Here is a 72089-nt window from a genome sequence, read left to right on the forward strand (position 1 = left end):
TCAAGTGCTGAGTACACCACATAGTGCAGGTGGAGGAGAACAATGAAGAGAAGAGGATTGGCCTTTGTGGGGAATTGTGACATTTGTGGGGATTATTTTTATCCAGATATAAATGACTGGGGCAAAGACTAAAGGATGCACACACAGGAGATAAAAGGATCCAAATGGTTTCATTAGCCATAAGTGATGCAACAAGCAGTCAGAGTTGTAAGAACCAGCTCTATTAGACAAGAGGCCTGGAAACTGATTTTTTCCCTCCAGTTCCACTTATCACATACACAAACCACTGTCAAACTCAGTAAGAAAACAAGTGGCCTGAAAGTCTATTCCCAGCTGGAGGTCTCAGTCATGTTCCTATTGGACAGGAATCTACATCACAGTAGGTACCACCGGGAACCCTTTACTTGCAGAGTCAAAGGCCAAGGACTGAAAAGGACACAGATTGAGGCATGTTAGTGGAGCAGACTCCATTGTCCATCTGCCTTCTGCACTATCCATGTTCTGTAGATAAACAGAGGACTTCATTCTCCGGAGCTATTAACCCAGCACTTTTCTCTAGTACCATCCTTGTTTAAATACACTGGTATAATAGTAAGTTTCTCAGCCCAGGATTTACTAGCAGTTCAGCCTTTCTGATTGTGACTGAAATGTTACTAGTGATATTTAATCAATTCTCTTATTTTAGCTCATCGTTTGAAGATACTGGCCCAGATGTTCAAAAGTTCTCAGCAGTCTAAAGCTCCTGTTACTTAGGCACCTAAATAAATGGCCAGGTTTTCAAAATTGCTTATTCCATTAATATCAGTGGGAGCTGCTGGAGCACTGCTGAAAATATATCCCCCAGTGTTTCAAACTTGGGGCATTTGTATTTTGAGATGCCACCTACTTTTAAATGCTAACCCATTACCCCTTAATACTAGCATAGTATAGAATAGTGTCCCTTAATACACAGAATCGTGTGTGGCTGTTGCACTAGAGAAGGTATTTCCAGCAACATGGAAGCCGCCTCTTTTTCTCTCATCCTCTTGATGTGTTTAGAACATCCGTGACTGCCTATCTGTATTCACATCATAGGGACACCTAAACTTTGTCAAACTGAGGACTATGATGACAACTTGCCAGGAGCTGCATTTACACCTACTTTTCATAAAATGGAGCAAATGGCTGCTGCCCTCGTTTGAATATAACTTAGTGGTCGTTACAGACTACAGAGCCCAGCATGCAATGCTCCAAGATGTATTCTGGAGGCAGTGGAATATATATCTAGACCTCTTGAATCAAGATAAGGCACTGCACGCTGGACCTTTTAGTCTCATCCCTGTATTAATGATGAGCAGCATTTGTTGAACTCCGCAGGCTGCATCAGCCCAGCAGTGTGCACTCTGCCTGTGCCTTGCTGTGTGTGGAACACCTCTGCGCAAAAGAAAAAAAAAATGCTCACCACTTGCCAAAAAGGATTATGCTTTCATACGTGACTTCTCATCAAGCAAATCCTGGCATTTCTGCAGCATTCTAGTGGAGAACACAGCACGTCTCAGTCTGTTCACTGATTAACTAAATACGTATAATGGAGTTCTTTTAACCCTCACATTTTATGACAAACATACAGAAGCCCCTTGCAAGGTTTATTGTTGTAAGATATTGTTCCACTTTTACAGCTGCTCCTGAACTGAACCACACTCCTGATGTGTCTCTTTAAACTTCTGTTGTACCTGGGATTAACTGGGGGAAAGCAGTTACACATCCTAAATCCCCAGCTGTCATAAACCCTTTTTACACGTTCCCTCCCTGCATTGTTCTGCAAACCCATCATGTGCTCAGGGATAAGTCCCTTGGCACAGAGGTTTCACTTTCTTTGAATACATTGTGTAATCAATTTTGTCAGCACTTTTGCTTGAGAAATGTAAATTTTAGATCTCAATATGCTGGGACCAGTCAGGACTGCAGAGTGTGGGAGACAATGGGCTGGTGAAGGAATAGGATTAAACTATTAATGTGGGGTTGGAGTGCAGAACAGGGCTTACAAAATAGTGCCACTAGGAGCTGGTCCACATGCAGTCTTTGCACTGATTTAACTGTCTCCGTTTATTCAATATAGTTAAATGGATGCAAAAACCTGTGTGTGGACCAGCCCTAAACACAAGTATTCACGTGGACCTGAGGACTTTGGGTGTTAGAAATGGGATAAAAAAGCCTCTCTCCCCTAGGCTATGGTGGGCATAAATCCAGCCCAGATCCATGTTCCCATGTGAGAGCTTTTTGGTGGACTGTGTGATATTAGCTGGGGGAGGTGTGTGCTCTCACTCCAGTTCTTATGGGGTGGAATGTACTCCTGTGCAGAGGGCCCGCAGAAGTGGGTCTCAGATGATGCATAGGGCTTGTGCTGGTCTTCTGGACAGGGATGAATTTACCCATCATGAATAAGTACCCACAGCACAAAACACTCTGGGTGAAATCATGGCCCTGTTGAAATAAATGACAAAACTCCCATGACATCAGCAGAGCCAGGATTTCACCTGTGGTCACAACAGGCTATCACTGGCTCTCATTGGCAGCCTCAGAAGACAGGCCAAACACTGAAAGGGTAATTAATGACTGAACACCCCCCTGTTCCCTGAAGGCAGTTTCTCCGGGCCAAAATTGAGGTACATTGGACAATTGAAAAAATAGATTTGTTTTGTCTGGAGAAGAGAAGACTGAGAGACATGATAACAGTTTTCAAGTACATAAAAGGTTGTTACAAGGAGGAGGGAGAAAAATTGTTCTTCTTAACCTCTGAGTCTGGGACAAGAAGCAATGGGCTTAAATTGCAGCGAGGGAGGTTTAGGTTGGACATGGGAAAAACTTCCTAACTGTCAGGGTGGTTAAGCACAGCAATAAATTGCCTAGGGTGGTTGTGGAATCTCCATCATTGGAGGTTTTTAAGAGCAGGTTAGTCAAACACCTGCCAGGGATGGTCTAGATCAGGGGTGGCTAATCTGAACCTGAGTAGGAGCCAGAATTTACCAATGTACATTGCCAAAGAGCCACAGTAATACGTCAGCAGCCCCCTGTAAGCTTTCCCCCGCTCTGCTCCCAGTGCCTCCCACCCACTGGCAGCCCCACAGATCAGCGCCTCCCCCTCCCTCCCCGCACCTCCTGATCAGCTGTTTCGTGGCGTGCAGGAGACTCGAAGAGGGAGAAGCGAGGGCACGGCAGGCTCAGGGCCGGGGGCGGGAAGGGATGGAGTGGGGGCAGGGCCTGTGGCAGAGCCAGGGGTTGAACAGTGAGCTCCCCCCCGGCACATTGGAAAGTTGGCGCCTGTAGCTCCAGCCCCGGAGTCGGTGCCTATACAAGGAGCCGCATATTAACTTCTGAAGAACCTCATGTGGCTCCGTAGCCACAGGTTGGCCACCCCGGTCTAGATAATACTTAGTCCTGCCATGAGTGCAGGGGACTGGACTAGATGACCTCTCGAGGTCCCTTCCAGTCCTATGATTCTATATGATTCTATGATTGGTGGTGGAAGCTTGCAGTGTTGCTGCATCTATCCTATATCTAGAAGCTAGCAGTCTCAAGCCCCTTCCTCCAGAATCAAATTAATGTTAAAAAGAAAAAAGTCTAGATACCAATTACATGAAAATCTGCTGCAAGTGGCACACTTCTTCTACAGAATCTTTTCACTGAAGCGGGTCCATTTGAGCAGTTCAGCAGACGTTCCATTCAAATGAATGCCCCATCAGGAGGATCATGACCGCCTAGGATAGGCACATTTTCCAGATACACCTGGAATGCCACAGGCAAGATGAGACGGATGAAGAGACCCAGCTGGGATAACAGACTAAAACACACACGTAGGCACAGGTCCCAAAAATAAGCATCTCAGGAAAGAGCTGAATTGATTGATAGATTATTATTACATTCCGGAGTAATCATTTGACAACAATCACATGGCCTGTTGCCAGCTGGCACCATGAAGCCATCACTGCTATTCCTTCATTGCCCAGTAAACACCGCACCAAGAATACAGCCCTTGTTGGGCTGAGATAACCTAAAAATGGAAGCACAGAAGCCAAAACCATCTCCTTGAACAATGAGAACCGAGGTAAGCAAAGCTGCACTGGCAAAATACATATTTCAATAATTTCAGTCTTTGTTTTTGCTGGGGCGGAGTGGGGTGGTTGTTTTCATTTGGACATATTTCTGCTATGTCAAACAGGCTGGTGGCGGCTGTGAGAAGCTCACGTGATGGCCTCATTTTGTAGAGGAAGATAACAACTGCAAAACCAAAGGTTTGGAGATTGATGCCAACATACCAGACTGGGTAAACGTGCCCAGGCACTCTAGACTGGGTGAGAACTTTTGCTCAGCTTTTGATAAGAGGTTGTCTCCCAAGAGCTCCTAGCAGTCTAGTGTAATTCCAGCAGGCCACTTTCTTATCAGAGGTCATGGAGAAAATTTGGGGGGGAAATACAAAACAAATGCCAGTGTTGTGAAGGTTTATTTATTTTTGTTAATGTTCCTGACATTGTACCTCATGCTGGCAGAACAGCCAAGTGGAAGCTGTTCGATGGCAGCAATGGAAATTCCTCAGTTTATCAGCAACATAGCTCAGGTCAGCATGTGGAGTAGCTTTGCACTGATGTTTGAGCAAGGCACTGTCACAAAAGGGTCGGGAGAGATAGGGTTCAGAAATAACCAGGGTCATTTAGGTAGATTAGAATGTGAACCAGCTCCCTCCCGCAGCATATTCAAAGGAGGTTTTCACCACAGCACAGTCAATTAGGGTGATCCAAATGGGGATCCCAGGCCTTTCACCCAACACGTCCTTCTGAGATGTTGCGTTTGGCAGGGGAGAGAATGACTTTTCTCAGGCAAAATTAGCATTGACTTGAATGAACGAGTCAGGGTTGGAAGAGTTGGCCCATTGAGTCACTTCTGGTTCTACTAGATGAGACAGTTGCTCGCTTCTTGTTCTAGCTTGCCATTGTAGGCCACGTGACTCTGTAATGTGAATTAATTCTCAGTACTCAATAGCCATCAGCCAGAGTAGAACCAAAGTCTTGAGCTTCCTTTGCAGCACCACACCCTCCAGAAACCACTAACCATAATGTCTCACTCACACATTTTGAATGCAGGCCAGGGACTCATCACTAGAGTCTTCCTAAGCTGGCATGGCTCCCACTCAGGCCATGAGGAGCAGGATGGTTTTGTGGGTAAGGTACGGTACTTGCACTCAAGGTCCAAGGCTAGTCCTAGAACAGATTTCCTGTCTGACTTTGGGCAGTTCTCTTACTCGCCTTGTGCCTGAAGCCCTCTTTGGAAAATGGTGAAAGTGATTCTTCCCTGTCTCGCCAGATTGTTTTGAAGATCAATTCACTAATGTTTGTTAGGCTTTCAGATACATCAGCGATAGGAGCCATATAAATACAGACTCATGGAGTTTAAGGCCATACATGACCATCAGATCATCTGACCTCCTGTGTCTCACAGGCCACCAACACCACCCAGCACCCTCACACTAAACCTAACAACTGAAATGAGACCAAAGTATTACAGCCCTCAGGAGACTAGACTGTCATGTGCCACAGGCAGAGGATAGGAGGGACCGAGGTGCACCAGTGCCCGAGTTCCCCTGCAATGGCAGGGAAATGATTAAGTGTGATATACCCAGATAATCCTGCAAGTGACCCACACCCACACACTGCAGAGGAAGGTGATAAAACCCCAAGGTCACTGCCAATCTGCCCTGGGTGACAATTTCTTCTCAACCCCACATACGGCACTCAAGTAGGCCATGAGCATGTGAGCAAGAACCAGCCTAGCGAGACAAACTGCAGGATATATTGATAAATAGGAAATCTATCCCAAAAGCTAGGATTTAGAGAGGGATCTTCAAGGGATCAGAGGCATCTCTCACAGAGCAGTCTGAGTAAGAGCAGCAAAGAATCCTGTGGCACCTTATAGACTAACAGACGTTTTGCAGCATGAGCTTTCGTGGGTGAATACCCACTTCTTCGGATGCAAGTCTGAGTAAGTTTCTGCCCAGGTCCTTACTGCACAGTTGGTGGTGCTGAATGGTCCATGACATGCCTCAGGACTGGGAATGACATCTCAGCATCAAAGAATGCTAGCTGGCTACTGCAACAACCTCCTGTCCTGGAGTGTTCCTTCCTACAGGAGTACCAAGTATCACTGTCTGAAAACCTCTGGAGTGTGAGTGGAGGTCTGGGCATGATCACAAGTAAAGTACGTATGCTATTGACTCCGCTCCAATATAGGTAGGACAAACTACCCAAAGATAGCCAAAGACTAAATAGGATAGTGTAATGGGGACACCCGCCATGTGATATGTGCAAGATACCTACAAGCCTGAGAGGTGTATGATTTCACTCCTTTATTCTAGGGTTGAAAATACCTCCAATTTTCCTTCCTTCCATACATCCCTCCCCGGTCTCTCTCCACCGTCTCTTTTGCTCTCTCCATTATGTCAATAATGCAGAATGGCTGAAAGATTATCCAGCACTTGAGGAACATGCAAACAATGGAGATAAAAGATAAAACCATCAATGAAGATCTGAAGTAATTTGTCCCCAGCACCCTGTGGTAATGCCCAAGACAGATGACTTCCCTATCTCCATCCCAGTCCTTAATGTATGCTTAGAAATGAGCTTCAGTGGGAGGTGTGAGAGAAGAATCCAAGCCCAGGATCATGGCATTCCTATTACTCACAGGATGGGCAAATATAGAGAAAAGGGGTGTAGAAGCCACAATAGCTATTTTCCCCCAACAACTTTCTCTGTCATATGGTTGAGAAAACATCACTGGCCAACAAATACAACAGTAGCATCTTGGTCACTAGTCTCCAGCCCATGACCATGGTTGGGGTTGTCTTGGATCATTTAGAGATTCGAGCAGCTGGAAGGTAGTTAGAATTTTCCTTCTAATGATGTTTTGTCTTCATTTCCTCCACCTCCTGCTGCTACCTTTATTTAATCTGGTAAATATGAGATTTCCTGGGTTATGGCTTTTGTATTTATTCATGGATCTGATTGCATTGGTGTTGCTATTAATGCCTTCCCTGGGGAAATGCCTGTCAGGGGTGGGAAAAATCATTTCCTTGTTTATTCAGAGCAATCACATTAAATACAAACCCAGCTGGGCTAAACGTGTGACTGTTATCAAGATTAAAGTGATGGTTAGATCCTGAGGTTGAAAGATGGCCCAACAGCTGTGGAAACTGTCCAAAGACTGCACAAACTGAAGGTCTCTTTCAGGGTTCAGAGTGGTATGATATTGTGCAATGTGTTACAATCAGATACACATATGTAAAGAGACAGGGTCACATAGAAGCTACCAGCTTGCAAATACTCCCCTCCTGGAACTGCCCCATATTACATCTCTGCTCTGGTCACCCAGTGCACTCACTGTGAATATTTTTGTTGCCCCTTAGACTGGAAGGTCCTTGGGGTCTTGTCTCCTCTTCGTTCTGTAAGTGCCACGCACACTGTCAGGGCGCTACACATAATAATCAATACCAGTAATTAATGAAGAGTCTAGACCTGCCCACTTGGAAATGTTTTATCACATGTTCTACCTGGTTAACAGAGACCAGAAATATTTGACCCATGTGTTTTTTCACCCACTGCAGTTTGTGCTATTGGCAGTCAATCTGCCCATAGCTGAGCTAAAGAATGTGTCATTGCTAATGGATAACTATGGGGTGTGAAGCTGCATGTGAGAACAGCATACACAACTGGTGTGAGAACAGGAGGCAAGGATGGAAAGAGACTCTGTTGTCTACAGTGCTGCTGCTGAGCACTGTTTAATGTGCCCTTTGTGAGAATGTATCTTGCGCCCAGGCAGAAAATGAAGCTAGCGGAGAACACAGCTGCCCACCTGTGACACAGAGCACATAACATCAGTGCTTAGGAATCTGCACTGGCTGCCAGGCTGAGTTCCCAGGGGTAGTTTAAAGCCCTAAGTGGCTTAGGACCTGGTTAGTCCAGACACTGCCTGTCTCCCCATACCATAGTGCCGCAGCTTCTGTCAGTGGGGTTGCTTAACTGAGAGCTTCCGTCCTCCCCATTTAAATAGGAAGGGGCTGGTAGCAGGGCATCAGAACTGGCTTCCCCTTGGCCTGCCATGGCCTGGCTCTGTTAACATTCCAGATGTGCCATACAGCCCACCTTTATTTCAGGCATTTAGGAAAGGTTGGGCTAAGCGATATGGGGAGGCAGATGGGGCTTGCGATGTGACTATTGTGGTGGGTGTATTCGTTGGTGGTTTTTAACTATTGTATTTTGAAAATTTCGAATTCTAGCCATTGGGTGGAGGGGTTCTTTAACAACCTGAAAAAACCCAATAATTCACTCTGTGCGTGAAACAGTGTGTGGGAATTGCTTGTAAACACATCACTGATGCAAACAGCACATGCACGGCTGCAATTAGAATGTTTGGTCCCAGACATTCTTGCCTCTTGCCCTGCTTTGAAAACGAACAACCCTTTACCTCCCTGCGTCTCATGCTGTCATTACATTCCCAACCTGCAGTGTTGGTTCATATCTTAGTGGACCCAATAATATAGGGGCTAGCAGGGCCTGCAGGTCTCCAGTTGGAACTCCACTCAGATGTCTGTCTTTGGTTTAACTCTGCTCTGTTTCACAATGTAAGACCTCTTTGATGGTGTTACAAAAATCCCACCTGCACGGTAACAACCTGGAATTACAGCTGGAGGCTAGGGTAAGCTTGGTCTTTTCCTGGCATCTTGATAGTTTTGATGCAATGCAGCTAGGGCATTCTGTCAGGCTGTAACAGGTGGCATCAAGCTATTAATCTCTTTCTGAGCACAATATGACTGCTGTGTGAGTATCCTCGCTTTTGGGACTGCATCACCTAATGAGAGGTGCCGCTGAACTGTCTATCAAGGCATTTATACCACACATAGTACCATGGTCTCTGAGGACTTGCTATTAAAGTGCTGTTTATCGCTGTTTAACTACATCCACAGCATGACACAAAATGACACTACAGGAGATGAGCTAGACACACATGACATGAGCAACACAGGCAATAATGGAATACTATGTAATACACGGGCATGGTACAAGTGATCATGACCCCCTGTTAGCAGCTGGCCCCGGCAACGCAACAGCCTGTATTATGTTCCCAGTGACCATGCAGCCTATTACTCACAGCTTTAGGACTTCTTCTGTAGCTTAAGCAGCGGGAAGCTGTGCTTTATGGCACTGAAGGACCTGGGTTTGTTTCCAGATGACGACTGCGGTGTGTTTGTCTATATGCAACCACAGTTGATTACAATGGTGTGGCATGAGAGAGCTCCATATGATGATAATACCAACAAGCGATGAAACCAAGGAGGAAGGATGGTTTTATGGGTGAGGCACTAAACTGGGACTCCAGTGACTTGGCTTCAGTTCCTGCCTCTGCCACAGACTGGCTTTGTGACCTTGAGCAAGTTGCTTCATTGCTGTGTGCCTTAGTTCCCCACTTCTGCAATGTGGGAAGAACCATACTTCCCTGTGTCACAGGGGTGCTGTGAGAATAAATGTATCAATGTTTCTGAGGCTCAGATTCTATGGTCATGGGGGCTGTGTATAGACAGCAGCTGCCACCTTGACCTGACACAATACAATGTGCAGTGACTCCAGATTACACCATGTGACACGACTGAGCATTTTTCCTCAGAGAGGGAAAATAGCAGAAACATTTGTAACTGTTCCACTTTCCTGCCAACATATTTTCTTTATGTAAAGAAAGACCCTGGCGGCCCTGAAGAGGCCAAGAGGTGCCCTCGCTCCTCCAGAAAGGAGAACCTATCAGGTAAGGATGCCAGCATACCAGGCTGGGTAAATTTGTACACACACTTCAAATAACAATAGGTGGCCCTGCTATCTGATAAAGGCGCCCTGCAGGAGTCTGGCTGCGGGACAGAGGGAATCAGAGGTCATGCCATGAATTTCAGTTATGTTGATAGGAAAGGAGCCAGATAGCATCTACAGTCCCAGAGAAAGGAAATAAAGAACAGAAAACGTAAACTGATGTAAAGGGTTGGCAAACAGCAGACTAGAAACAGCTTCAGGAATGACAAGAACAGGGAGTTTTCAGTTACAAACATCTATGTCTGCTCTATAGCACAAGACTATGTATTTCCTCTGCCTACTCTCCCCCAGGCTCAACACAGGCCTGTATCTGGGCATTACACTCACCAACTCAAACCAACAGACAAACACTGTAGACACATTTTAAATAAATCTATTAAATAGCTGCCACATTCCACTCCAGAGGGAGCTGCATTTCAACATTAGAGAGCTGGTTCCCATGTGTGTTTATAGATTAACAGAGAGAGAGCGAGATTACACACATAAAGTGCATACTTCGTGCTTTGGGATCCTGCTGTATGAAAGGATCTAAAATTATTATTGTATTGTATTATATTATAATTAAGCCAGAGATAGAAAAGTCCTATAAGATCACAAATACAAGAACGCTCCCTAGAGTAAAACATTCAGAATTGTGTCCAGTCTGTTTCCACCATTTTCCTAGGGAGATTATTCCACTGTCTCCCTTTCGCCAAGAGGCCATCAAAGCCTTTGGTAGAACACTTAGCTGTAGAACAACGATGTGGAGCCTCTGAGCGGGAACCAAAGCAGAAGCGGCTCCAGATCTAATGGGTTCTAAACCAACCTTCTGAAAATACAAAATACACATCTGAAGTTTCAGTTTAAGGCTCATCTCTAGAGCCTGATCCAGGACCCATTGAAGTCACTGTGTTTTTCCATTGACTTCTCTGGGCTTTGGACCAGGCCTTCAGTGATGTAAATTCATTACTGTTCAGTCGTCTGATTTGGTCCTTAGTCCAATTCCTAATGGGCAGCTTCCCTCCCTCCTTCCTCCTCACACAATCCACCATCACAAATAGCACTAATTAGCCCTCTTGTAGGCAAGGCCGGTGCAACCATTTAGGTGAACTAGGCGATCGCCTAGGGCGCTGGGATTTGGGGGGCGGCATTTTCTTCAGCAGTGACTGTGGCGGCCGGATCTTCGGCCGCCCCAGTCGCTGCCGGCATTTAGGCGGAGGGAGCTGGGGCAGGGGAGCGCGGGGAGGGCCACCTGCACCAAGTAAGGGAGGGGTGGCACGCAGGGGAATTCCCCATCCCAGCTCACCCCTGCCCCGCCTCCTCCCTGAGCACGCCATGGCTGCTTCACTTCTCCTGCCTCCCAGGCTTGCGGCGCCAATCAGCTTAGGCGCCACAAGCCTGGGAGGCGGGAGAAATGAAGCAGTGACGGCGTGCTCGGGCTCGTGCTTGTGCACGGAGCAGGGGTGAGCTGGGGCAGGGGGGTGCCTCAGGGCGGAGGGGGGTAGCTGCTGCGGGGGGGGTGCCTCAGGGCGGAGGGGGGGCTGCCACAGGGGGGTGCTTCAGGGCGGAGGGGGCACAAGGTGGAAGTTTCGCCTAGGGCGCGAAACATCCTTGCACCGGCCCTGCTTGTAGGCAGCCTCAGCAAAGGGACCAAGAAGTGAGACACGCTGATGACAGCATGGGTTAGAAGCTTGCATTGTGCTTACCCATGCTGTACCTCTCGCCGCGCTTCATGGCTACCATCAGCACTTTTCACCAGCATGAAATTCACTTCTCCCAGGAGGATGGGCTGACCTCTGGCATTACTCCAGCCCCAACGCCAGGTTTCTCCTCTACCCTCACTCTTCATCTCTCATGTGATTGTCCAGCTTCCCAGCTTTACCTCAAAGTACCCCAGGCCTTTAGCTTCTGTGACACCATCTTGGGGTGCCCAGGACTGTGAGTCACCTTGTTACCCCCCTGTCATAGCAAGGGAGATACTTGTTTGTACTTAATTGGGTGTCTGTTAGCAATCCAAATACTCTGCTCCAGGCCCTGCCAGCCCTTACTTTGCCTTGAGAGTTAACAATAGATGTACCAGAGCCGCTCTGGAAATGTCTCACTGTACTATCCAGCCCCTGTCAATGGACACCCAAAGGAACAGTGTACGCACAGCTTGACTGGTACAACTCAGGATCAGGCCCTTTATAGCACCACAGCACTGAGATATATTTCTAGTGAAACAATCATAAATTTGTGATCAAAGATTAAGATTTAAGAATATCGAGTAAGGCTAATGGAAACAGAAATGGTTACATATAAAACAAAAAGTATAACACGCTACTTAGCCTGCACTAAATTTAACAGGCTAAAATCCTTGTTTACTTTAGTTTCTCACATCACCCCCCCATATGGCTGGAATTCACCATTCATGGATGCAAAAAGATAGCTAACAGGTTTCCCTGTCCCCCAGTTATAGTCCAGTAAACCTTTGAAGTGCACCTCTAAACAAATCTCTCTTTCCCCTGCTGTTCTTCTCTTCTTGTTGATGTCCCATCACCCTGTTAACTCATGTAAATGGGGCTTCCATTGTTTTGGCTTACAATGTTTAATCTGTGTATGAACTAGGTTGACCAGTGAATATACATCCCTTTGTCTCACAAAACCAGTTTTTCACCTCTGCAGGGGGTGGTAACAGCTTGAGACAAACTATACGGGCAAATTTTCAGTATATAGACATAACTTTTTAAATGTCATCTGTACATACATTCGACAGCTGTATTAATGACCAGCATGATCCTGGCTTTCATTTACTATCTCACACAACATTCTTTGTAGATAAATACTATGACAGCAAGATGTTGGGCGCAGTGAGTTTGTCAGGCCTCTCAGGGGCTACTGTTACAGAACCGTGAACCCTTTGCCAGTTGGCATTGAGGGTTTCACAGCTTCTCAGTCACATGGTCCTGCTAAGGCCTCTCTATACATTTCCCCTACTTGGTAAATGGTAAAAACAGCCCACCGCAAGAAAGCAGACAGCATCCTCATGGCAATTTCATGGCCAAGAAGAGCCTGGCTCAGAGACTTTATCCAACTGTCCAGAGGAAGAAAGTTTCTGTTGTCATAAGTTCCCACCCTTCTGTCTCAGGGGCTAGTGCTTCACCTGGATCTTCAGATGTTATCCCAGATGCTTAACTCTCTAGGATATGGTTACTGAGACCTTGCTAAAATCCAGAAGCTCATCCACATCCCTTTTCCTATTACAGAACTTGAAGAACAGTCTGTTCTTATGTCAGAAGACGTCCATTAAATCTGCCAAACAGCTCCTCAGTAAAATTCTAGGATTTTCCCACCACACTTTTTGATGAAGGCATTGCCATCATCTCCCTGAAGCAGCATCAGGCTTCTGCTCTGAAGGTAATGAGGGTGACCATTCAGGGTATCCCACTGGTTAACAGCCTCTGTCCAAATGCTTCTTTGGAGCCCTGGTTAGCTTTGCACCGCCTCTTAAGGAGATGGTCCCCACTTAGAGGTTGAAACTAGTTTTATAGGGTTTTTGTAATCTTCTCTTTGAGTCTATGAAGGAGATTCTTCTGTTAAGGCCCCATTTCTAATATTGGTTGTCTTTGCTTTCGAGGGCCCCATTCCAGGGAGGTACTTAAACATGTGCCTGACTTTACACATGCAAATAGTCCCATTAAAGTGAATAGGATTATGCATGTGCTTAAAGTTAAGCACACACTTAAGTACCTTGCTGAATCAGGGCCTAGGCTTCTGAGATGAAAGCTCTAACCTGTACAGACCACTCCCTATTCCGCACCCACGGAGTTGCCATACATGCTGTACCATCCTTTGTGCACAAACAACACAGTGATTTTCACCAGAAATAGACAACTGTTCTGTCTTCTTCCATTCTGCCCTGCTCTCTCCAGTGAAGCTGAGCGACGTCTCCACAGCTTCCGGCAGATGTTGAGGGAGACATTCAATTCTATCTGAATAGAGCATCAGAATTTCACACTTGTGAGAGCGTGTCCATTTCCTTTGAGGAGCCAAAGGACAGGCAAGAAGCTCATACAAATGTCCTGTCCAGTGAAATTAGAATGTATATTATTGAACCCTATGCCACTCAGGGACAGCCAAGGCAATTACTGCTTGTTCCACATGAAGAAGCTCTGTCTCCTGGGTTGAGATGGGCGACCCATCCCAGGGATAGATCTGCAAAGCTTCTGTGCAGTCCTCCACACCTATCTTGGCTAGACATTTGGAGGAGACATATTTGTCTCCATAGATGCATTGCTTGGTAAAACTGTTCTAGCTTCTTTTCTTCAGACATAGTCCCACACTGCTCTTTAGAAGGAATGCAGTGTAGAGCTCTCCTCATTAGAAACTGACTTTGGCCACTCAGAGTACAGACAACTTTTATTAGCTGTAAATAGTGTTTTTCCAATGGACAAAGTCCATGCTGTCTACACAAGGAAAATGGCCCGTGGTGCTCCTAACATGCCTCCATTGAAGTTGAAGCAGTGTGGTTGCTAGTGTAGACAGGGTTAGCCCATTTTCAACACTGATGTAGAAAGTGCACAGGATGTCTTATTCCTCCATGCATCTAGCTCACATTCTGTAATGAGTGATGAAAAAAAATTGACCCTCATTTACACTAGTAGTGGCTAAACCACTTTCAACCATCACTGCAGGGTAGATGCCAGAGGCGGAGTTGTGGTTGACACCCATACCACAAGTCATTTTCCTAGTGCAGGGGTTCCAAACCTAGGGGAACCCCAGAGCATTGGGAACAGATTTCAGAAGCATTATGACCACCCATCCTTTTCCCCTCTTTTTCTTGCCCTTACATGGGGAAAAAAATGTTTTCAGCCTTTACAGTTGTGGAGATAATCTGCAGAATATGAATAGAGCATAAACCTATGCAGCAATGCCTGCCTGAATCTGCAATCAACCTGAAACGATAGCTCAAGGATTCTTAACTACCATGTACACCTCATCCAGGGCCGGCTCCAGAGCCCAGCGGGGCAAGCACCCGCCTGGGGCGGCCCTTTCCCGGGGGGGCGGCAGGCTGGGCCAGCGGACCTGCCGCAGTCATGCCTGCGGGAGGTCCACCGGAGCCCCGGGAGCAGCGGACCTGCCGCAGGCATGACTGCGGAGGGGACGCTCGGCCGGCGGCTCCAGTGGACCTCCCGCAGGCATGACTGCGGACGGTTCGCTGGTCCCGCGGCTCGGCTGGACCTCCCGCAGGCATGCCTGCGGCAGCTCAACCGGAGCCGCCGGACCAGCGAACCGCCCGCAGCTGCGGGAGGTCCAGCCGAGCCGCGCGACCAGCGGACCCTCCGCAGTCATGCCCGCGGGAGGTCCGCTGCTCCCGCGGCTCGGGGGCGCCTCCCGGGCATGACTGCTTGGGGCGGCCAAATTTGTAGAGCCGCCCCTGACCTCATCTCACTAAACGAGAGGGAGATCCTGGCTAGATCTCAGCTAGATGGGAAGGTGGGTCCCTGTGGGATCACAGTATGGAAAACATTGAGAACCACTGTCCTAGTGTAAGCAGGGCCTTAGTCATTCACTTTTATTGCCAGCTGGCAATAAATTAGCTTGCTACTGTCCTGTTTCTGAGGCATCTCTAATAAGGACAGTGTCTGTTAGTGGTCTATACTTGGCATTTTCTAGATAAAAGTTTTTCCACTTTAACTAAACTTGAGTGAGATGCCATTATTTCTCTTGCCAGCTTCATTCCTACCAAGTGTCTCTCACCATCCTGCTTCTGCTTCTTTTTATAGTTAAGTGCCATAGGGGAAACTAAGAGGAGACTTGAGCCAACCTGGGCCAGCTCAAAAGTTCTACTGCTTCTTCCTGTTCCAATGTTCACTCATCTACCTTGTCTGTGGGGAAATATTCGTTACAGGTAAGAAAAAATTATCTAAGGGCCAGCTCCTCAGTTGCTGTAAATCACTGAAGACAATGGAGCTATGCTGAATTACACTAGCTGAGGAACTGGCCCGTAAATCTTCAGGAAAGCAGGGAGCACCAGAAGGATTTTAGAAAAGGGAAAAGGAGTGTCTTAAAAGATTATTTAAAACTGATATGTGTGCTGAATGCCTCCTGAGGCCTGGTTGGGGGCGGGGGGAGGGGGGCTTATCACATATGAATCTGGGATTAACTCAATATTCATGAGAGCTTTGCTGTTCTCCTTTAACACTTTCCAGCTCAGTATTAAATCCAGCATGGATATCACACAAACTTCCAAGGTTTCTGCCCAAGCTTTGTATGTGATCCAGCATGAGAACTTATGGGGCACATACCATGAGTAGGACATAAATCTGTTTCATCACTGTGGACGCACTGCAGTGTGTGAGGAAGGAATCTTCAGATGGCCTATCTACCTACCTCAGATAGTCCCCGTCTGAGGTCATGACTACGTCTGACGGAGAGCACAGCACTGTGCTTGGAGAATTCCCATCTACAGTCATTCCAGTTGAGGCAAAAGCTCTAGACCATTAGAAACTTTCTGGTGGCTTCTGCTGGTACCAAGTTTTTGTGGCCATTTCTTACAGTGGGAAAGGCATATCACTGAAGCTCCAAATCAACTCAATCAGAGAGGGCAGTGTCGAAAATTCCTGCCACCCACTTCTCTCAGTAATTAGGAAGCCAGAAACTCTTCTCCCAAAAGAACAAGAAGGAATTATCCCCATAATTCGAGCTCCTATATTCACCCTGTTAATTCATTTTTAATGCCTGCAAGGATTTTGCCTCTCAGTCCATCCTGGTTTTTGGCTTGGCAGCAGGGGCGGCTCTAGACATTTTGCCGCCCCAAGCACGGCGGCATGCCGCGGGAGGTGCTCTGCCGGTCGCCGGTCCCGCGGCTCCGGCGGACCTCCCGCAGGCATGCCTGCGGAGGGTCCACTGGTCCCACGGCTTCGGTGGACCTCCCGCAGGCGTGCCTGTGGAGGGTCCGCTGGTCCCGTGGCTTCAGTGGACCTCCTGCAGGCATGCCTGCGGAGGGTCCGCTGGTCCCGCGGCTTCGGTGGAGCCACGGGACCAGCAGACCCTCCGCAGGCACGCCTGCGGGAGGTCCACCGGAGTCGCCTGCCACCCTCCAGGCGACCAGCAGAGCGCCCCCCGCGGCATGCCGCCCCAAGCATGCGCTTGGCGTGCTGGGGCCTGGAGCTGCCCCTGCTTGGCAGACTCGATGAGAATGAACCATTAACCGAGTCTGATCAACTGTGCAGATACAGACTAACACGGCTGCTCCTCTGAAACCTGTTAAGAGGGAAGGAAACAGAAAGTTACCCTGGAAAAGGTACAGATCAAATCTCTGAACATAAAAGGAAATTTCAAGCTAAAGAATGAAAAGTGGAATGACATGTTTCATGCCTGGTTTGATAAAATATTTTGCAACACTGGCAAACTTAACAGCTATTATTTTTAAGTCTAATCTTTATGACCTTAAACAGTCGATAAGGTAGTTAGAGAAAATGTTTGTGAAAGGTTGTGCACTTTCCTAGTGAACTAAGATTTTCCCTCTCCCCTCCCATCCAAGGCTAACATTCAAAATGGAAGCTTGGCACTTGCACCCTGTGTCGGAACTTGGAAGCTGTTTGTTTAGCTTTCCCCAAGATATTAGCTAGGCAGCCTTGCAAAGCAGGGCAAGAAAGGGAGCCCTGTGGAGTGGCACAGACGTCTGAGAAGCCGAGGGTGCATAACTCAAACTGTTCAAGTTTATTAAAACAAAGTAGGTCAGTGGAGTTGCCCAGAGGGTTACGTAAGGCGGAAAGCAGCACTCCACAGGAGAGAAGGGAGCCGTTTAAAAGGCAAAGCCACTCCAGTTTGTTTATGGCCGGAGATAACTGACTTGTGGTGTGTGTCTCTTCTTCGACGCTGACAGAGTAAATCACGCTATTTATCTACAGAGCTGATGAGGATTTGGACTGGCTGTTGTTTTGTGAGCTGTGAATTAAAGCAAATGAGGTTTTAATAATTATTAACATTATTCTATTGTTGTTATCAGAGCCGACAAGGGGGGGGGGGAAGCCGGTACAAATTATCAGGGCCCGGCGGTTTGGAAGGGGGCCCAGGGCCCGACTTCCCCGGCTTCGTCATCCCTGTTAACTGGTCCGTCCTTGCTGGGGGGCCTGAAAAAAAATGTTCACCAGGGCCCGAACCCGCTCTCGGCGGCCCTGGTTGTTATCATAATTGCATTTGGTCCCTGCGAAGGAAGTGTAAGCAGAGTCAGGATGAGCTCTACCCTGACATCTGGTGGTAGATTATGGGGAGTGCGGAAAGAAGTTTCAAATATTCGCATTAGCATTTCAGTTATTTGCATGGGCACTCCCACCCCACTTAGCATACCGCAAAGCAGCCTGGGATGGTTATTTTCACAGGTATGGGAGCCCCAATTTTGTTGTTATTGGGGCAGGAGCAATAAAATGTTGTCATCCCGATTAAGTAAATGAGGAACTACAAAACTGTCTTATGATAGAGGGTTTCATTGTCAACTAAATAGCACTTGCTAGACAAGGGACATGGGTTCCAAAACCCAGTCAAGAAAGAGAGGCTGGGGACAGAGATCTGTACTTGGTGGTGCAGGCTCCTTGTGTGAGCCAGAAGCACCAGTTCCACCTATGCCTCTCTTCATTGTGGAATGTCAGAGTTAATTTTTGATTCCCTTAAGAATGTAAATGCAGGTTACTGAGCTGAATTCACTGGTACTGGGGCTCCCCCCACTAAGAGCTGGAATCACTGAAGAGCTGGACTTGCTGAGCTGAGAGCACTGAGTACTGTGCTAATGAGTGGGGGAGTCTGAAGCCATACTGTGGAGCAGAGCAGCTGGCAGAGCGGAGTGGAGCAGTTTGTGCAGCCACTGGGTGAGTGGAGCCAAGCAGCTCGCAAGGACAGCTGGTGGACCAGAGCAGCTGGCAGAGCGGAGCAGCCCACAGAGCAAGCGGAGCTGAGCTGTTTGCGGAGATGACTAGTGGAAGCAGAACCCCACGAAGAGGCAGGGCAGTTGGCCCCAAAACCATGTAAGGTGCCCCTTTCTACCCAGGCTGGGGAGGGGGACCTCTGCAGAGAGACTCTTAGGCTCTGGGGCTGCACTGACCCGGGACAGAGACTTTTGGATTGTGGGACTTTTGGGACTGTGGGTGATTTGGGGGTTGCTGGACTCAAGGGCCCCGAGAGAAGGACATGGCCCAATTTGCTGGAGTGGGTCTTTGCTCACGGTTTGACCTATGAACTCTAGCTGAGGTATTTTCCCAATTTAATGCTTGTTGTTTGTCATGTAATTAAACCTTTTCTGCTACACCAAGACTCTGTGCTTGCGAGAGGGGAAGTATTGCCTCTTCGAGGCGCCCAGGGGTGAGTGTAAGATTTTCCCAGGTCACTGGATGGGGGCTCGAGCTGATTTTGCATTATGTTGTGGGGAAGGGACCCCTATGTATTGAACCCGGCCCTTGCTGCTATCGTTTCGGCCCGGCAGAAGGGTTACAGAAGTGTCATGGCTTGCAAATTGTCTACTTGCAGGGAATCTTAAGGATTATAAAAAAAACATATCCCTGATTCCTCTGAAAAGGGTGTGTTGTGAAGGGTGGGTTTAAAATGGTTTGTAAGCACTGGACACAGCAGTGTGTGCATGGAAGCAAGGGTTCGGAACGTCGCGGTGTAACAAAAAGTCCAGTTCAGGCAGCTGGCATTCTCCCTCAGACCTGGAGATTAGAGCAGAGGAGAATAAGGTATTTGGGGAAGCAGGAAATGCCTATTTGGCCTTCAAATGGGCCTGTGCTGTGGTAATTTAGCCTTCTGGCTGCCTGCATCTCCTCCTTGCTTTCTGCAGCTCCAAAGACACAGCCTCCAATTTTGAACAGCGTCGACTCATTCTGGGCATTTTGGGTGCCGGCCTCAGGCAGCCTGATTTTCAGAAATGCCGAGCACCTGTGCCAACTCTTGACTTCCAGTGCAGCTGTAAGTGCCTCTTCCCCTCTGAAAATCGGACCCTAGGCATCCAAATGAGGGTACCCAAAAAAAAGAGGCACCCAAAATTAGAGGCCATGCTTGAAAATGTGGATCCCTCCCAGGGTCCCTTTTCATGTGGCCTCCCTGGTAGCCCTCTCCTGGCTCGTGAGATAAACTGGACCCCATAATCCTGCACCCTCAGCCACATGGCAAGCCACAGCCCAGCCCGCAACACTGAGAGATCCCCAAGAATAAGACATAACCCCCATATCGCACAGGAGACCATGCGACTGAAGGGGATCTGATACTGTGGAAGGACACCTGACATTCTTTATACATTTAAGACCGGTGTGATACATCAACCTTCTTTGTTCCTATTCATAAAGTGAATGGCTGGTCCAAAGACACTAGTTAAATCCAGCCTGGATGAATGGCTCCCCATCTATAGCAGATAAGCCAAACAGCCCATTTAGCATCTCACAGCACAGGTCCCTTTGCAGGAAACGCTTGGTGCAGCGATGGGGACATTTACCCACTTGCCAGTTTGATGGAACTGTTTGCATTTTATACTGATGCGAACTTGCCTTTGAAAGCTGCCAAAGGAGGCTTAATCCTCCCCGCTGGCTCTTCACCAGCCCGAAACCCCGCACCCCATTGGCCTGCACAGCTACACAGGCACAGGCACTGCTTGCTCTATCTTTCTCGCTCTAAAGGGGTGTGTCCCTGCAAAGGTGAAATTGGGCAGGGGTGGGAGGCGAGCTCTCTGCCCAACTGCCATGGCAAGGACCCTGCTTTCACTCTCCCTTTCATGGGCACTTTCCCTTTCAGGCATTTCATGAGACAAGAAGGTGGAGCCAACAACCAGCAATGGCTACGCTGACTTCAGTGGTCGTACACTGAATCACACCAACTGCGGATCTGGCCTTACAGAGCACATCCAATAGTGTCCTAGTCAAGCACTCAGCTCTTTCTGAAAGAAACCCACAGAAATGCAGCAACCCATCGGAGGGTGGTCAAACTGTCTTCTTTAGGGCCATTCCCCTCCCCTGACAGGCCTGCCCCTGTCTTGCAGGGCCTTGCTGCTCTATGAAATGTATTTCGCTTTGGCACACAGATGCCTTCGCTCAGCTGGATCTGTTCTCTTATAGGGTCTCCCTTACTCTCGGGTGCCCCTGGAAATTTGCCCTTTTTGCTGCTTTCTACCAAGATTCATTAAAAGAGGCCAGTTACATTTTGCTATGCATGGAGGTAGCCATGGAAGTGGCTACAGTGGAAAGGATTTTGCTGTTGCATGTGACCAGGAGCCTAAGCCCTGGGAGGGGAGAGGGCAGTGTGAGTGATATTCCCCGCAGTGTTGAGTCTTTGAAACGCTGCATTTTCTAGCCCTTAAAGATTGCCAGATTCTCACAGGCTCCAAGAGGCAAAAAACTTAAAGCAGGTCTGTGCTCTAGTGAGTAACTGATGTAATTACGCCCACTTGTTACACGGCACAGCTTTCTCCAGTGGGGGGAGGGGGTGGATTCTATCCAGGAGGTGTGTCCCTGATGACAAGCCATTTGGCCAATCACAGAGCGGAAAGATCATCACATTCATACCAAAAAGAAAAGAAACCGCCCTGGGGTATTTATACTGGGGGTGGGGATCAGAGAGCGAGAGCTGGCAAAGAGAGAGAATAGGAGCTTGCAACTTTGCTAACAGACTGCAGCTGAATCTAACAGGCCAGGTCCTTCCTGCTGCAGATCTTGCTTGCCTCTCCCACTTTCCTCACGCCATCCGAAACCTTTGTGAGCTGGAGTGAAAAGTTCAGCTGCTTTGACTGGCCCTTCTGTCCCCCGCTTCCTAAGCGATCCCTACACTGCATGCCTTGGGACCCTACCAAGGGCTGATCCGACCCACCCTTCGCCATCAGGGGCCTCCAGGAACCCAGAAGGGGAACCAGAGAGGCAGGCAGTCCCCCCCACAGGGCAGTCACCTGTTCTGAATAAGCATTGTTTGACATTTCTGTGTTCCGGTGACAGGGGCTCCCTCAGTGCTGACTGGGAGCCCCGCTGATTAATAATTACCCATGCAGTGCACTCCAGCTGTGCCTACCAGGGTGGGATCCGGGTTCGCTCTATCTATGTTAAACAGCCGGAGAAAGAGAAGGCAGGTTTACTTTTAACCAGGGGGCAAATGGTCAGAATTTAGAAATGCTGAACAACCAAAAAGATGCAGGTTGAACTTTTTGTTCTTTCCCTTAGAGGAGAGAAGAAGTGGGGTCCAAGGGAGAGGGCACCGAGCCGGCACTCAGGAGACCTGGGCTCTGTCACTGGTCTGCTGGGTGAGCTTGGGAAAGGCTCAGCCTCTCTCTGCGCGTCTGTATCTTCTCCTACCCTTAGTCCTGGCTCGTACGCTCGGCAGGACTGTCTGTTACCGTGTGTTTATATGGCGCAATGGAGCCCTGATCCCAGCAGGCGCTACTGTCACACAAAGAGTGCCTTTCACTGCACAAGGGGGACAAATAATAGGCCGGATCCTTCTCTCAGTTAGGAGAACAGCCCTGGAACCGAGAGGGGAAACAGGACCAAGATGCCTAGCTCTGTGGACCAATGTCAACTCCGGAAGGCTCCCACTCCTCACCAAACAATAAGCCACTCCCCACACTAGAGCTCTGTCTGGGCAATTTTAGAAAAAACACCAGGCGCCATCTGAGCCTTGTCAACACTAGGGCAGCTGCTAGTGCAGTGGAACTGGTGGGAGGATTGGGAGGGGGAATAGTTTCCTAATGCACAAGCCAGCCTCAGAATGATAGGGGTTAGGAAGAAAAAATCCCTGCATTCACAACTCCATACCTGCCTACTGTGGAGTTTGTTACACCTTCCTCTGAAGCACCTGGTGCTAGCCACCATCAGAGACAGGCTACTGGGCTAGATGGATCTCTGGGGTGATCCTATATGGCAGGAATAGTCAATTATTTTTTGTCAAGGTCCAAGTTTCTTGATTAAAGTCCAGACTCCAGAGAAGAAAATAATAATAGAAAATAACAATAATGATAAGTAAAAAATGATTTCCAGGTCTGTTCAAAAGCATCTGGTGCTCCAGATTTGGCCCACGGTCTGCCTATTGACTACCCCTGCCATATGCCCACTCCTGTGTTCCTAAAATTCCCTAGCATCAATATGGCCTGGTGGAAAGGCTTGAGGTGTACATAGAGCCCTGGAGGCCAGCAGACTCAAGCTATCGTAGGTTAAATTATTTCTTTTCATTTTATGCTGAACCAGAAGGGTCACAGCTGTAAGAAGAAAGAATCCCTCAGCAGCACAGAGCTGATGACAGGCACCAGTAGGATTCCAAAGCTTCAGATGCACATGACTGAGAAGATATTTAGATCAGAAAGGGGCTGATTTGACATGCAGGTGCCCAAGACCTGCATTTGCTCAGAGGCCTTGGTTAGCTCAGCTAGGAGCAGGGAGGAGCAAATGGCACTGTTGGCTTTTTGCTTTGTTCCTGGGTGAAAGAGATGGATCCCACCCCCAGGGAAACCATCTGGCAAAGGATTCGAGGTGACATGATGAAAAATGATTTGCTTTCTGCCATGAAGGTGGGAACTACTGGGAGTAAGACTCTTTCCTCTCCGTTGTGGTGGTGGGTGAGCAGCAAGGACACACACACAGACACACACACGCAAGTCCTCATGCTGCTGCTGTCACTGGATGCAGGATGGGAAGACTTAGAGAGGGATCAGGGGCTCATCAGGAAGCAGTCAGCTCAGCCTCTTGCTTTTCTAATGTGACATTCAACCCCTGTGCAGAGGGCCCACTCCAGGCCAATGCACCACTTAAGTTGGAATCTAAGTAGTGCCTGGGCCTTAGGTCCTTTGTATGGGGGTGAATTTCACCCCAGTGGGTTTATCCCACTCACTCATTTCTGTTCTCTATAAGGACTGGAACGCCTCAGCGCAAAGGCATGAGCAGCCCCGCCGGGGTGTAATGGGAGTTCCCAACCAGCAGTGTATGGCCAAGGCAGAGAGTGTGAGTCTGACCTCATGCTGGGCTAACTCCACTGCCTTCAACACAGTTTTACTACCTGGAGTGGGAGCAGCTAGATGACTCATGCAATGACTGACACAAAATGGACTGGCCCAGATCCTCCGCTGGTGTAAATCAGCAGAGCTTCACTGATGTCAGTGGAGCTACCTTGATTTACCCCAACTGAGGATGTGGCCCACCAACATCAATGGAGCTGCACCAACCTACAGCAGCGGAGGCTCTGGCCTATAAGCTTTGCCCCCTGGATGTGACCTATAAATTCTGCCCCTGGTGCTGAGCCAGGCAGGAGTAACAGGGTAATTCCAACGGGGTTTTCTCCCTTCCAGGCTCAGCTTCTTTTTCATGGCCCTTCTGCACAAAACTGTGCCTGGCTTTAACTTCCAGAGAGCCAAGGAGGTGGGTCCAAACCAAACCCCACCAAAAGGCCAGGCATGTGCTTTGATTTATTGTTTGTGGGGAGAGGGACGTTTTATTTGCTTGTCTGTTTGGTTTGAATGAATCGCAGAGCAGGTGAAGGCTGTTGCATTTTCCCTGTTGGATGGCAGCTTTTCCTTGGTCATGGCACGGTTACCTCTGGCCAGGCAGCTCTGGGCCTCTATGGAAGTGAGGGGGTGGGGGACCTCACTCAAAGAGCTGCCCTGCCACCTGCTGGCAAGAGGGAGACAGCAGGCGACCTCAGTCAGGCTTAATTAAGAACTTCCTCTCTGGACACTCAAGAGATTTAACCCTTCTGAGGCTCTTTAGCCTTCTAGGACGTGTGTGTAGCAGGAAACTTCTTGTCCAAGGTGATGGGTGAGAACATTGGTGCTCTGCTCAGAAGACATCCAGAAGATACAGAAGGATGTGGCAGGCTTCTGTGATACCCCACCCTGCAAAGCTTCCTATCCTACAATACAACTTTGGGCCACGCAATGTCGTCATTCACACACAATTGTCTCACCAAACCCTGAGCAAACAACACCCAAGGGAGAGAGATGGGACTGGCTGGAGAGGCCAGTGATGAAAGAGATGTTTCCAGCTGAGCTGGGACATGGGAGATTCAAGGAGGGTGTTCCAGGAGGCAGGCACTGCAGAGGGAACAGGGAATGGCTCTTGTTCTGACAGTGGCGAGATTGTGTGAAAGGAAACCAAAGATAAAAGCGAGGCTGGAGCAGGGAGAGGAGGAGAGAGAGAGAGAAGGTCTGGGAGGTCAGCTGGAGTGCAGCCATGGAGGGGTTGAAGACCAAGAAGGGTGACTTTTAAATGAACAATGGGGTGGAGACATCTGAGGATGGGGTGATGGGGTGAGTTGCAGCATTCAGCACGTGTTGCAGGCTGGAGAATGGGGACTTTGATTATTTCAGCTCCTTATTCAGTGGAGTCCCAATGCCCTAGATGAGTATTCCAGCCCTGGTGGAGCCCAAGCAGCAGCATACGCAGGCACTGACACACACCCCTACCCCCCATCGTGGCCTCTGAGTGCCTGGTCAAAGTGGCACGGGTGAGGTTTGCAATTAAGGAGATGTGTGGAGGACGTTGAGGGTCAATGATCACACCAGGTGTACAAACAATGGGCCTGATCCTGGTCTCACACCAGTGTAGCTCCCTCAACTTCAGTGGAACCAGGAGGAGGGAGAGGGAAATCAGGCCCAGTGGCTGCAGACAGGAGATCTAAGTAGAGGGAAACAGAGAGGGAGTTCTGTTGGGGATACACCACTTGCTCAAGAGAAGCGAGACATTTAACTGCAGGAAGCTGGGAGAAAATTGTACGTTCGAGGAAGGCAAGAGAGTAATGGAGAAGCCAGCAGATGAAAGAGATGAAAAGCAGAGTATCATCGGGGTAAAAGCAATAGCTAAGGTTACAGGCAGAGATCAGTGACAGTGAAAGGGAAAGCAGAGAAGAGAGCTGAGAGGTGAGAACTGAATCTTGTGAGGTTCCACAGAAGCATGGAGGGGGTCTTGGACCAGAGAAGGCCTCAATGCCATGAGACAGAGAACCCGTTGTTACTGATGGGTAGATGAAACTCTCCCCTGTGCACAGTGCCAGCATGATGTCTATATGCCAGGGCTGCCCAGAGGGGGGGCAATTTGCCCCAGGCCCCGGGCCCACAGGGGCCCCCATGAGAATATTGTATTTTATAGTATTGCAACTATTTTTTATGGAAGGGGCCCCCAAAATTGCTTTGCCCCAGGCCCCTTGAATCCTCTGGGCAGCCCTGCTATATGCAACATTTTAAGCCCTCAGAATTAAGAAGGGGATGGGCCTTGTGCTGTCCCGTGTGCACGGGACTGAGGTTGACCCTGTAAGAAGAGAACCCTGGAAACTCCCATCTGTTTTGCATGAAATGAATCATGATATCCTTTACTCCCACCCCTATCGGTCCATTTCATCACCCAGTGTTGGCTGCCCTTGCCAGAACTGATGGCTTTCTAATTCTATGCATGGAAGGAGGCTGACTCAGAAGTACCGCTGGCACTGGCCCTGCCCCATATTCCCTGAGACAGAATGTACCATTTGCCCTGCACGCCTTAGCCTAGGGAGCAAGCGCCCAGAATTTCTTCCTAAACCCGAGGCTTACTCATATGCTGCCAAGACAGTAGGCTGTCCCTCTCCTTTTCAGATGGAGAGTCTGTCATTAACTGGCCAACCTGTTGGTCTGCAACAGCTGCCTCCTTGGTCCCCAACTAAAGGATACCACCATAAGAGGAAGGGGCACATAGGGCTTCACAAATGACAGGAACAGAGTATAAACTAGATCTACAGGTGGTATAAATCCGCATGGTTCCCATTATATCAATGGGCCAGATCCTCAGCTAGTGCAAATCTGAGCAGCACCATTGACCAAAGTGGGCTGGGTCCTCGGGATGGGGAGGGGGAAGTTTGCTGCTCTACATTTCCCTGTGAGCACATATATGGCCAGCTCTTCAGCTGGTATAAATTGGTACAGCTCCATTGAAATTAATAGGCCAGATCCTCAGCTGGTGTAAGTCAGCACAACTCCATTGATAACAATGGAGCCATAAGAACATAAGAATGACCACACTGGATCAGACCAAAGGTCCATCTAGCCCAGTATCCTGTCTTCAGATAGTGGCCAATGCCAGGTACTTCAGAGAGAATAAACAGAACAGGTAATCATCAAGTGATTCATCTCCCATCACCCATTCCCAATTTCTGGCAAACTGAGGCTAGGGACACCATCCCAGCCCATCCTGGCTAATAGCCATGGATGGACCTATCCTCCATGAATTTATCTAGTTGTTTTTTTAACCCTGTTATAGCCTTGGTCTTCACAACATCCTCCGGCAGAGTACCACAGGTTGACTGTGCATTGTGTGAAAAAATACTTCCTTTTGTTTGTTTTAAGCCTGCTGCCTATTAATTTCATTTGGTGACCCCTAGTTCTTGTGTTATGAGAAGGAGTAAATAACACTTCCTTATTTACTTTCTCCACACCAGTCATGATTTTATAGCCCTCTCTCATATCCCCCTTTAGTCATCTCTTTTCCAAGATGCAAAGTCCCAGTCTTATTAATCTCTTCTCATATGGAAGCTGTTCCATGTCCCTAATTTTGTTGCCCTTTTCTGAACCCTTCCAATTCCAATATATCTTTTTTTAGATGAGGCGACCACATCTGCATGCAGTATTCAAGATGTGGGCGTACCATTGATTTATATAGAGGCAATATGATATCTTCTGTCTTATTATCTATCCCTTTCTTAATGATTCCCAACATTCTGTTTGCTTTTTTGACTGCTGCTGCACATTGAGTGGAAGTTTTCAGAGAACTGTCCACAATGACGCCAAGATCTCTTTCTTGAGTGGTAACAGCTAACTTAGACTCCATCATTTTATATGTATAGTTAGGATTATGTTTACCAACATGCCTTACTTTGTATTTATCAATATTGAATTTCATCTGCCATTTTGTTGCCCAGTCACCCAGTTTTGTGAGATCCTTTTGTAACTCTTCGCAGTCTGCTTTGGACTTAACTATCTTGAGCAGTTTTGTATCATCTGCAAATTTTGCCACCTCACTATTTAACCCTTTTTCCAGATCATTTATGAATATGTTGCATAGGACTGGTCCCAGTACAGATCTCTGGGGGCACCACTATTTACCTCGCTCCATTCTGAAAACTGACCATTTATTCCTAGCCTTTGTTTTCTATCTTTTAACCAGTCACTGATCCATGAAAGGACCTTCCCTCTTATCCCATGTCAGCTTACTTCGCTTAAGAGCCTTCTGTGAGGGACCTTGTGAAAGGCTCTTTGAAAATCTAAGTACACTATATCCACTGGATCACCCTTGTCCACATGCTTGTTGACCCCCTCAAATAATTCTAGTAGATTGGTGAGGCATGATTTCCCTTTACGAAAAGAATGTTGACTCTTCCCCAACAAATCATGTTCATCTATGTGTCTCACAATTCTGTTCTTTACTATAGTTTCAACCAGTATACCTCTGCCAATTTATACCAGCTGAGGAGCTGGCTGTATATGTGCTCATGGGGAAATGTAGGACAGCAAACTGCCCCCCTTTCCACAGCCAAACATAAGAAAAGCCATACTTGGTCAGACCAATGGTCCAGCTAGCCCAGTATCCTTTCTTCTGACAGTGGCCAATGCCAGGTGCTTCAGAAGGAATGAACAGAACAGGGCAATTATCAAGTGACCTATCCCATAGTCTAGGGACACTCAGAGCATGGGGTTGCATACTCTGACCATCTTGGCTAATAGCCATTGATGGACTTATCCTCCATGAACTTATCTAGTTCTTTTATGAACCCTTTAATTGTTTTGACCTTCACAGCATCCCCTGGCAATGAGTTCCACAGGTTGATGGTGCATTGTGTGAAGAACAATCCCAGTTCAACAAGTGACTTGAGAAAGGAGAAAGTTTACATCTAACAAGAAACCTATCCAAGAGCTTGGCATCTGGGCATCCTTTGTGCTGCCAAACCAGGTCGCTCCAATGCTCAAGCCAGGAGCAGCCCAAGGACAACATAGCCCATGCCACATTCCAAAATAATAATAAGAAAAGCCTGAGTTTTGTTTGGCAGTTGGTGGTGGTGTGCTACCTTCAGCGCTGGTGCTTTGGGAGTAGGGGAACAATCACTTGGCTGTTTAATGTACTTGCTGCTCCACCTTTTACCTCTATCCCCTTGCAAGAAAAAAACAAAAATTGAGAAGACCAGAGGAACTCCTCACCTGTCCAAGGTCTCATGCAAAGTGGAGGAGACCTTCAGCTGTGTTACACTGCATTTTTGGAGAGCCGTGGTGTTTCACTAGACAGGATCACAGGATGACTAAGAGCCGACAATGTGATATGGCCGTTAAAAAAGCTAATCCGGTTTTAGAATGCATCAGGCGAGGTATTTCCAGCAAAGATAAGGAGGTGTTAGTACCATTATACAAGGCACTAGTGAGACCTCATCTGGAATACTGTGTGCAGTTCTGGTCTCCCATGTTTAAGAAGGATGAATTCAAACTGGAACAGGTACAGAGAAGGGATACTAGGATGATCTGAGGAATGGAAAACCTGTCATATGAAAGGAGACTCAAAGAGCTTGGCTTGTTTAGCCTAACCTAAAGAAGGTTGAGGGGGGATATGATTGCTCTTTATAAATATATCAGAGGGATAAATATTAGGGAGGGAAAGGAATTATTTAAGCTTAGTACCAATGTGGACACAAGAACAAATGGATATAAACTGGACACTAGGAAGTTTAGACTTGAAATTAGACGAAGGTTTCTAACCATTAGAGGAGTGAAATTCTGGAACAGCCTTCCAAGGGGAGTAGTGGGGGAAAAAACATATCTGGCTTTAAGACTAAGCTTGATAAGTTTATGGAGGGGATGGTATGATGGGATAGCCTAATTTTGGCAATTAATTTGGCAACTGATCTTTGATTATCAGCAGGTAAGTATGCCCAGTGGTCTGTGATGGGATGTTAGATGGGGTGGGATCTGAGTTACTACAGATAATTCTTTCCTGGGTGCTGGCCGGTGAGTCTTGCCCACATGCTCAGGGTTTAACTGATCGCCATATTTGGGATCAGGAAGGAATTTTCCTCCAGGGCAGATTGGCAGAGGCCCTGGAGGTTTTTCGCCTTCCTCTGCAGCATGGGGCACGGGTCACTTGCTGGAGGATTCTCTGCAGCTTGAGGTCTTCAAACCGCAATTTGGGGACTTCAATAACTCAGACATAGGTTAGGGGTTTGTTACAGGAGTGGGTGGGTGAGATTCTGTGGCCTGCACTGTGCAGGAGGTCAGACTAGATGATCATAATGGTCCCTTCTGACCTTAAAGTCTATGAGTCTATGAGTAGTATCTGGCAAGTTTTGACTCAGCCCCCTGGGTTTCCACTGCCAGGTGAGCTCTCTCTTGGAGCCACAGGGCATTTGTTTTGGGGTGGGGAGCACTGCTTCTACTGAACAACACCATCACAAATGAAGCCTATGGGGACTGAATGACTCAGGGGAATGGGAATGGGAATGGTGTGGTACATAACCCTTCACTTCTAGATCCCTGGTTCAAATCCAGCTCAGGCTGTAGTGCCTGATAGCCATTCCTTTCTCATGGTGCTTTGACAGCCTGAGTGGAAGATACCAATGATCTCAATCCAGGTTTCAGCAGACATATCTGTCCACACCAGGCAAATTCAGAAGAGTGGGTGGAAGAAGCAGCCTTAGGAGTGGACAGGGAGGGGGATACAGGCTCCCACACTCTCTATTTTGGCCACTCCCTTGACTTGGTCTTTGCCCAGCATGGTTCTCTCCCAGTCTCTCAGTCCCACGAATTCCCTCTCTGGCCTCTTTGTGAGAGAGGGTGTGACACTATGCCCCATATTCTTCATAGAAACATTGTTATAATATGATTATAGCATAACTCTGATATGTTTTGTGCAAGATAAGGCATGTGAAGTATCATTGGAAAGGTTATGATTTGCTAAATATGATTATCCTATTTGTATGCATGTATCATGTATGTATCTAAAGTTAATTGACTATGCATCTGTACTACCAAAGTATTTGTGTCTGGAAATGCCCACCAGACAAAATGCAATCAGTCTGGCTGGCTAGCTAACTGGGGACCAGTCAATGGACCATTAGGGAGAACAATAGGTCTTTGAAGATGCTAATCTCCCACCTTCCTGAGAAGCTTTCCTGGGCTGCTACAAACAACCTCTAACTCTTGGCTGCTTTGACACTGCAGGGTCATGTGATTAAGTCATCTGGTACTGCATTCCATGTTAGAATACCAGTATTTTTCCACCAGGGGAGGGGGGATGGGAACCACACTGGAAAACAACGGATTCTCGCCATATGTAGAACCTATTTAAGGCAGGGGAGGGACATAATCAGGGTTCATTCTTCACTGATGTGAACATTGAAGAAACAGAGACAAAGTTGGGGAGAGGACTGAGCCCAGGCTGGGAAGGTGTCTGGTCTGTGAAAGAAATATCTGGAGGTTTAAGCTCCAAGCAAGAGCAGCCTGCCTTCAAGAACCTCTGCAATCTGCCTAAAACAACATTTAGGGTGAGAAATTACTACTTGTAACCAGTTTCTTTAGTGTATTAAGCTTAGCTTGCATCTTTGTTTCATTTGCTAGGTAATCTGCTTTGATCTATTTGCTATCCCTTATAATCACTTCAAATCTATCTTTTGCAGTTAATAAATTTGTTTTTGTTTTCTCTAAAACCAGTTTGTGGAATTCATATCGCGGGGGGTGGGGGACAAAAAGCTGTGCATATCTTCCTCCACATTGAAGGAGGGAGCAAATTCCATTACCTTACGCTGTACAGTTCTCTGTGCAGAGCAAGATGATACAGTTTGGGGTTTACATTCCAGAGCGGGGGTGCACTTGAGTGCTGGGCAGTTCCCTAGCTGAGCTTTCCCATGCAGAGCTTATCTCAGCATCGGTGTGAAATTGCAGCTGGGTGTGTCCCTACCTGTGTGTGTGCTGGATAGCAGCACAGTGTAAAGGGAGCCCAGGCTGCTGGGGCAGGCGAGCTCAGTGGTACCCCAGTTCCAAGTGGCACCCTGGCGGGGGGTAACCTGTCACAGAGGGAGCTGGCCCATTGGAGTGGAGGTTCAATGTCACTCTCGTATCTTCCAGGAGGCAGGGAGCCCCGGTTTGATGGGCCCAGGTGAGGGCCTATCTCCTGCACATGCAACTCTTGAGTCCCACTGTTCCAGTGGACTACAGCTGTCGTGGGAAGTTACAATTGAGCAGGGTGAGGCGGTTCCTTCAGGTAACATGGGGCAGCCCCATGGCGGGCTTTAGAGATGGGGATTGAGACCTTGAATTTGACCCAGAAGCCAGTGCTGAGAAGGGAGCACTTCACTCTCTCCTCTCCATCCTCCTTCCTTCTGGATAGCTTCGCTGCTCCGCCCTGAGCAACTCTTACAGCTGTCAGCTCCCCGCTTACTCCTCTTTACCTCCTGTTCCCACCTTAACCTCACTTTCCTGCCCCCTCCCCATCTTCTCTGACCATCCTGACGGTGTCAGGTGAGAGCTCTTCTTCTCCTTCATTCCCCTCTCACCTCTCCTCCTCCTTCACTCCTCTTTCTGTCTATGAGGTCTCCCGAGGACCAATCTCCATCTGGTGACCCTCAGCTCCAGGGTCAAATGTCCCAAACACCTCAGCCGGTCACTGTGACCTCCTTCCATCCCACCTGCTGTCCTCCATGACACCCTCCTTGATCCCTCACCTTCAGCCAGCGTGCCCCTCTGTCTCCCATCCCTCTTGGCACACGGCTGTATTCCCTCGCTTGAAAGGCCTTGCCTCAGTCCCACTCACTCTAACTTTGCACCTTCATTCATGCGGCACCTACGCTCACAACAGCCTCTTTCTTCCTGCCTGCCACGCCCTCTCTCTCCTCTCCTTCAAATCCATCCTTAACCCCCACTTCTTCCAAGAACTCTACCTGCCTTGTTTGCCTCATGTCGATCTCTCCACTCTGCCTCATGCCAAAACCATTGCACCAATTCTTGTGTTTGGATGGCTCAACCCCGAGGGCTCGTCTATAGCTAGGATTTTTGCCTCACTGCAAACCCCGGGGTGCTGCACTGGTGTAAAATGGGACTTACTCTAGTGTGACTTGCCAGACCGGTGTGATGTATCTGCACTGGGGTTTTGGACTGGCCATGGTTAAAAAAAAGAGAAGTGGGTAAACAAAGCATTTTGGTGTTCCAGGCTGGGCTATGGCATGGTAAGCACTTAGGGTGTGCAGAGATGTCCTTATTTTGAACTGGGTTTAGGTTAGTCTATTGCATAAAGTTGAAAAAATAAATGTATGTTTTTAATGGTTGGCAAATATATTCAGCCAGTCCACACATGCTGTAGCAGTGGGTAGCTCATTGCAGATTTTTACAGGCCACAGTTTCCTCAACTGATCCTTTGCTGAGTGTAACTAGCTGGTAGACAGGGGCGGCTCTAGGATTTGCGCTGCCCCAAGCAGGGCGGCACGCCACATGGGGCGCTCTGGTGGTCGCCGGTCCCGCGGCTCCAGTGGACCTCCTGCAGACGTGCCTGCGGAGGGTCCGCTGGTCCCGCGGCTCCGGTGGACCTCCCGCAGGCACGCCTGCGGATGCTCCACCGAAGCCGCGGGACCAACGGACCGTCCGCAGGCATGTCTGCGGGAGGTCCACTGGAGCCTCCTGCCACCCTCCCGCGGCATGCCGCCCCAAGTGCGCACTTGGCGCGCTGGGGTCTGGAGCCGGCCCTGCTGGTAGATAACACACCATGTCAGCTGTGGTGATCGTGCAGCCAGCATTTACTTATCACAGGAGAGTAGGAGTGTGAAAACACTTTATTCCCCAAATGAGATGGGAGTCAACTCCATATTCCCCAAAGGAGAAGTGGGTAAACTCCCTTTACTCCCATCTACACTACCGTGCACTGGTATAGCACTAATGGTGCAAAACTTCCAAATGCAGACACACCCTTTGGTTGTAAGCTCTTTGGTGTCGTCAGTGGGTTACACCATATGTTTGTAACACACATGCCTTGGAAGCGATTTTTATTATGAATACTAACAACAAAGGTATTAAAAAATGGCTGGCATGATCAGACAGGGAGTGATGTCAGTGAGGACTGTTCTTCTGAAATCCCCAAGAGCATGGGCAGATGGGAAGAAGCTAAATGGAATTGAGTGAAAAGGAAATGTATTCTCTTGTTTTGTTTTGTTTTTTCCAGGAGATGGGGGAATCCCAGAGGAAAACTAGAGATCAAAGCAAGCTAAAGGAAGTGAACAGCAGGGGTGGCTCTAGACATTTTGCCACCCCAAGCACGGTGGCATGCCGCAAGAGGCGCTCTGCCGGTCGCCGGTCCCGCAGCTCCGGTGCACCTCCCGCAGGCGTGCCTGCGGAGGGTCCGCTGGTCCCGCGGCTTCACCGAAGCCGCCCAGGACCAGCGGACCCTCCGCAGGCATGCCTGCGGGAGGTCCACCGGAGCCGCCTGCCGCCCTCCCTGAGACCAGCAGAGCGGCCCCCGCGGCATGCCGCCCCAAGCACGCTCTTGGCATGCTGGGGTCTGGAGCCACCCCTGGTGAACAGACAGGCCTCTCTCTCTCATACATACACAAACACACATACATAGGCAGCTGTTGGATACGTATGCACATGTGCACACACAGGAAAACCTTTGTAGTTAGAGCAAAATATAAATAAATCCGTTGAGGTGACTGCAACCTCCATTTGAACATTGACCTTTCAGAAAATCCCCAGCCAAGCCCCTCTGAGTCAGAGCAAATTTTGCACCCCTCTGAGAATGTTTCAGCACTGAGAAATTCAGGAAGAAGAGGACAGCAAACAAGTTGGAGGTGCACCCAGTAGGGACAAGATTACCCAGACCCTGAAAACAGGCAGGAGAGGGGAAAGTCTGCCAGGGCCTCAGATGGAAGCTGACTCTGCCCGCCCCTGCTCATCCCTTTCCCATGATTTTCTCTGGGAAGTGAGAAAAGTTGAAAATGCAGCAACTCCCATGCCAACCAGCAGAGTCAAATCCAAATCCAAACATAAGCCCTGCTTGCAAGTCAGAGCTCAGCCCTAAGTACTCCTCAGGTCCACCCAGCCTCCAGCCATTGTTCTTCCTCAGCCTGAGAAATCCAAACATTTATCATTTCTTCAGGCAGATAGGGTTGCTCTGCTGTAATCTCTGCTTAGCCTGTTGGCATTTCTCTCGTATGCTTTTCCTTTAATGCCATGCTTCCTAGAGATCTCACCAACATACCCGCACACGTGCTTTACCAGCCCAGATGCCATGTAGATAACTCACTCCTTGCCAACCTGCCTGCCTGCAGATCAGTCTTGTCTCCTCTCCTCTGACCACAAAAGCAGGCATCTTGGTCTTCCTCTCTCAGATCAAGCATCGCCACCACCCTAGCCCTTGTCTGGCACATCAGAGAATGCTCTGGTAACATAGCCTATTTTTGTTCCATTCTCCCCCTTCTTCCTTCCTAATGACAGATGTGCCACAACTGCATGATTCTCTTACAAATCCTCTGCCATCGTCTACCAGTCTGGGTTCCATTGTTTGGCTGGCTGGACAGCATCAGAGCTGGCAGGTATTGCCCCAGGGCTGTGAGGTTTGCCTTGCTCAACTGGAGCTACCCACTTCTAGCCAGGGCACGGAGGGGCATCCAGAAATCCGGTTACTTTCTGCTCCTCCTCTTCCCCTGTATTTAACCATATTATCCCCAAGTCACAAGAGGCACAAATTACCCACCCTCTCTGCATGCCTCTGGGCCTCAGGCTGTATACCATGGGCCGGATCGTCAGCTGGTGAAAAATCAGCACAGCTCCATTGACTTCAAAGGCTTTATCCCAATTTATACCAGTGAAGGATCTAGCCCCATCTGCCTTCTAGAGAGAGGCAGTCCTTAGCTGAACAAGGCAAGTCTCCTAGGTCGCTAGACTCTACGCTCTTCTTCGCCCTTCAATTAAATAAACTTGTGATGCTGGTAGGGGTGGGGGAAAGATGCCACTATAAACAAGTATGTACACCTCACACGCTGCCCTCTACGCTAAGCCAGCTTCACCCCACAAAGGCGCCCTGCCAAACTTGAGTGCGCTGGCAAAACAGGTTGGCAGAGCTGTTAGACTTCGCACAGCCATCCTGGGAATCAGCAAAGCCACCATGTTGTGTAATCACAGGCTGGAAAGATGGCTTTTTGCCAGCCAAAAATGAGATTGACGTGAAAAGAACGTGTTCCGGAACAGTGCTATTGTGGAGCATGTACATACAAGGATTCTGTTCATACAGCTCAGGTGGTAGCTAGGGGATTTCTCATGATGGCTGCCCTTTTTTCTGTTCCACCCACTTATATATCTTTTGGATAAGGCGGGAATCCTTTGTCCCTCTCTGGGTTCCCACCCCTCCTTCTCAATGGAAAAGCACCAGGTTAAAGATGGATTCCAGTTCAGGTGACATGATTACAGGTCACTGTAAGACTTCATTACCCACTTGCCAGCACGCACGTATACAAGGAGACTTACAAGTAAAACAGAGACATCTGCGGTCAATTGTCCTGGTTAATGGGAGCCATCAAGATTCCAAACCACCATTAATGGCCCACACTTTGCATAATTACAATAGGCCCTCAGAGTTATATTTCATATTTCTAGTTTCAGATACAAGAGTGATACATTGATACAAATAGGATGATCACACTCAGTCAATTATAAGCTTTGTAATGATACCTTACAAGAGACCTTTTGCCTGAAGCATATTTTAGTTACATTATATTCACACTCATCAGCAGACTTTCATAAAATCATATAGAGTGCAATGTCACACCCTTCTCCTGAACTTACTGCCAGAGACTTGGACACTGACCATGGCGGAGGCAGTATACCTAAAATTCGGTTTGGGGCTCCCCTCTGGGACAGACACTCCTGTGTCCCCCAAAAGGGAAAGAGACCCTGATCCAGCTGTGGGCTCACAGCTACCAGCTATGACAGACCTTTCACTGGCCCTTTCACTCAGGTTGGGCTTGCTTTCAGCTACAGAGCTCTGCCACTCACCCAGCGCAGAACAGCCTGTGCAGAACAGCAATATCTTAAGGTCAATAACTCAAAACCTCCTCATTTAATGGTGCCCAGTGGGAAGGGTCACTACCTACCCAGGAGCCACAGTCCCCTCTCCAGCTTTGCCTCCCATCTCCTGTGCATTCCAGGGACAGGCAGCAGCGTCCCCTCAAGGGGAAGGTTCAGTTGGATTGCCACTCCCACACAGGTCATATACATGACCTTGTGCCAAAAATGACATTTATGGGCCTGTAAAATGTTAATTGGGCTTGCGATGGTCCTGGAGGCTGAAGGCTTGTCGTTTTCATGGCAGCGCTGAGATTTTCATGCCAGGGTGTGACACAGATGTAAGTGACAGGGCACGCATTCTCTCTCCTTCACACTGATCAAATGGAAGGCTTTGTTCTAGAATAATAGCGAAAGAAGTGCAGGCTTCCAAAAACTGATCTTGCTGCCTCTTCCCATGCAGATGTATAACCGTAGAAGTCTGTGGGATGTACCCACACTAGCTAGACATACCTGCATGTGCACCCGTAAATAGATAACTGCACCTGCAGTCATCAGGGTTGTTCCTAGGGTCACATGTACAATCACACACATTTAATTTGCACATGTACTTGCACTTCTGCATGCCTGATGTCAGTGCCTCAGCTCACCCACAGTGATGGCAGCTGAGGATCTGGTCAACATAGTCCGACTCCTCTGCTCCTAGGGTGATGCCCCTCCCCTGACATGCTGACACACATGATCCCCTAGACAGCACTCTCCTGCACATTCACAGGGATGCTGTTCCCTGTGCGACATCTGGAGGAACTGGCCTAGCGGGCTGAAGGTTGGCTGGTCTGATTAGGGGGATTTAGACTAGGAAATGAAGTGGGAGTGCAGAGTTTGCTTCATGGGGAAGATAATCCTAAAGGTCAAATTGTAACAGAGGAAAAGGAGATGGAGCAATTTGCCAGGAAGTAGCAAATAACCTCTTAGATGCTAGGAGATGGACTGAACTAGCCCCGCAGAGCTGTGGTGGGGTCAATCGGATGTAATCTATTTCAAAGTGCCTGTGAAGGGGGAAAGCAAGGGGTAGCACTCTGCAGTGAAAGCCTTTGCACACTGTGACCCAAGGAGTGAAATAACCAGCAGACCCCGAAGGACAGGACAAAAAGCAAAGCTTAATGGCTAAAGTTAGACACACATCATAAAGGGGGCGGGGGGAGCAGAATCAGAGTTAGCATCAGCTACAAAACGTGCACAGCAGAAAAAAAGCAATCAATAAATTCCTGCCTAATCACATACCATCAATGGCAAAGTCCCAGCACTTGGTAGTCATGGAGGATTTTAATTACAGTTCCCACGTGTCTGCTGGGAAACACACAAGACTGAACACCAGCCAGCAGGTTCAATGGGTTCAATACCATTTTCTGATTCAAAGAGACCAAGTGGGTTGCTGGCTCAGGGAACCAATAATGAGATATGAGCCTTTCACCTCAAGGTCACTTTCTAGTGACCCATGGTTCTTACCACTAGATTGCTGTTCACGGCCTGTGTGAAATGACGGGGGAAACTTGGACCAGTTCCTAGTGGACCAGCACCTGTTGCACAGAACGCACGTCCACAACCGGCACTAATTGGCCCCCTGCTTGACAGCCTCAGCAGAGCCGCCAAAGAGTGAACGGGCCACCATGACTGAACTCCCCTAGAGGTGGTGTCTGTAAGTCAGAACTGTGATACACCTGCCCTGCTCCTGCCTGTGCTGAAGCTGTTTGGGGATCAGCCATGGGGAGACATCAGCCCAGCAACTTGCACCACGGCTAAAATCATTTACAAGCCCAGGCACTCTTGGGAAGGCTTTCGGAGGAGAGCAGTTCCTTCCGTCTGCAGCGAGAAAGAGGATTAGGAAGGTCTGTCCCCTTTAAGAAAAGAAGAAAAAACCCATTCAGAAGGCTCTCCCAGCTGACGCACAATGGAATTCCACCTCCTTGCCTAGCACAGAAATGATAATTAGAGGTTCAGCAAACAGGAGAGAAAGAAAACTGCTCCTTGCCCTCCCCCAGTCTCATGACTTGTGTCACACGAGGGGAGGTGGTGGGTGTGCTGTGCGGGGCCCAATTAGCTTTTTTAACCCTTTCCTTTCCCTCCCGGGGCTGCTCTTGGGGAGGCCCTTCCCCCACACTGTGAGCAAGTTCAAGCTGTTTGCATTATTGGCTGGGCTGATGTCTCAGTGTTGCACCTGTTTGTTCAAAGATCACATCTAGACAGAGCTCTTTGGATCCATCCCATCTACATTTCCCAGCAGTCGGCATCTCTTATAACCTTCCCGGCCACAGCCTGGCGGTTTATCAAAGGTGGTGGCCGTGTGCGCATGGCATGCAGGTGAGGAAATACTTGATGAAAACTGCTTCCTATGCAGCTGCTCTGTCCAGTCTGCTTTACTGGAATTTTTCTCCTTTGGGGGCAATTCTTCTCTTCCCCACCTGCTTTTGCACATGCTGCCAAGTTCTCTCTGTCGACTGCAGAACAGACTTTACCAGGGACAGTTCATTTTCAAAGCCCAGCAGCATGGGGCCTTTCCAGCCCCAGAGCCCCACTGGTTATAGAAGGGATTGTGCAGCTCCATGTACCCACAATGCCTTGAGATCTTCACTTTGGTTTTCTTTTCCAGTGGAAGTAGGACCATTCAAAGCAAGAGCCACATGCTGTGGTCAGAGCTCTGCCTGAGCGTCTCAGCTGCTCTTCGCTCCCAATTATAACACCTCTCTTGAATCCAGTGTTCCCTCTGACCCACAGGGAACCTGGCATGATGCCACTGCTTATAACCGAACACTATTGACATCAGAAATGCTGAATCCTGACACCAAGATTCGGGGAGATTTGGGGCATCTTAAATGAATTCCACAGCACTTGGAGCATTCTTTGTGTGCATGTGGGGTTTGTTGTTGGCGTGTATTTTTTAAAAGCCAGGACCGTGCACTGGGTCCTCAGTAATTAGGGAGCTGGGTGTGCTGTGCTAATGCACCTCGATGCTTTGTTGTTGGTGACTTCCACACATTTCATGCACCATTCTGCACTGCAAATGCTATCTGGATTGGTACAGCTCAGCCAATGCCCCTCACCCCTGACCTGCAGCCCCCCTGCTATCCCAGCCCTGGGCTCCCCACACACAGCTCAGCCAATGCCCCTCACCCCTGACCTGCAGCCCCCCTGCTATCCCAGCCCTGGGCTCCCCACACACAGCTCTGCCAGTGCCCCTCACCCCTGATCTGCAGCCCCCCACTAACCCAGCCCTGGGCTCCCCTCACACAGCTCTGCCCGTGCCCCTCACCCCTGACCTGCAGCCCCTGCTATCCCAGCCCTGGGCTCCCCACACACAGCTCTGCCCGTGCCCCTCACCCCTGACCTGCAGCCCCTGCTATCCCAGCCCTGGGCTCCCCTCACACAGCTCTGCCAGTGCCCCTCACCCTGACCTGCAGCCCCCTGCTATCCCAGCCCTGGGCTCCCCTCACACAGCTCTGCCCGTGCCCCTCACCCCGACCTCTGTTAGTTCAGTCAAATGCAAGTTCAAATGCTTTCCAAAGATGTCAAGTTTGCACAGTACACTGTACATATCTTCTGTGTCTTCTTCAGCAACAGGTCCGCTGTTGGCGCTCAACAAATACTAAGTACTAACGACATTAATCTCTGCCTCGACGAGGTGTCACAGCAGTAACAGCGTCCAGCAGTGTAGGGCATTTTTCACACATATGGCTATTTAGCGTTATTATCCATTCAGGATTCCGAGGCAGGCTACCACAGGTGGAGATGCTATTTCTGCCTGGCAGCAGCTCCTGAACCAGGATTCACCAGCAAGCCAAATTTCCTGGAGGCTTTTTGATTTGGTCACTAGAGGCAAAGACGAGCTAGCCCTGAAGTCAGGTGTCCATGTGTGCAAGTCGAATAGTCCTTCTGCTTCCCCTTGCTCAGGCTCCCAATCTCAGTCACGCAGAGTTTGAGAGGGCAGAGCCCTTTGGTTCAGCTAGGAGAGTTCACAGATCAATGCCAGTGCAACAGTGATGTGAGCAACACTGTAGGGCTTGGTTTTGTGCAGCCTTCCCACCCGCCGCCCCTCACCGTCCCTTTACCAGGGCTGATGATATTCCTGCTCTCAAAAAGGTGGTACCAAGACTGCTCCATATCCAAAAAAGACCTGTGGCTTTAAGAGTCTGATCCAAAACCCACTAAACTCAATGGGGAATCTTCCCATTGACTTTAGTGGACATTGGTTCACGTAAGGCATGAGCCAGAGTCCAGTGTGTAAGGGACACATGGAGTAGGATGTGCTTCTCCCTTCCCATCAACCATCAATCAAGCACAGGGAGCGAAAGGCTGGCCATGCTGAGCAATGCTGCAGGGAGCAGCTCCAGCCATAGTTGAGTTTTAATCCATTTACACTCATGTCGGTGTCTTCAGAACTCCAGGGTCCCCAGTCCAGGCTGTGCCGTGTTTCCAAGCTGGAGTCAGGATTGGCAGGTGTCACGTGAGGAGAATGAGCTCTAACAGTGGAATCCAAGAGCACAGGGCTGCTGCTGACTATGGTCAGCATGGGAGCCATGTCCTTAGCCTGAGGAGCTGTGTTTGTCAGACCCACCCAACAGTGACACGGGGTCTGTAAGAAAGTACAGGTGCGAATCCTTTCAATGCACACAGCTTGTACGTGCTGAGCAGCTGGGTGGCCTTGTTGCTGGCCTCTGGTGACAAGAGGACCCCAAGAGGTCGTCGTGTCAAAGGGCAGCAGATTCTATGGGATTCATGTCACTCAGTAAAACTTGGATTAACCAAATACACCCGACTTTAATGGTTTCTGACTCCCCCTTGTACACATGTTTCACAGGATGGTTACATTTGTACTGTATCAAATACACCAGGTATAGGAAAGGAAGGGACCATTCTCCCCACCCCCGCTCCCTCAGGCTGCCATTAAGTCTGTTTGCCTGTGATTCCTTCCAGCTGACAGAGCCAGTCTGCTAGCCGTTAAGTTAAACAGAGCTTGTCCTGTAATAACCCCGTTGAGGCTGCTAATTGGTACCAGCACCTAGTCGATGCCTTGTCCTAGCCTCTGGCTGGCAGTTAGCTGTGCGGAGCTCCAGCACCGAGAGTTCAGCTGTAGCCCCTGCTCCAGTCACCTAGCTAAGGGGCCCTTACCTCACTGTTGCCACTTCTGAGCCTCCTCTCACGTTTTATTCTGGAATAGGGACTTTTACATCAGAGCAGGCCTGGGGGCATAAAAATCCTTATTACAGAAAGCAACTGACCTCATCCATGTTCCCCCACTGCTAGAGTTAAAGACAGAAGTGTTTCTTTCTGCCCGAACCAGCCACAAAGTCATCATGAACCTCTCCTTATGACATCACAGTGCGTTGCCAAGTAAATGATGGTGACATCACAGCCTCACAGCAGCATATGGCTTCACTGCAGGGAGAGACTACATTGCAGTTATACACCGTGGTACATACATTAGCCCAATAAGAAAGCCTGTGAAGAGGGCTGCCTCTGCTGAAACACTGAGAGGACTGGAACTTTGAAATACACATTGTTCACTAAGAATGCATAGCACTCGTATAGCATTGGGCTTTATGGTTTGTCAGGGACAGGCAAATAACCAAAAATAGGTCCCAGGGATATTCATCCAGTCCATTTGGGATGTGTTCATGTATCACACTGGCTAAGTAGATGTTGCAGCCCATGCTACAGGCTGGTCCACCACAGGATAAAAACCTAATCCTCCTAGCAGAGTTATTCCTGTAGCTCAAGTGGCAGCACTGCCTCTTTTGATCCTGGGGGTTCTGAGTTCAAACCCTGCTGATGGCCTATCCAGATGTGATTATATTTATCCTCTTCACGTTCATTTTCCAAAAGCATTTGAGAAATTGAATTTATTGGCATAAACGTTGGCGGGACTCAAATTTCAGAGTTGTGTGTGCCAGCATTCACAGAAACTAATTTTTAAAAGTGCTCACACAACTATTCACTGCACAAGGGCTTGTTTGCTCACCCACTCAGGGAACAGAAACAAATACCACAGGACTTATATGAGGAGTCACCGCAATGGCTCTTGTGGAATTTCAAATATTTGCCATCGGTCAAGCGAAAATTTTCAAAAAAGGTATTTATCACATCAACTAAATCAACAAACAAAATTCAGGGAGATCACACCTACCTGTGAATATTCTGCAGACTGACAAAAGGGGCAGAATCTGTCTGACAAATTATCTATTGTTAAATATTTACTCAACTCCAGTTATTGTTGGTCTTTTGTGCACGTTTCCTAAGCGATTAACTAATTAATCAGTGTCATTGTCCCTGTTTTACAGGTGGGGGAATGGGCTGGTGTTCAGAGGGGCTGAATATTGCTGCTGCCAGGGATATTACTGGCGTTGTAGTGCTTAGAACCTCTAAGAATCAGGACCCTTTAGGGGTCTCAAGCTGGGCACTGAAAGCACCTAAAATTAGAGACCACTTATGAAAGTTTGGCTCTAAGGCCCAGATCCTCAAAGGTACTTCAGCTCCTAACTTCCATTGAAATCAGTAGAAGTTAGGAGTCTAAATACCTTTGTGGATCTGGGCCTAAATGACTCTGTCAAAGTCACCCATAGACTCCAGAGCAAAACTCGCAGAAGTTCTTGGTGCCCGAGTTTGATCCTCTAGGCAACGCTGCTTCTCTCTGACGAGCCTGCTATTTGGTAAAGCTCCCCTGCAGCATGAAAGTCCTTCAGGAGGGCTCCCAAACAATAAAGAAATAACCTCTTTGGCATCCTTCACTGTACGCCGTCTGTGTACACGTAGGGCAGCGTTCTCCTGGTGAAGCCCTCAGACCCTCAAACATACACAGGAGCCTCAACCAGACCAGACACAGGTGCCATTAACCCCTGGGTACTGAGTCCTGACACTCACTAACCACTCCTCACATGGGATCCACTTCAGAGGGATTGGGATAGGAGATCCACAAATCAACAGCAGGCCATTCTCCTGGAGTCCACTGAGGCAGTGTGGCCCCGGAGGCGCATTCCACTGCCTGAGAAATGCACTATCCAGTAGTCCCTCCACAGGGAAGTGGGCCACACCAACACACGCAGCGTGGGAGAACAGGTATCGAATATAATTGCCCTGATCCCAGGAAATATGTTTATGCAGCCACACTCTGGGGTCCTGGGCAGTAACAGAGAAGGGGTGCTGGGATCCCCGCTGGGACCCCATTACAGGAGGGGATTCTCTTTCTTTTGCTCTTTACAGAGTTACAACCTTGAAAGCTTTTTGCGGAGACAGTAAGGTCCTTTGAGCTTATTTACCAGATTCTCCTCCTCCTAGTTAGGAGCTGACCCAGCCTCCCAGGGCTTCTTTGTTATGGAGCTGCCCATGGTTTGTGCCACACAGCTAATTCTGCTTACAAATACACAGCTCCCTGTGCTGCCCTGTAGCCTCCAAAACATGCCATAGAGTTCAAGCAATCATTCAGCCCAGACCTGAAAATCTCTGCACTTGCTTCCTCTGCAGGGATATTAATGAGCCCAGGTGGCAGGGGAGACTGTTCAGAGGAGCAGAATTCACCCTGGTGGTGGTCTTAACCAAAATATCCTCCATCCTCAGCACTGCTATGTTTCAAGGTGGGGGCCTGGCTGCTCCCCTCCATCCCAGTGGTATTGCATTTCCATGGCACTGCGCACAGAGAATGTGCTGTGGGATGAAAGAGGCTCTAGCAATGGAGATTGATAATTGATTGTGATTATCTACTGTGATTTGTTAATTTGGGGGAATACCATGAGGAGGGAACCTTCTTTAATCAGGGAAGAGGGTTTGTAACTGGGTGATCTTAATTGAGGTGCATCAGCCCCAGGAGGGAGATGGACTAAACCTGATGTCTATGACCTTAAGTGATGTGAGAACCTTATTGCGTGGTTGGAGTGGTGGGAGTGTGGATTTGCTTGCCCCACCCAGAAGGACCAGCTCCATTTAAAAGCGAGCAGCTGCACTGGTAGCTGGAGAGAAAGAAATTGCATGGGTTTGGCAGGCTGTGGAAAGTCTGGGGACTTAATAGTTGGGGGGTTGAAATGTGCCTGGGCTGGCAGAGTAGAGGTTAGGCTAAGTCCTGAGCAGCAGCAGAAAGGATCTGAAAGCCAGATGGTTCTTGTTAGAGGTTAATTTCCTTGGTGTGAGGCATAAAAGAACAGGAGGGGCTGAAGTAGTTCCTAGTGTCTGAGGAGGGGAACGCCCAGTGAAAAGTACTTGGGGAGGGGAGAGCGCCACTAGCACTCCCCCTTTCAGTGTGTCCTCCAGCCATCCCAAGTCTTTCTGCATGACCCTGCAGCAGGGCAATAAGAGTAAATTCCAAGGTCTCTCCTGAGCTGAAGGCCAGGCTAGGTCTCTGCTCCACTCACTGTGGCTAGGCCAGAGCAGGGCTGTTGGGAGAGGAAGGGGAGCCCTGGTTGGGTGAAAGGAAGGGCCAGGAAATGGGTTAGGAGGGGTGCTGTCTGCAACCCACAGGATGGCAAACTGTACCCAGGTGTGGGCTGCTGGGTGATGTTGGCCCTGGATCCCCCAGCCCACAGAGAGTCCCAGCATGGTGGTTATTTATCTGCCATGTCACCCCATGGAGATGAGAAAGGGAGGGAGACTGGGTTTGTCAGGAGTGGGGAGGGTGTGCTCTGGAGCCCCAGATGAGCAGATCACTAAGTCTAGTACATCTTCCTGTGCATGGGGAATCCTGGGCCAGGAGCTGAAAGAGCAGCTGGTTTCCCTGGGCCACCTCTAGACAGTTTATTTTATGTTAGCATTGGTGTGACTGCCCTGTTCCTCTTATGCATGTGAATGGGGAAGGGGACACATGCTCACCACACCATTCCAGTCAGCCTTTCCATCTGCTACAGTAAGGGCCCCATGGCTGCCTCAGTCCTGCATCCAACTGGGGTGTTGTCAGGAAGCCAGGAGTTTAGTCATGGTACTTTCCTAGGTTCCACCCACTAAACACCAAAAGGGGATTTTGCAGTTCATCCTATCACCCCTCTTCTGTCTTGTGCACTTTGATGAGCAGTGAAACTGCTAACAATGGTCACCTTCCAGTGCCATCATTAGAGTCCAGAGTTAACATCTCATTGCAGTAAATAGAAGATAGTTCATGTTTCTTGGTGCTTTTGTTTCAAGCTGTTTGCAGACTCACTCCTTTTTAGTGCTATCAGTTTGCATTTTTAAAGTTATAGCAACCATACAGGGGGGGGTTCTTTTATGGTTGCTTCTTTTATGGAAGCCTAGATTTTGGAGCACAAGATGACAGCCTCGAGGTAAAAAAAACACAGCTCACCAAGCCACAGCAAGCTGGCCAGTTCCACCCCTGCAGGGAGCAGCGGGAAGGGGGCTGTGAGCAGTGACAGTCCCTAAATCTAAGGTGCGCAGTGGCAGAAGAGCTGGGTGGTCATCAGAGAGGCTTGCGAGGGGAACAATGGGGTGGGGAGAAGCAATGAGTTTGGAACTGCCTCAGGCACCGCGTCTTAAGACCGGTCCTGTGAACTGGCAAACTTCCCCAGAGAGACCTGAACCAGACGCTGATCTGACCACTTGGCATCCAGAGGAACTTGAAGAGTGAGAGTCAGGAGGTGGTTCCAGGCCATTAACTTCTGCCAGCCACCAGAGGAAAGAATGGAACTCGATCCCAGATATGCTGAACGCTGATGGACAAACCTCATTCATTCATCTCTGAATTATTTATAAGTATAAAAAGGGATGGGAAGGCATGGAAGAAGCAGGAAATAGCAATAAATATGCACGCATGACATCCTGCATACACAATAAAGCTGCTTGAATTATTCTTTATGAACAGTTTGGCAAACGTAACTCCTTTTTCAAACCAGTTCTACCCATTTGCTATTTGTAATTACCTGGTGGGAAGTTTGTGAGGGGATTTTAGCCCACAGGTACTCTTCGTAGACAGATTATTGGAGGAATACCGCCAACCTAGGCATTTGTGGCTCTCGTTGCTATAATATCAGCCTGCCTCCTTAATATCCATGCACTTATCTTCACATACCCCCTAGCAGGGCAGGAGAGGGTTGTTATTCCCATTGTTCTGATGAGGAACCTGAGGCGTAGAGATTGTGACTGGTTCAAGATCATGCAGTGAGTTTGTGCTAGAGCTGGGAATTGAACCCAGAGCTGTCGAATCCCGGGCCAGTGTCCTTTAATCACAAAACCATCTTTCTGAATTCATTATTTGAGTTGTCATATGGTATTGTTTCTGTTCTCTGATTGGCGGCCCTAAACTACTTCCTCTAGTGAATGTTTCAATGAATGCATCTCAGCTACAGGACCCGTCTTCACTTTTGATGAACAAAACTTCTCCTGCCCTAATGCTGATGGACAGAGAATGAGAGAGCTATGAAGGGGGCTCAACCAAAATTCAGTTCCAAATTTGAGAAAATTACTATTCGTAGGGATGATTTGTATTACAGCAGTACCTGGGGGCCTCCACTGAGATTGGGGTCCCAGGCTGTTATGTTCAGAACATACATGTGGCAAGAGACAGTCCCTGCCAAGAGCTTACAACCTAGGCAAGATAGATACAAGTTGGGAGAAAGGTGCTATTTTCCCTGTGTTACTGAGGGGGAGCTGAAGCACAGAGAGATTAATCAACTTGCCCAAGGTCCCACAGTGAGTCTGACAGAACCAGGATTGGAACCAAAATCTCCTGGGTCCCAGTCCAGTGCCTGACCTACAAGCCCATCCTTCCTCTGGTGAAAACTTTTCCCCTCTGTTCATCAAGCTCTTAATTCACAGCAAACATACAGAGCAAAATAGAAGGCATTAGGGGAAATGTTATATTCCCAGATACGTCCTTAACGGGGGTCCTGACAACATCCTGCAAACCAGACCCAGCACTGCAAGTATATATGACCGAGTCACTTCAAACAGAGGTTGCTCACGTTCACAATAGCAAAGATAAATGGTGCATCCTAAACCTGGAACCTAAACACATACACTGACCTTTAATTAGTCATCTGTTTCCAACGAGGCGGACAAGCCGGCTCTGAACTTACCTCTATCTTAATTGCATTGATAAGCTTTCCCTTTGCAGCACTATCAAGCTCAGCTCTGTGCTGCTGTATGTGCCCAGTTGCCAAGGAGCGATGCAGCAGGCTGGAGCCCTTCACAGGCACTTGCGGGGTTGGTACTCGCCACCTTCTGAACAGCATGCGCTGTGCTGGGTGGGGTCTGGGGTAGCGCAAAAACAATGAAACTCCGTTCGTATATATCAGGGAGAGAGCTGGTCTGTGCCTCCAGTGGTACCTTAAAGACTAACAGATTTATTTGGGCATAAGCTTTCATGGGTAAAAAACCTCATTTCTTCAGATGCATCTGATTGTTATCCTGCTTTCCTGCTCCTTGGCCAATGGCAGAGTTGGGGAACGATTGGGCCAGTGTTCTGGCCTTCTCTGAGATCATTTATTCCCTTTGTGCATCACACTATGAACACAGTTCTGTGTTGTGGCTGATAAATAGACTTAGCACTTCCAAGTTGTATTGCCTGGGGTGGCTAGGCATTAATAAGACCCAGAGCTTCTGAAGTTTACTGCCTGGCGCACTGTAACTACAGGTCATGAGGTGACTTGGCCTGTCCTGGCTAAGGATTGCAGAGCAGCCTGGCATGTCAGAGGATTACTTTCTGGTTCAGGACATTTGACGGCTGTAGGGCAACCTGGAACAGTTGAGGATTATTGCCTGACCCAGCATGGCTAAGGGCTGCAGGGTAATGTGGCCTGATGTGGTTGACGATTGTAAAGAACTCTGGTTGAGGCTTATCGACTAGTCCGCCAGTCTGAGGACTGCCACACCAGAGCCAGGCAGCATTCTATTTGTTAAACAAGCCCTGTTTTCCTGGCACCATCTTTTCATTGCACTTACATCCCAGCTACTGAGCGGTGGCTCAGAACTGGCACATCAGTGGAGAGGAAAATGTTGTTCATCACTCACCAAATGCCCAATTGACTATGTGTTTAACTTTTTAGGCAATCATTTTAAGTGCAAACAGCTGTAACAATGGATTTTTATCTTCAGTGTCTCAGTATGGGATGTTTTTCCTCCCCTGTAAACTTGCTAAAGCAACCTCTCTGCATGGTACAAAGTTTCTAGTCCAACCAACAGCAGCCCCATGAGACAGCACAGCCTGGAGCCAGGTAATTTGGATGCACAAAAACCAACAGAACGTCAAGATCAAAGTCTTAGACAAGTCAGGGTAATTAACTATTCAAACTCAGTGTGTCAGAGCACATAGCAAAGCCACAGGCTGTTATGCATTCAGGGAGATGGCCCCAAAACACATGAGCATCTTCTCATGAAATTTCCTCACCCCGCTGCTCTCAGCCTTCCTATCTATGACCCTAAGATAGCCCCCATTACCATACCTAGCCTCACAGCGTGCCTGGGAAGTAGGGCAGTGCCGTCACCCCCATTTTCAGATGGAGAGCTGAGGCACAGAGAGACTAAGTGACTTACCCGAGGTCACAAACGACATCTGTGGCAGAGCAGGGAACTGAACACTTCTGAGTCCCAGGCTAGGTTCCCTAATCACTGGACCATCTTTCTATGCCTTGTACTCCCCCATCTGTGGGGCATGATATGAAATCTGGCCAGTTTTCTGCGTTGTTTCCCTTATTCCTCAAGCAGTCCTGGTGATTTCATTGGCACTGTGAGCCCACGCCACGTGGCCAGCATGGAAGAGGTTAAGGAGGTGCTTTGGGCTAGAGTGGGACCTCCCCTACACGCCTGCAAATCATGCCAGGACTGAAGGAGGCGCTGAAACTCAGATGGGAGCAAACCCAGGGAGGGAACAGGCTGTTGAGCTCACGGTGGGATCCCAGAGAGAGGTCTGACAGCCAGCAAAGCCTGTGCCCCTGCAGAAAGGACAATGCAGGCCCCCTGGGCTAAGAAGGGGAAAGAGACTGAGACGTGTACTGGAGACCCAGTGGGCTCTGGGGTGGCCTGATACTTGCAAGGCCCTGTGACGTGGGAGATGGTGGTCTCTCCTCCCCAGAGAGTTCTTTGATTTTGCTTTAAAGGTAGAATTGGACAAATCCTCCTTTGAGAAGTTTGGTATTGTTATACACAGGACAGAAAACCAGCCCGACTTTGCTCAGTGTGTTACTGCAGCATCTATCTATCAGGGACTGCAGCAGTGCCCCAAAATGAGGCATGACCCTCCTCCTGTGCTTCTCTTAAAGTGACCTTGCACGGCATCAGATAAAACGCTACCGTGTATTACAACACACAAGTAAACAAAACAGACAGGGATCCGTTGCTATGTACAAGCTATAGGCCTACAGTATTGTTAAAATCACGGTATCGTTTAGAGGCCTCAGCTGAGGTTTGGGCCCAATTGTGCTAGAGGCTGTACAAACACAGGAATAGACAGTCCCTGCCATGAGGAGTTTATAATCGAAATAGACAAGAGAGCCAGAGGGCAGGAGAGGAAACAGAGGTGAAATGATTATTCGAGGTCACTAAATAGGTCCCCAGTACCAGACTATATGATGCATCAGTGTTGACCTCAACAGCCAAATGACAGTGTTGTCTTAGAAACTCCAAACCTTCCTTCTATCCATAACCCATTCTTGTCAAGCAGATTTTATTAAGGGACTATATGGGCAGAAAATCTGAGATGCTTTGAATGTGCTATGAGCTTAGAGAGACATTACCCATGTTGTCTATTTCATGCCCGCAGATGAGAAGAAGGCATTTAACAGGGTAGAATGCAATTATCTGTTTCAAACATCTTAAACCCTTTAATTTTGGCCCAAATTTAGGAATAAAACTATATCTTTATAGAATAACACTACAGCTAAAAAATTCTAGCGCTGTTATTCTGTCAGCTGCCTTCTGCCTTGCTTGGGATACCGGACACGGCTGGCCACTTTCCTCTCTACTTTTGGGCCACGCCCTTAGAGCCTTTCACATTTGTTGGCGGAAATGGACTTGGCATAAAACGTGTTCAAATGGATATGTGGACAGACACCTGTCAGGGATGGTCTGGATAATACTTAGTCCTGCCCAGAATGTAGGGGACTGGACTAGAGACTTCTCCAGGTCCCTTCCAGTCCTATGATTCTATGAGGGGGTAGTGTTTTATGAAGAAGATCTGCTGCTATTCCTTGGGAATTCTCTAGCTGCACCATAGAAACCTAAAAGCAACTATACAGGAGATCACGCTATATCAGGTTACAGAATAAACTGCAATAAAAGTAAAACATTGTCCCTTTCTAGACTTTGTCCTCATATTGAGCTAGTGGAAATTTACACTTGCTCTTTAAAATTGCAATGTACATATGCTGTTACAAAGTCTTGGGATGAAATTCACCCCTGTTTGTGCAGAGGACCAGCAGGACGGCTGTGCATCACTGAAGTCCCACCTATTTCCTACATTTTTCCAAACTATAATTACCGTAATCAAACAGGAAGGAACACAAAGTTGGTCAGTATCCACCCCAAAGCGTCTTTGCATGTGGGAGGAATATAACTTCAAAATATTGAATATTCTGATCTGGCACAGGGTCTGACAGACACATGAGCTGTGGTAGCAGTGAAATGCCTCCGTGAATCATTGAACAGTGCCTGGGGCTACCAATGGCTCAGCTACATCCACATCGTTACCAGTCTGGAAAAAACAACCTGAAAATTATCCAGGCTATAAACATCATTATAAACCAGTTTGGCTCAGCTCTCCTACAATTAACAAAACACACCCTAAACTCCCTCTTCATTCTCAACCGTGTCATCCTTATTGTGACAGATCCAGGCCAGTGGGGTACAGGAGTCTGGTAGAGGGCAAATATACTGGTCACTGGGTGAGTAGTTTTCTGTTCCCTGAGTGACCAGAGCAGGGGCTGCATTAGAGTAATCAGGAACCTGCTAGAACCAATTAAGGCAGGTAGGCTGATTAGATCACCTGCAGCCAATCAAGGCAGGCTAATCAGGGCACCTGGGTTTAAAAAGGAGCTCACTCCAGTCAGGCAGGGGGGAGCCAGAGGAGAGGAATTGTGTGTGAGGAGCTGGGAGCAAGAGGCGCAAGGAACTGAGAGTGAGAGGGTGTGCTGCTGGAGGACTAAGGAGTATAGACACCAGGGGGAAGGTCCTGTGGTGAGGATAAGGAAGGTGTTTGGAGGAGGCCATGGGGAAGTAGCCCAGGGAGTTGTAGCTGTCATGCAGCTGTTACAGGAGGCACTAGAGACAGCTGCGATCCACAGGGCCCTGGGCTGGAACCCAGAGTAGAGGGCGGGCCTAGGTTCCCCCCAAACCTCCCAACTCCTGATCAGACACAGGAGGAGTTGACCTGGACTGTGGGGAAGATCACTGAGGTGAGCAAATCTGCCAAATAAGCGCAGGACCCACCAAGGTAGAGGAGGAACTTTGTCACATTATATACAGGTGGAAAGTAGAAGCATTAATTAGCCTCCTTAGTTATTAAGTATACACCAAATGGAGACTCTCTTTCAAAACGATAACTTGTTGGTCTTTCATCAATTACAAATCATGTATCCTTTACCTAATCCTTGTAAGCTGAAACGTGATCTATGTACTTATATGGTCCCCGTCAGCAAACCCTCACAAAAAATTTTATTTATCCTTACAACATCCCAATCAGGCAGGGAAGTGTCATTGTCCCCATTTTAGAGATGGGGAACTGAGGTACCAAGAGATGCAATGACATGCTTACAGTCATGTAGGGAGCCAGAATCTGAACCCAGATCTCCTGAGTCCTTGGCTAGTGCTTTAATCACAGTGGCATGCTTCATCCAATGAGACATCTGCGGAGTAGTGTAACTGCAGTACAGTCGATGAGGCGCTCAGCTGTGATCTGAAATTACTTGTAGTTCGCATTTAATATGGGGATTTAGAATGGGCCTGTTCATTCCCAGTATGAATGATTTCTTTAATGGGACAGGGCCTTCAATCTGGCATTTTCAGGAAAGCATGGGGCTCGTTTTCATAGGTTCATAGCTGCTAAGGCCAGAAGCAACCATTATGATCATCTAGCCTGACTCCTGGCAGAACACAGGCCAGAGGGTTTTTTTAAAGTTACCCACTAAATTAAATCTAATTAAATCCCACTGTTTCCGAGTGAAGTACACATGGCTGTAGAACCTCTTCCTCGTCTGCCTTCACCTATAGAACCAAGCGCACTCAGATCCCAGCCCAGGATGGGTTTGACTCAGCTGCAGTGAATGTGTCATATTCAAACCACTGCCACTCACTCTAGCAAACTTGACAGATTCTCTCCTTTTTTTAATGACACTGCGTGACTTCTCCAGCATCAGTGTGGCTCACCCCTGACTTGGGCCACCACCACTGGGGCGATAGGGGGAAGTTGAGATGGAACTACCAGTCTTAGTCTTTTAAACATGGGACAAGATCCTCAGCTGATGTAAACAAAGTGACAGTTTCATTTAAGTCAATGGAGTTACTCTGATTTACACCACTGAGGACCTAGACCATTGTTCCTTAACTCGTTCCCAGCCTAGCGCGGCTGAAACCTTAAAAAAAGAATTCATGGAAACAAAGGAGGAATTTTCCCTTGTCTCATCTGCAGTCTGTCTGCTTTCCCATTTTACTTTCTCATCTTCTTCTGCCATGTAGACAAGACTGTGACATCCCAGCCCCACGGCCTGTAGAACACTTATGTGAGCGACAGATGGGATCACAGAGTATCTAATATTTTTGATTAATATTTCTATTACAATTTTGACCATAAATACATGAATTACAAAGGAACAGAAGTTAGGGGGGCAATTTTGATACTCAACCATCTGACAGACTATAAATAGCACATAGAATAAATAGACAACTGTCAATTATGGGTTGCAATTCCAGGCTTACCATGTAGACAACACCTGTTAATAGACAACTCTTCCCAGTTTATTTATTTGTTTTTAAGATAAAAACTGTTTACAGTGATAAACCCCAGGATGACAGATTTACTATTTTCTGTGAAAACGCTACCACGTAATGATCACTTGCAGGTGTTTTTTTAACCGACTGTACTGTACTTATGTTATTTCTTTCATGCCAGTGGTGAAGCAGCACTTTAGGGTGTAGATACATGCCAAACACATGCAGAGAAGTTACTTTTGCTTATAAACGAGGCATAACCAAAGAAGGGATTTGATTGGCTGACAAAGCTCTGGACTGTGTGGTTGCCTAGCGGTCACTGGAATGGACTGCAGCTCATTAGTCTAGTGTTGCTAAGAAATGTAACTAAAAATGTCATAAAAATCAGGGAAACAATCTGAGAAGAGGAGCTGAGGTTCCCATGTGGCCTCTTAGGAACGTTCTCCTGGCAGGAGACGACCCCTGGGAGAAATGCTCTTCAGGCGTTTCTGACTAAATGTGCTAGCTTGCAGATTTGCAAAACATACCCATAACTTTACTACAAAAGAAAGAGGTTTGGGACATTTTGATCAGGAGGAAAAGTGAGATGCTTTTAAGCACGATGATGAAAATTTGAGGAAGAAGAGCTGTGGTTTTGCCCTCAACAATGGAGGTGAGCCCTTTGATTGTCAAGGGGACCTGAGAATGTGACTTGTTGGACTCTCCTCTGCACTTGACTGCCTCAGTGGTCAGAAATGTGTGTTTCCTCTTCAGCGGGCTAAATGATTATGTCCTTTTCTATCAGATGTCAGCCTAGCCATGGCTATGCAGGCCTTTATCTCACACCTGCAAGCCAGGCTATTGCACCATGCTCTATGTGGGGCTACTTGAGGGCCACCTGGAAGTTGCTGATCGTGCTGAATGCCTTCTCAGTATGGTAGTTTGACATGGGCCCGTCACACCAAAGCTCCATGATTGGCTGCCAATTCATTTCTAGGTACAATTCAAAGTCTTGGTCAGTATCTTTAAATCACTGACTGGTCTAGGACTGTGAGAACCCCTCTCCCACTGTGGCCTGCCACAGCCTTTGTAGTCCACAGGGATGCTTTGGCTTTTGGTCCCCAGGTATGAATGTATATGGGTGGGCATTAGGGCATACTCCTTACCATGCTCTCAGCTCTGGAATTCTCAAGTCTGGCTACAAATCTAGAGCAAAAGGCCTTGCTGGGTTCCTTCGAGTCCTGTCTCTAACAGTAGCCAAGGCAGATGCTTCTGAGAAAGGGATAACGCTCCCTATAATGCTCCTAAGTGTGCAATACAATGTCAGTAGGGGACAATGCTTCCCACAGCTGGTGATCAGTTTATGCCCTGAAGTTGGAGGATTGTTAGACCTCATCATTTTCATCCTTGCTAATGGAACCATGCACGCTGTTCTCATTCATATAACCATCAAATCCTGTTTTGGACCTGACTAGTATCCTGTGGCAGAGAGTTGCACAGGTTAGTTACATGCTACATTTTTTAGATTGTCTTTTCTCCATTTATTCTGATATTCGTAGATTTTAAGGCCAGAAGGGACCATTAGATCATGTAATCTGACCTCCTGTAAAGCACAGGTCATAGAATTTCCTCCAGTTACTCCTGCATTGACCCCAACAACTTGCATTTGACTACAGCATGTCTTCCAGAAAGGCAACTAGTCTTGATATGACGACTCCAAGAGATGGAGAATCCACTATATCCCTTGATCATTTGTGTCCTTAATGTTAACAATTTGTGCCTTCATTTCTAATTTGTATTTGCCTGGCTTTAGCTTCCCGCTATTGGGTCCTGTTATGACTTTGTCTATAGGTTAAAGCACCCAAACGTACTGCCCTTTTACGTTCACCGAGTGTCCTTTTATCTTATTGGGGTACAGTAAATCAAGGGCCTGACTTGCCCTATTACCAGTCATTATTTTATACCCCACTGTCACGTCTCTTTTCCGCAGCAACTAGTCCTCATTTCTCTCATCTGTATTGAAGCCTCAGATCCCTTTCAGCATTTCCATTGCCTTTCTCAGACCTTTTCTATTTCTGTTCTGTCCCTTAGGAGAGGAGGTGGCCAGACCCAAAAGCAGGAGTACAAGAGAAGACGTTACTATCTGCTCATAGAATGGCCAATGTAATATTGAGTACAGCCTAACATTTCATTTGTCTTTGGGTTTTTTACTACCACCCTATACTGAGCTGCCTTAGAGGACAACTTGGTTGTTTACCTTTATAGCTACACCTCGTTCCAAAGGAGCAGTTTGTACATGAATTTTATTCAGTTCTTTTCAAGGGACGTTACTTTGCATCTATATAAATTGAATTTCATCTTTTATCTTGTTACCCAATTTCCCTTCATTAGTGTATTCAAACCGAAATAATTTGGTATTGTATGTTCCCTCCTTCTTCCCCAGACAAAGGAATAGAACTGGCTGATTTCATTCCTACATTTACATTTTCTTAAAAACACAGTTTTAAAAAAACTTAGCCTCCGTGGGAAAGCTTCCAGGATCCCCACATTCCTCCTCTGAGTTATTACATTTTTCATTCAGATATTAGCCCATCCGTCTCCCCAACCATTGCTGCAGTTTGATAATACACGTAAGCCAGGGAGGGAAAATTGGTGGATGTCTACAGAGGGCAGTTATTCTGGAATAAGGTAGGGAAGTAGATTAAGCTAACCTGGAGAAAAGCACTCTTGCTCTGGAATAAGAGAGTGTCCACACAGGGAATTACTCCAGAATAGCTTTGCGGTCAATTTCTCAATGTAATCAAGCCCTTACTAGTAACTGATTCTACACAAAGTTAAATCGATTGGCCTATTTTCATTGCCAAAGCTGAGAGAGACACAAAATCTAAACAATCAGCATAAATAGCACATTCAAAACCAATAGAGGCCAGTTGAATGATCCTAAAGGAGTCCGCTGGAGTCCCTGTGAGGTACAGATAAGACAATGTATTTTGTTTTATATAAAACCTTTCACTTGCCAGTGTCCCTTCAATAAATATATTGAACTGGACTGATACCCTCTTGTCACACTGAGAAGTGTCCATTTATTACGCCTCTTTGCTGCCTCTCTCCCAACTAACTTTTAATTCATAACCCAGGGTGAGATGTAACGTTCTGTAATCCCTTTCACCTTGTGTGAGGGACTTTATCAAAAGCCTTTCAAAAATCAAAATCAATTACAGCCCCTGCTTCTCTTTTACTTGCTGCTTTGCGACTTCTCTCAAAGTATTGCACTGCTGTCCTCCCACCCACCCCCGATTCTGCTGATGCACCTCGATCCTGACCTGCAGCCTTGCCACTATCCCAGCCCTGAGCTCCCCACACACAGCTCTGCCAGTGCCCCTCACCCCTGATCTGCAGCCCCCCAATTATCCCAGCCCTGGGCTCCCCACACACAGCTCTGCCCAGGCCCCTCACCCCTGACTTGCAGCCCCTCCCCGCTATCCCAGCCCTGGGCTCCCCACATGTAGCTCTGCTGATGCCTTTCAGTCCCATGCTGCAGCCCTCCTGCTATCCCAGACCTCTCCTCCTTTCTCTCTGTCCTTCATTCTCTCCCTTTCTCTCTCCCTTCCCCGGGTCTAACAGTCCCTTTACATTCATCACATTAAAGAAAACATTTCATGGCCATCTCTTTTATCTCCTTCACTGAACAGTTAATCAGAAAAAATGCTTTCATGTTGCTAAATCAGGGCCAGTGGGCAAAGCCGGGCTGACAAAAGACATTTCCCTCTGTCATTAACCTGGCCTAAATAGTATTAATTACACAAGCTGCCCTTTGATTGTTGGAGTGTGGAAAGAATTGGGGCTAGTGGCAAGGCAGAAAAATGCCAGGCTTCTCCCCTTCCATCTTCCACCCCAGCCCCGAGATGATGCCTGTTTGCCTCACCTGAATGGCCTTTAGGAGTCACTCACTTGTCCTCTTCTTCCTTTCCTGAACAGACGTGTGAAGAGGGGGAGCAGGACCTGTGTTGTCGATTGTCAGCAGGGAGAGCACCCTGTGGATTCACTAAGACCTGCAGGGATAGGGACATCTTGGAGGAATGGTTGAGGGTAGGAGCTAAGCCCTCCTGAGCATAGGTGCTAGAACTAGGGGTGCTGCCTCACCCCCGCCTTGAAGTGGTTTCCTATACAAGGTTTACAGTTTGGTTCAGTGGTTCTCAGCACCCCCACCATAAAAACTGTTCCAGAGTCCCTGCTCTCGGGTGAGCTGCCACTTCTAGCATCGAGCCAGCCCAGCATGGGCCGACTGAAGAAGTGAGTCCCTCGCCACGTCCCTTTGGTTCCCCAGTGTTTGGGTGATGACAGGCATGGGGGAAAGGCCCCTTGCAAGCCTGGACCCAGCAAAAGAAACATCAGGAGAGTAAGTATGCAGCTGTTGCTTCCCCTGATTGGCTGCGTGGATGAAGGGCAGCCGCCCTTTCTAAAACCAAGGCGTTGACAGTGGGTTTTCGAGTCTGAATACATTGTTACCCCCTTGCTACAGGTGTGGAGGGCCCTGAGGACAGTGGAGCCCTTCTGAGGTTTGACAGGGAAGGCGGGCTGGGGAGCCATGTGCAGTGAAATCTGGGAGGAGGGCAGGGCCTGGTGCGATCTGGCAAATTCACCAATCCATGATCCAGCGTGAGAGACAGCGTGCTCCAGCCCTGGCTGAGAATCAGGAGACCTGGGTTTTATTCACTGACCCCTCCCTCTGTTTCCCATCCCAGCCTTTGTCTGTCTCTTTAGACTGTAAGTCCGTCAGGGCAGGGACTGGCTTACCCTGTGTTCGCACAGTGCCTGGCACAGTGAGGGCCAGTTCTAAGCGATACTGTAATGCAGATAATACTCCTTCCCTCACTGAGCAGCCTCAGGGCCACTCCTCAGCCTGGGGGTGCAGCTTCCTCTATTGCAAACGTGATGCTGTCGCCTGTCTAGCTCTGAGGCAACATCTCCTGGTCTGGGGCAGGGGGTTAGGTTCATGTTGCACTGGCGACATTAGCAATTAAGTGGTTAGTAATTTTGCAGAAATGGTCTTTAACAAAACAACACAAACCCTCAGACACATGACTCATCCCCAGAGCTCTGAGCTGTGTGGATACAGACCCGGACACTGCTTGGCCTCCGAGTGCCACTTCCAGCCGTCCCTGCACCATTCCAAACTGAGCCCCGGGTTGGTTGGGGCAACCACAGGAGGAATGTGCCCAGCAGTCACTCTGCATTGCGGAGATGCTCCCCTGGGCTCGCAGCCGGGGGGTCTGAGTCAGCGATGCTGCTGTTCTGGTTTAAGCTGGCTGAGGCTCCTGTCCGTGGTGACCCTGTGCCATGGGGATAAGCTCCATGCCCAAGCGGCTAGAGGGAAATGTGGTGTGAGGCCTGGAAGCAGTGGATACCTCAGAAATCATCCTGGGGCAGCTAGCTGGAGCAGCTCTTTAATATTCACTTCCGGTGTCAGCCATGTGCACTCCCGGTATAGATCATGATCTGCTTCTCCTTTTGGGACTCGCATCTGGATAGAGCTGCTTTTCTGCAACACAAACCCAATCACTCCCAACTCTGCCTGGCGTCCGCTCCCCGCAAGCCCTTTCTCTCCTACTGTGGCTTTGCCCATGTGTCTCCTCCCCATCCCAGGCCTCACTCACTTTCCACTGAACGATCTTGCTTCATTTGACATTGCTTTGCACTACCACCTTGCTCTCTGGGGCACTGTGGTGCTGTCTCCAATATGGCCTCCATTTGGAGACAGAGGCAGTTATTCTGACCCATAATGCACTTATCATACACTCACACGTTTATCCTCTATGTGCCGGGAAGGGCTGCTCTTCCTATGTCAGGATAATGGATTGGCTTCTCAGCTGGCGTAAGTCGGCATAGCTCAGTTGAAGTCAATTTATGTCCTCTAAGGACCTGTCCCAGTGTTCTAAAGATGATGGGCCAAATGAACCCCTGGTGTCACTCCATTCACCTCAGTGAAGGTGATACACCAAGGGTGAACATGGCCCAGTATCTCTGTTTACCAAGGGCTTCTAAATCTAATGGAGTCATTGAGTTTAGGGCCAGATGGGACCACCAGATTATCACTTTGATATTCAGAAAGACAGTAAGGCTGCATGTGCTCCAAGCTGAGTTAGACCTAAGATTCTGCAGGATTCTGGTGCAGCAGACTGGAAATTCTGCAGCAGCTTCATTTACATCTTTAGACACAAACATTTATTGAATCCCATATGCAAGTGACTAATCCATTCAGGACAGTTGCCCCCAGACTATGCTTTTTTATATTAAATTCAGTGTATTTTAAGTTGTTCACACATTTGCAGTTTTCCATATGCCAGTGAGATTTTTGTATCGATAATGTGGAAGTTTGGGCAGCTGTCAGAGAGTTGGAGCATGTGGGGTTGGATTGGGAGGCAGTTAGGGATTGTGGGATTAAAAACACATTCGCTGAAAGATTCTGCTAAAATTACCAGCAAAGAAATAGTAAACAACTCTGACATTTGCATTGTCACCACTAGGTTTCAGGGTTAACATCTTATTGGGGTGAATGAAGACAGTACACACCTCTTGCCACTCTTGTTTCTGGCATTCTGCTGATTCAGAAAGATGTGGCTGCATTTGTTAGTATCAGTTTCACGCTTTTAAGGTTTTCTTCATAACCATGCGGGCTAGACACTTTTTTACAATGAAAACTTGGAACATAGGGAGATAGGAATGGCCAGACTGGATCAGCCATGGGGCCCATCTAGTCCAGTATCCTGTCTCCCACCATGTCCAACAACAACTGCTTCAGAGAAAGATGCATGTAACCCCACCGCAGTCAGTTATGGAATAATATGCTCGCCAAGAAAGTCTCTCTCCAATCCTCATTAGTTAGAAGTTGTCTTATGCCTTGAAGCCAGGGGGTTTCTAGCCCTTCCAGAACGCCTGTTATTTTTTTAATTTGCTTGTTTTTAATCCCTCATGTTGTAATTCTGGGTAATAAGATACTGGGTTCTGGAGCATAATTCTGTAGCAAATAGTGGTTTCTGTGGCAAATTCCATGGGCAGCAAATTCGTAGGATAAATATTGCCTAGGCAGAGCAGATGATTGATTGAGAGTTGTGTGTGGTGATAGGCACAAGGTGCTAGTATTACAGATCATCATCATGTTAACATCAGGGCACAGTTCCTAGTGGAGTTTCAGTGAGTGACACATTAGAATGGACTTTAGTCTCTCCTTTGCCCTGGGCACTACGCCAGGTGTCCTTGAAGTTCTCCATCAGTGCTCATGAGCGCCACATTTGGGATTTTGCTGCCACATGGTGGCATCCATTCTCTCCTCCTGGCCCCGGGATTCCATCATTTGCTGTGGAGAGATTAATGAAGCTGGAAAGAGCCTTTCTCAGCTCGGGGTTCACTTTATTCTTTGAGCTCTCAGTGAGCCATTTCTGAGCTTCTAGGAGCTTTTCCAAGAACATTTTCCTGCACAAAAACATCAGTGATGCTGGCAAAATCTTTGAGTTGTCACACACTTTACAGGCAACATTAAGGTTTTGTAAATAAAAGGGTTTTACAGAACCTAGTAGCAACAGAAACATTCTCGCAAAATATTCTAGCCGTTGATTGCATTTAACCCCTGCAGGGTTTGTAACCTGAATTCAGTAGCATATCAGGATAGGCGAAGCAGGACGTGAAACTAACGCGTCTGTTTCAGTTGTCCAAGATGAGTGAAATGCAAAGAGCCAGCATTCACCAGAACTAGTGACCAGATTGTCAGATCCTTCCAATGGGGATATGCCAGGCGTTAGGGTAGAGCTATATGGCTGAATATCGTTATTTAGCTAGTCCTGTCCAGCGGGGCCCCAGGTGCTCTGATGTTTCCGCACCATGCTGAGGCAACAGACAGACTTGCATGGGTTCAGGTCGGGGTCAATGCAGCCCAAAGAAGCTGAATGAAGGGACACCAGATGTGAACTCAGAGTCAAACCAGCTGCTTCCCTTTGTGCTGTGCATGAGGCGCTCTCAGATGGCAAACTCATGGAGAGATGCTCCTTTGCCTGGTACACTTCCCTCTGAGCCCCTGGGGCCCGTCGCAGTACTGCGTGGGACACTGCAGGTGGCAGCATTGGTGAGCAGACATAGGTATCTGGGAAACAGCATGAGCAGCAGAGGGATAGGTTGAGAGTATGGGGTAGCAGGTCCATCTGACTGCCCAGAGGAAAGTCTGAAAAGGGCCACTTACTTTGCAAAGGATCCTGGGGGTTACTGCCCGGAGGGAAACTCCCAAACTCTGAGGCCACTGACGTATGAATTGATGAATGTCACACATCCAGGCTGCTCCTGCCCGTCCCACGCCAACAAATAGCGTGAGGGCTTCTCAATAGCAGCTCTCTGGACCCACTTGCTCCCCAAACCTTTCAAAGACAGTGAGTTCCATCAGCCCCTCTTCATGCTCCATAGGTCTGGGCACACAGTACAATCTCCACCTCCCTCTTCTCCCACTGCCTCCTCGGCTGAAGGCAGTAAATCTAGTCCTGTCAGGACACCTGATGGCAGGGTCACTCTCCAAGCTCTGGCCCGGGGAGGCAGTCAGAACAAGGAGGGCATGGAGAGATCGAAAGGAGAAGGGAGAATGTCATAGCAAAGGGAAGCAGCAAAGAATCCTGTGGCACCTTATAGACTAACAGACGTTTTGCAGCATGAGCTTTCGTGGGTGAATACCCACTTCTTCAAGACTTGCATCCGAAGAAGTGGGTATTCACCCACGAAAGCTCATGCTGCAAAACTTCTGTTAGTCTATAAGGTGCCACAGGATTCTTTGCTGCTTCTACAGAACCAGACTAACACGGCTACCCCTCTGATACATAGCAAAGGGAGAAGACTGAGAGGTGTGACCTCCATGGAGGGAGAGGACTTTATCTAGGACAGGCCAAGGGGTACAACTAAGACTCGGGGATGAAATTACTGTGGGAAATGCAAGCCGAATATCAGGAAAGGCTCTGTGAGATGAGAGCCAGGAGATGGTGGGAACCCATCACTGAGGGGCTTAAACCTGGATGGTGCAAAGAACAGACTATAGAAAGCAATCCTCCACTGGCCCCCGAGAGGGGGAGTAGATGGAACCGAATGGGGCTGCTCTGTCTTCAGTGTCTGTAGTTCTGTGACCCCCAGTGGTGCCTGGGGGCAGAGGGTAGCAGAGGAGGGGGCTGTGTGAAGTAGGGGCCCAGGGCAGCAAAGAATCTAATCTTTGGATGAAGTGCTTTGCCAAGCCAACCAAGAACCTTGTAGGCAATAGATGGAGGCAGAAGGAAAGTATCAGAATCATCCGTGTCTAGTTGTTAAGTGTGTGGGCCTTGGAGGAGGAGTTGTGGGTTCTACACAGCCTGATGTGCCCATGAGCTAGCACCTTAGTCTGCCTCAGTTTCCCCATCTCTAACAGAAGACAATAATAATGACCTACCTGAGAGGCCCTGTCCTCCCTATTTCACGGGTAGCCTCTTGTGTTAAGAAAGAGTATTCCTGGATGCAGGAGCTGGGTCTCTGCAGCTCCCCAGCCCAATGGAGCCTGCGTCCAAATGGGGTAGCTCAGTGCTACGGTGACACAAGTAAAGCATATTAGCATTGGGAGGCGCTGGAGAGGTGATAAGTATTATTATATCCTCAGCATCAGAGAGGCTGTCACAGAACACATCAGAGAAGGTCTCTCTTTCATCTCCGTGCTCTGAGCAGACAACTCTGTGGAGTCTCTTCCAACAACAATAGGAAGAACTCTAATAGCCTTGCAGTGTGGAGCCCTGCCAGCTCCTCCGAGCGGCCGGTTTGGTGACCATTAAAGAGGGCACCTTCTTCGCTTCCCCCCTCATTACCTTAGCTGGCTCCTGCACCTGGCAGCAGAACAGCAAATGCTCTCCAAGGATCGCTGCGTCGGAGCGACTTCACTCGCAGAAGGGCCACCTCCATCTCACCCCATCCCCTTGCTGCCCAGTCTTGCAGAGCATGAGTTGTTTTCCAGCCCCCTGAGGTGGCTTGGCATGGTGGGCCTGGATGGTGAGCAGCCCAGCACATCTGTCCTGAACAGGAAGGGGCATGCATGTGCCAGGGCAGTGGTTCTCAGCCAGGGGTACACATACCCTGGGGGCACATAGAGGTCTTCCAGGGGGTACATCATCTCATCTAGATATTTGCCTAGTTTTACAGCAGGCTACAGAAAAAGCACTAGCAAAGTCGGTACAAACTAAAATTTCATACAGGCAATGACTTGTTTAGACTGTTCTATAGACTATACTCTGACATGTAAGTGCAATGTTTATAATCCAATTGATGAATTTTATAGCAATATGGTAACAATGAGAAAGTAAGCCATTTTTCAGTCCTAGTGTGCTGGGACACTTTTCTATTTTTATGTCTGATTCTGTAAGCAAGTAGTTTTTAAATGAGGTGAACCTTGGGGGAACGCAAGACAAATCAGCCTCCTACAAGGGGTCCAGTAATCTGGAAAGGTTGAGAGCCACTGGGCCACCAAGGAGATAAGCATAGCTGCTATATATAGCATGGTGGGTGCAGTGTGTGTGAGTTTACATGTGAAACCTGCAAAGAAAATGCCATGGTACATAGCTAGATCTGTGCCCCCTGGGCAGGGACACACACACACACACACTTTCACTTAGAGATTTACTAGTAACCTAGCGCTAAGGGGCAGCCTCCTGCTGGGAAAGGGGTCTCAGTTCTTGTCTTTAGATCCCAAAGCACTTTACAAAGGGGGGATGGAGGGGTGTCAGTCTCATCCCCATTTTACAGATGGGGACGCTGATCCATGGCACATCAGTAGCAGAGCCAGGACCAGAATCCATTTCTCTTGGCTCCCAGCCCAGGCCACTGGCACACGCTGCCTCCCAGAACTAGCTAGCCTCCAGAGCTGGCCGCCCCTGGCAGAGGGAATATTGTGGCTCTCTGGGACGTGCCAGTTTTCTATGGGTCTGACTTCTGTTTCCTGCAGGAAACCAGCTTGTGCTGCTGTCCTCTTACACAATCAGTGCACTTGTGCCACCCAGAGGGTGTGAAGCCACAGAGCTAGATGACGTCTTGTGCCCCATCTGGCTTCCTCCCCAGCTCTGCTTCTGCCCATTCCAAACCCTTGCCTCATAGAGCAGCAAAAGTTAGTGAGCATCTTTCTCCCTCCCTTGGGACCGGCAGCAAGAGTCACATGAGTGATAGGGCTGGTCGGAAAGCTGGCAGGGTCACTGGAAGGCAAACACTGACTCCAACACAAATAAGAGTCCCGTGGAGGGAGATGGGACATCTTTCCCACCGGGGTTATTTATAAACTGTTTATCAAAGGTTTGCTGCTCTTGGCATCATGGGCAGCAGGCTATTTTTGGGCAGATGTTGCAGCTCTCTGCAGAGATGAGCTAGCACTGGCCTACGTCTTGTTCTCCCTTATACTACCCACGCTCCCTGGGACTCTGATGCAGACCTTCCATGGGATTATTTGTCTATTTACATACATGCAAACACACATGCTTTTGAAACAAAATCTCTGCACCCAGGCACATTCTCATAATTAATCCCAATCAGCAAACCTCCTTGTCCTTTTCCATCACCACTGACGACCCAGCTATTTCTGTGTTTACAGAATCTTCCTCCCTCTTCCCCCCACACCCACCACCACTTTCTCCTGCTGGTGATGGAGACGCCCATCCTGAAGATGGGAGGAAGTATCTTGTGGTTAAGGCACAGGACTGGGACTCTGGAGATCTGTCTTCAATTCCTGTCTCTGCCACAGGCTTCCGTGGGATCTTGGGTAAATCCCATAGCCGCTCTGTGTCTCTCGGGGATATTGGCGGTTCCCTACTGCACCAGAGTATTGTGAAATTTCATTAATGTATGTTTCTGAGGAGCCATACAGGGAGAGAGTTGGCAGAAGTGGGAATTAATAAATGGCAAACTCTCTGAAAGTGGGAGGTGGGCAATGGAGGAGAGACCTCCATGCTTACCAGGTTCCAATGAGCAGCAATGCGTGTTGCCATTAGAAGCAACAGCCACCTTTAAACACAGCTACTGAACAACCCCAGGCATCTCAACATGGGGCGTGTGTAATGTTCCTGTTTATGAAAGAAGACCATGCTGGGTACATAGGGCTGAAATCCAAGCTGAAGGAAAAGGTGGAAAAGTTTGCTTGGCCACTGGAGACTCTGAGATTCGAAGGAAGTCAGACCCGATAGAGACAGGGGTGGAGATGGAGGGATGTGGAATCAAAATATAATGGAGGACAGAGCTTTCTGAAACAAAAGAATTATTGTCTCTACGTGCATGCAAAGATTATGGAGACAAGCAAGATGCACTTTGAACTATGGGTTGTAATTGTAATCCAGTGGAGTGACTCTTCTAATCATAATTGCAGTAGCAATGGGTCCAGTCTACATGGGAAAGATAGTTGGAGAAGAGATAATGTGAGCCTGTGAGCTACAGTTCAACAATGAAGAATGTGCTGGTAATGTTCCTGGGTTGGGGATACAAAGCATAAAACCAGAGAAGAAACAGGAGGGTGTGCTCACATTTGGGGTACAAGCAGCCATGATCCAGTGCAGGAACAGACCCAGGCATTTTGTGAGCCAGGGTGGATTTTAAGCACCCGCATGCACACACTTATTCTCCATTTATGCCCCTCTTGAGTCCGGCTTTATGGTAGCTCTTTGCACTTTTACTCCTAGTGCAGAAAAAGTGACAGGAGAAAGCATTACAATCCATCACAGTGCCCTAAAAGACACTGTCACGAAGACACAGCAGAGAAGATGAATGCAAGGAACAAGCCACTTCCAGCACAGACTTCCAGGAAGTTAGTACACGGACCTCAGGTTAGAAAACCTCTGCACTAGAAATGGAAAGAGAGGAGGCAGAACTAGAGACTGCACTAGATGTGGCCATGGAAATGGGCCACATATCTGAAGTGAAACTGAAACATACATCAGGTTGGAAGGAGAGGCAAATACAAACACACATAGATACGTGTGATACAAATAATAACGCTCACGGCACATCACTGGGGTCTGTGTAGGCCAGACTCCAGAACTGCGAAAGGGGCAGTCCCATTTATTAAAACTCACTATATTATCGGTGCCCCTAAGCATCCACCAAACCCCACAACCCCCAGCCCATCTGCAATAGCCCAAGAAAAAAGCTGCCTGGCCAGAAGGTTCACAAATCTGAGCCGTGGCAAACCAAGGGGGAAAATGGGCTCCGGAGTCTTCTGGGAGAATGCCTCGGCAGCAGCCCCCTCATGCTTTACAAGAGGACTCCAGCTAGAGGGCATCTGCTGATCTCAGGGTGGTGCATTATGGGAAGAGAGGTGATCTCTCAGATAAGCTGGACCCAAACCATTTAGGATTTGATAGGTTAAATTCCACCCTGAAGTTTTTAGGGAGTTAGTCCGGATCCCACAGCACTGGCTGAACGTGCTTCCAACGTGCAGATCTGCCTTCATAAGCAGGCTTCAGAATTCTGCTCTGGCTTCAGCTGCTGCAGGGTCCCAAGGTGCAGTGCATTCCAGTAAGGAAGCTGGGGGAATGGGATGGGGTATTTTGCATGTCTTGGGATAATTCCTGTGGGAATCATCCTAGGAGTTGAACTGTGGGACAGAGTATTCTACCAAGCTGCGGTGGGGTTGGGCCCCAGGCTGGCGTTGAAAACCCCAGCTGCCTCTAAGGAAAAGAGTTTTCAATCAGTCAGTTAATGCTGCTTCGGCACTAGGGTCTTGCACGTGGCTGAAATGTAGATTCCATCCTCTTCCCCTCTATAAACTAAAACAAAGATCCAGGCAGTGAGGAAGTGACCCCTTTGGAGGCAATTCCAGAGTCGTGATGGCCAGGGCATCTCTCTCCAGACAGACAGACAGGTGACTCTTTCCCCCTTGCATCCTCTCTTTCTCTCGCCTTGAGCCGCGCATGAAATTGGAAAAAACCCCAAACTGCATGTGGACTGGCAGCCAGACAACAAGAGTGGGAGAAACGCCGGGACACTAACAGCTGCCAGGCCCTTCTGGGCAGTAGGGCATGTACGTGCGGCTAGCAGCGTGCGAGCCAGCATGTGCCGGTGCTGAGTGACACACACGGCTCTGCTGGCAGGCTGAGCAAACGTCAGCTGAGGGTTCTGAATACAGTCCAGATCAGCTGGTAGGGAATAAAACAGAGGATGGTAACTGCTTAGCCCCTGCCCTCCCTTCACGGGGGCTGCACCTGGTTCCTATGGCTTGGTGCTTAGAAAACACAAGAGCAGCATGTGCCTTCCGGCACGTTAGCCTTCTCACACAGCCCATTGACCAGCGCCTCTGGGGTAGCACCACAGACCCTGTGGCGGTTCACTGTGGGATCCAGGTGCCCACTCTTTTCCAAGCACTCTGGCCAAATTTTAATCTTGGGTTGGCCCAAGTTCTATTGAGCCGTGGCTCCAGCCACCAGCTAACCTGCGTCCCTGTGGCTTAAGGAAAAGAAATCATGACCTTTCAATCAAGGACACAAGCCTCCCACACTGACCTAACGGAGCCTCTCCTGTACAAATCATGCTATTGCCACTTGCGTTCTATTCATCTCAGCCCTTCTCAGCAGTTTGCAGGTCTGAGTGCCCTTGCAGAGTTAACCAAGCACTGAGACATCCCTCAGTTCTACCCTGCAGTCCAGGTCTGGCTGCCACCCTGCAAGGATCCTTGCTCTCACATTATCATTGCTAATTAAGGATGGGGAAAAGGGTTAGGATAAAAAGAATCAAACCCAGGGCAATGGCCCAAATCTCAAATTCAGTCCTCCTCCAAAAACAACTTCACCTCAAATTTTAAACCCAATATTATGCACCTCTGCACCGTATTTCCCATGCCGTCTGGAACCAGACCCTGCCCCCGGAATCTCATGAGAGATGTTCTTCTCATGAGGCTTCCAGCCCAATTTCTCTGAATGAAGGGGTTTGGAGAAACACCCTGACTTGCAACTTCTTAAACGAGATGAACCGAAGCCGTGAGTCACCTCTCAGTAGCGTAACTGCTAAGGGTGTTCAGGTGACCCGGCTGTGATAGGAAAGTTCCAGCAGTTTCATACACTGGACCATGGACACGTAGTCACTTGGCTAACCAAACCCATGCTCCGAATGACTAAGGCATTGAAATGCTTGAAGGAAAGATTCAGAGAGCCTGCACAAACCCAAGGGGCTTAAGGGGGATTAAAGGGGCCAAAAGACTTGTTGTGGGTACTCGTCACGGGGCTGAACTTCACTCTGAATGAATAATAGCAGGTCAGGGGGTTAATTCCTTAGCTAGGTGTTGTATCTGTATGATAGCCTGGTACGGAATGGTCACACGGCACCAAGATTCTGTGATGGCACCGTGAAAAATGCCACAGGCAGAGAGAGGCAGGTGTCACTCAGGGGCAGAGACAGCAGGTTTGGCACTTACCAAATCTATGCTTGTAAACGTCTCATTTGTTTCTCAGTTATTTACTTTAACAGAGTGTCTGCTTCCAGGCCTCCAGCCACTAGGCAGCAAAACCACTACCAGCTATTAAATACGTGACACATTCCATCCACTAGCTATTGCATTTGGACAGCTTTTTCCATCTCCATGATGTTGCAGGACCTAGTAAGACAGTTTTCTAGCTCTAGTTGCTGCAATCCAAAGGTTCCAACACTCTCAACAAACTTTACACTACAAATTATATACTGTACTGAGAGCTCTTCCGGCCATATTGAAAAGCAGCCAAATCTGGAGCGGAACGTGGGAGCTGTGTAAGAGCACACAGCAGCACCACGGGGCCAAAAGTGAAGAATCTCTTACACAGGAGAAACGGAGGTGGCTAGAATTTAGTCAGGACGCCAGGATTAACCCCACATATATTGCACAAATGCTACAGGATCTTTAATGCGGCAAAGAGAGCAGGTTTGGCATCTCAGCTGAAATAAGGCCTCTCTAACTAGGCTGAGTTCCCTAACACCATGGGGCGCTGGCTCAAAGTGACAAGCGCCCCCAATGAATCATGCATGCCATTTCTTCCTGCAGCACCTGCATCTTGACTGGAAGCCTCTCCTCCAAGCAATGACCAGGCCCAACCCCCTTTAGGTTTAAATCTTGCCTCAGAACGGATGAAACGTGAGTTTGGTCTCATCTGAGTCCTTATTTGGGCCCATCAGATCCTGGCATGATTGCCAGTGTGTCTGGTATCAGGGGTGCTGCAGGCCAGGCCTGAGTGACAGAGCTACAGCCTGGATGTGTGAATTCCTAGCAGGGTTGCATAGGGTCCAGACTGACCTTCTGCTTTATCTGATGGTACAGCCTGAGGATTAGCAGGATTGTTTTAACGTTAGTTTTAAGGGAGCCCATCCCTTTAAATAAGAAGAGAGAGCAGGGCCATGCACGTTCCTCTGGGCTCACTCCATCAGGTCCCAAGGACAGCAGCCCAGCCTGGGGCAGGGTCTAAGAGGCTTTTGCCATCTCATCTATGAGTCATAGGGCAGAGTTATTGGCCCCACGTGCAAATGGGGCTGTTCAGAGAGACTGAGTTCCACTGTGCGCATCTTGGGAGAGGGTCAGGGTGAAGGTAAGGCATAAGGAAGCAGGCTGGGACACAGACAAGTTATGCTGGCTGCAGTTAATGGGCAAATCTGGAGTCTGGGATTCCCCACACTATCATGCTGACAGCCATCTAAAAGCAGCCTGGATTCTCCCCAGCCTTGTGCCACTAGGGGAGAAGCAGAGAGTCAAATCCAACCAGGGCTTGCTTTTTGTATGCGCTTGAAAATGAGGGAAGGGGGCTGCAAGCAGTACCTGGCTCTAGGCAGGGAGGTGCTGTGCAACATCCCCCTATGCAGTCCTGTCAATGCCTCCCACCCCTGATCTGCAGCTCTCCATCCCCGCACCCCCTCTATCCCAGCCCTGGGCTCTCCACACACAGCTCTGCCCGTGCCCCTCACCCTGACCTGCAGCCCCCCTGCGTTATCCCAGTGCTGGGCTCCCCTCACACAGCTCTGCCAGTGCCCCTCACCCCTGACCTGCAGCCCCCCTGTTATCCCAGCCCTGGGCTCCCCACACACAGATCTGCCAGTGCCCCTCACCCCTGACCTGCAGCCCCCTGCTATCCCAGCCCTGGGCTCCCCACACACAGCTCTGCCAGTGCCCCTCACCCCTGACCGGCAGCCCCCCTGCTGTCCCAGCCCTGGGCTCCCCACACACAGCTCTGCCTGGGACCCTCACCCCTGACCTGCAGCCCCTGAATTGTGTAGCGTGAATTAATTACACAGTGGTTTTATTAGGTGCATTCACAGTGAGACCAAAGCTCTCGTCTTCCTTGGTGATGATGCCACATGAGAACCCAGCTTTCCAGAAGCAGTTGAATAACTCGTAAAAATCCTGAGCTCTAGAATGGCAGCAGGTTCCCCTCATGGCTTCATTACCAAAGGGGATGAGTGACATGGAGCCCCAGCGTGTTCTTAAAGGTGGGGGAGTAGCATTGTATGTCAATAATGAGGTGAAAAGTAATGAAATAACTAGCAATGCAATGGATAATATGGAGTCTGTTTGGGCAATGGTCACATTGGGGAAGAAAACTACTAGAGCGTCCCCTGGGATAGTGATTGGGGTGTGCTATAGACCGCCGGGATCTAGCCTGGATATGGATAGAGAGCTCTTTAATGTTTTTAAGGAGGTAAATACTAATAGGAACTGTGTGATCATGGGAGATTTTAACTTCCCGGATATAGATTGGGAAACAAATGCTAGTAATAATAATAGGGCTCAGCTTTTCCTAGACGTGATAGCTGATGAATTCCTTCATCAAGTAGTTGCTGAACCGACGAGGGGGGATGCCATTTTAGATCTGATTTTGGTAAGTAACGAGGACCTTGTTGAGGAAATAGTTGTAGGGGACAACCTTGGCTCGAGTGATCATGAGCTAATTCGTTTCAAAATAAATGGAAGGATAAACAAAATTGCATCTGAGACTAAGGTTTACGATTTCAAAAGGGCTAACTTTACTAAATTGAGGCAACTATGTAGGGAAGTGGATTGGACTAACATATTTAGGGATCTAAAGGCAGAAGATGCCTGGGGTTATTTCAGGTTGAAGTTGCAGGAGCTGTCAGAGGCATGTATCCCGAGAAAGGGAAAATGGTTCGTAGGTAGCAGTTTTAGACCAAGCTGGATGAGCAAGCATCTTAGAGGAGTGATTAAGAAAAAACAGAAAGCGTACAAGGAGTGGAAAATGGGAGGGATCAGCAAAGAAACCTACCTTATTGAGGTCAGAGGGTGTAGGGAAGCAGTGAGAAAGGCAAAGAGCCGGGTGGAGATGGACCTAGCGAAGGGGATTAAAACCAATAGCAAAAGGTTTTTTAGCCATATAAATAGAAAGAAAACCAAG

At 48.4% G+C, this 72089-nt stretch overlaps 1 long non-coding RNA gene across 1 annotated transcript; it reads right to left on the reverse strand.

Moving 5' to 3' along the window:
- Positions 1–17586: 17586 nt before the first annotated feature.
- Positions 17587–42194, reverse strand: LOC123367547. Its single transcript, XR_006578523.1, has 3 exons — positions 42120–42194; positions 38565–38741; positions 17587–17792 (listed from the first exon to the last, which is right to left on the reverse strand). It is a non-coding gene; the product is annotated as an uncharacterized LOC123367547 (long non-coding RNA).
- Positions 42195–72089: the final 29895 nt, after the last annotated feature.

The sequence above is a fragment of the Mauremys mutica genome, chromosome 3 (genome assembly GCF_020497125.1).
Source record: "Mauremys mutica isolate MM-2020 ecotype Southern chromosome 3, ASM2049712v1, whole genome shotgun sequence".
NCBI lineage: Eukaryota > Metazoa > Chordata > Testudines > Geoemydidae > Mauremys > Mauremys mutica.